The sequence below is a fragment of the Gopherus evgoodei genome, unplaced genomic scaffold (assembly GCF_007399415.2).
Source record: "Gopherus evgoodei ecotype Sinaloan lineage unplaced genomic scaffold, rGopEvg1_v1.p scaffold_135_arrow_ctg1, whole genome shotgun sequence".
Classification (NCBI taxonomy): domain Eukaryota; kingdom Metazoa; phylum Chordata; order Testudines; family Testudinidae; genus Gopherus; species Gopherus evgoodei.
This window is the reverse complement of record NW_022059798.1, coordinates 46,182-103,709: the sequence shown is the minus strand read 5'-3', so window position 1 is coordinate 103,709 and position 57,528 is coordinate 46,182. Positions and strand designations below refer to the sequence as shown.

The following is a 57,528-nucleotide window of genomic DNA, read 5'->3' as shown; positions in this document are numbered from 1 at the left end:
AACATTGTCAAAGCAGATGTGTAGATTGTCAGTGTGTTTTGGTGGGGGGTATGCGTACTGGATGAGAGTACTAGTTGTAGACTGTTCTGCTCACTTCTATGACTGAAGGGTTGACACCACTAGCTTGGGGATGGGGCAGCTGTTCTGCCAATAAGCAGGTAATTATTTTCTGGAATCTGATTCCTATGTTTTTAACACCCTTAAAGGAGTACTTCCCCTTTTTATTCTCAACTCTTCTGTGGGTGTGACATACAAATCTCTTATGTAAGTTTATTGATGCTATAAAATGCAATATTTAAATTGCATTGGTGAGAAAAGAAAACTGACATTTAATTCCATTTTCAAAAAATCAGTGTTGAAATGTTCTATTTATAAATATTGTATGTTTTTGTTCTTATGTCCCCTTTTCACACTTTACCAAAGGGGAGGTAAAATGTTCATTTATGGAGCTACTGATGTATGTTTGCAGCATATACAAAATATTTCCTGCTTCCCTTTTTTAATTTATTTTTACATAGTATATATTGAGTAAAATGGCTTTTCAAATGTAGACTAACACTTAAATCATAGGTATTAACTTGCGTAAGAAAATGAATTGCTATATTAATATAAGTACAGTCAAAGCATGACTTTTTTGCAGGTCTTTGACTGAAATGATTTCTAGTGACTTTGTCAGTCTTTCAGTTCATGCATTATTTAACAGTAATGTTATCTGTAATAATTGTAGTTCTTGTTCCATAAGGGTATGTCACCCGTAATTTACAGTATTAAGTTTTCTGCATACCTCTCAATTGTCTGTTTTTAATGATGCAAATCCTATTTATAGTTGTGATACACAGTAGATTAATGCAGATTAGCCAGGCTTGATTATATTAGATGCATCAATAAAGCTGACCAAAAATACTTCTAAAATCTATTTTTAGTCAACTTTTTTTTAAAAAACGAGATTAGAAAGCTAACTGTGCAGGTATGATAAAAATTGATTACTTAGGTCATAATTACTCTGTGCTTTTTTATACTGAAGCACTGGTAAGTGGATCTTGGCTTATCTTGTTTGAAAGGGGATTCTTTTATTTACACGGATGTAAAAGAACTATAAAACTATTCAAGTCTGATAATCATGATAGTTACATATGTGATATTGAGTATTCAAGATATTTAGTTTAGTGTGTAGAGCTACCTGTCAGTCTGTTAAGGCCACACAATGTTGTGGGTAAGAGCTTTGATAGCGCTTCAGCCACCTGTAAGACATGCAGCAGAAGAATCTGAGTAAGGTGGACATTTTCAAAAGTGCCTAAGTGAGTTAGAAGCATGTCATTGACTTTCAGTGGGACCTGTTCACCTAAATACCTTGCATGCTTTTGAAAATCTTCTAAACCAGTGGCTAATGATAGTACTTGCCTTCACACAAAGGTAGCACTTGTGACTTTGACAACTCCTCCCAGATTCTTGAATTTTTTATGACTTGACCCAGTCAATTGCCCAGGAAATGAGTTCTGTTTTTCCCATCCCACATTGCTTTCCTAGTTGTCAATGTAATACCCTGCTACTCTTCCACTTGCCCACAGAATTTTATATTTAATAGCTGTGTATTTTCTGTTCATTGCATTGACAGCATTGTGTTCTTGACCTTGCGCACTAATTAGACATAGTGCTGTCTCTGGTTTCTAGGCTAGACACTTGAGAGGTATGATTTTTCCATATAATATGCACTGAAATAGCATTGCCATCCTTCTATAGAGAACTTTAATGATGAAACAATAAACATCTTAAATATCAGCTTGAGTTCTGGGTATTTAATGAAAATTTACTGTTAACGTTAATGATCTGATGTGTAAAACATGGATTGCTTTCCCCAACTTGTTTTCATAGGGTTGTCCTTGCTGTTGGAAAAATGTGCTTGTTTTCAATAATTACTTGAGGCAGCTCTGTGAGCCAGTTCTTCATTAATCCAAGGCTTATCATAGAGGTTTAACATTATATATTCATCAGTATATGATGATGTCCCAATGAACTCCAATAAAGCCATAAAAGATAATATTTAAAATGTTTAGACACTTTTCCAAGTCTTTTTCCATTTTCTTGAATTTCATTTGTAAGATGTGTAATCAGATGCTACCTCTCTAACTTCATTGTATATGGCTCCAGACTTACATTGCCAATAGATATCACAATATGGGGATTTCTGAAATTCTTAAATTATATAACAGTATGCTAAACCATACAGTATTCTTTTTGGGCAAATCCACTGGTTACAACTAAGTTAGCACAATTTAAACTTAAATATACCACAGTAATATGTTGTCAGTCAAAACTTTGATATGTTGCGTTTCTGCTACATTTATTGCCTCAGTACACACAAGGTGTAAGAATACTGATTTATAAAGAGTGGTGTGAAATACATCCATCAGCAAACTTCTGACAATTGAGAAGTTGATAACACATAGGGCCTGTTTCTAACAAAGAAATCAATGAAAATTGTGGATAAGCCCTTTCCTTTTTTTTAAGGGGAAAAACGTATAACTTTATGGGGTCAAATCATTTTCTGAAAGCAAAAAAAAGGGTATTTCTAATATGTGAAATCTGAGGAAAATATAATAGATGGCTTCTGATGGTTGAAACTCTACTTTCTAACCGTCACTCATAGTGAGGAAAACCAGTGAGTCAGAGTCCTGTAACGGTGAGAGAAGAACTTATGACAGTAACAACAAAGAGCTGTTTTTCTGAGGTAAATGAGATCTCTTGGGACCAGTAGTGTGAGAAGTGTTAATGTAGTTTGTTTATTGGAGGCAACTGAGTTGAGACTATTAGCAATAAGGATTACAGATTAGGTCTAAACATAGCAGTGGAGATTAATTAGCACAATGGCAAATGGAATTTGACTAGGATAAGTAACTCTTGACTAAAAACTAAAATGCTCATGAACTCTGAACATGCACTCTCCTGAGTGGAAAAGGCTGAAAAGTCATTGTGAACAGGTAATTTAAAGAATAAGGCTGCTGTCAGGGTTCCCTCCCACTCTGAACTCTGGGGTACAGATGTGGGGTCCTGCATGAAAGACCCCCCTAAGCTTATTTCTACCAGCTTAGGTTAAAAATTTCCCCAAGGCACAAATTCTTCCTTGTCCTTGGACGGTATTGCTATCACCACCAAGTGAGTTAGACAAAGATTCAGATTTGTTTTCCCCAAAATATCTCCCAAAGCCCCTTCACCTCCTTTCCTGGGGAGGCTTGAGGATACTGTACCAACCAAATAGGTAACCAAGGTGAGCACAGACCAAACAGTTGGGTTTTTAGGACACTAAAAACCAATCAGGTTCTTAAAAGCAGAATTTTATTATAAAGAAAAAAGTAAATGCAGCACCTCTGTAAATCAGGATAGAAGGTAATTTTACAGGGTAATAGGATTTAAAACAGGATTTGCCCTCTGGGCAAAACTTTAAAGTTACAAAAAACAGGAATAAACCTCCCTCTTAGCATAGGGAAAATTCACAAGCTAAAACAAAAGATAATCTAATGCATTTCCTTTATTACTTTTTTTGTAATCTGAGGGTATGTCTACATCTACAATTTTGCAGCGCTGGTTGTTACAGCTGTATTAGTACAGCTGTATAGGGCCAGCGCTGCAGAGTGGCCACACTTACAGCAACCAGCGCTGCAAGTGGTGTTAGATGTGGCCACACTGCAGCGCTGTTGGGCGGCTTCAAGGGGGGTTCGGGGAACGCGAGAGCAAACCGGGGAAGGAGACCAGCTTCGCCGCGGTTTGCTCTCGCGTTCCCGAACCGCCCTGCAAGCCGCAGGGAAGGAGACCTGCTTGCATGGGGGTTCGGGGAACGCGAGAGCAAACCGGGGAAGGAGACCAGCTTCGCCACGGTTTGCTCTCGCGTTCCCCGAACCCCCCTGCAAACCGCAGGGAAGGAGACCTGCTTGTTCGGGGAACGCGAGAGCAAACCGGGAAGGAGACCTGCTTGATTACCAGAGGCTTCCTCAGGTATGCTGGGATACCTGCTTATTCCAGGAGGTCAAGAAAAGCGCTGGTAAGTGTCTACACTTGATTACCAGCACTGGATCCTCTACACCCGAGACAAAACGGGAGTACGGCCAGCGCTGCAAACAGGGAGTTGCAGCGCTGGTGATGCCCTGCAGATGTGTACACCTCCTAAGTTGCAGCGCTGTAACCCCCTCACCAGCGCTGCAACTTTGTGATGTAGACAAGCCCTGAGATGCTTATTTCAGGTAGGGTTTTAGGAGAGTTTTTTTCCTGCTTGGTCCCTCTCTGTCTCAAGAGAGAACACACACACAAGAGCACAAACAAAGCCTTCCTCCTCACCCACCCACATTTGAAAGTATCTTCTTTCCCCATTGGTCCTTCTGGTCACGTGCCAACTAGGTTAATTGAACCGATAACCCCTTACAGGTAAGTGATCTGTACCAAGAGGGATTTAATATTACTGCATTACATAAAGGTTGTTACCCTTCCCTTTATATTTGACAGCTGCCTATTGTAAAGGGGAAAAAAAAGGATTTTAGGTTGCATTTGCAAAAGGATGGAGAGTACAGACTTGTACCTTATGCAATTGCCTTGCCTCAAGAAACCACTGAGATGTTTATACAAAAATAGTGGTACAGTGGGTTTACATACCAGAGATTGGAAAGAAAGAAGTGTTAACAATGTCAACATAAAGTCAAGCTTCTGAATCTGCCTATTGCAAGTTACTCCTTCAATTAGTATAGTTTTTCTATACTTTTTAGTTATAGTAACAATGTTCAGCATATAGTTCCCTCAAATTTGTCTGTGTACAACAAATGATTGAGCAAGTCTAAAACCTCTAAATGTAGTCTCTCCCATATTGTCTGTTTGTTTAAAAAATAAGTCAGTGGCAACATTATCTACCAATTTACTATGGAAGTGTTACATGTACCTGTATTGTTATGATTTTAGTGTTCATGGGTAATAATCTTGTATCCAGGCATTGCTGCTGAGCTGCAAGTTAAACAAAGGCTGTTTGTGCCAAAGATATTGTCAAAATGAAGTCCTGTAACAACAGCAAACTGTATGTCATGGTCATGTGTAGTTTGTCTATTCTTGTCAGAGGAGTGATGTTCTGGAAAACATTCCAAGAGGAGCAGTGGGAGCAAAAACCGAACCTAAAACCGATTCAAGACTGAGCTTATGTTTATGCAGGGGTGGTATGACGTTGCCTATGATGGCATATGGCCCATATGTGACTGTTATTAGCAAATCTCTTCAGAGGCCAGAGATGGGACACGAGAAGGGAAAATCTCTGAGTTACCAGAGAATTTTTTCCCAGGTATCTGGCTGGTGGGTCTTGCCCACATGCTCAGGGTCTAACAGACTGCTATAATTAGGGTTGGGAAGGAATTTCTTCCAGGTCAGGTTGGCAAAGACCCTGAGTTTTTCTTCCTTCCTCTGCAGTGTGCGGCAGGTCACTTGCTTGTTTGAACTAGAGTAAATGGTGGATTCTCTGTAACTTTTAAGTTTTAAATCAAGATTTGAGGACTTTAATAACTCAGCCAGAGATTATAAGCCTATTACAGGAATGGGTGAATGAGGTTCTGTGGCCCATGATATGCAGGAGGTCAGACTAATAATCATAATAGGCCCTTCAGGCCTTAAAATCTGAGTCTAAGATGTGGGAACCTAAACTGAAGCTGGAATAAGAGCTGCCTCAAGATGATCCCAAATGTGTAAAATCCTGCAGAAGTTTGCTGAGGAAATTTATGGCACAGGTGAAAAATCAAGAACAGACAAGGAATAGAGAAGAAATTGTCATGGGGTCGGTGGAAAGCTGCACGGGGAAGATTGTCAAAAGTTATTAGAATTTTTTAGAATATACCATATATACTCGTTCATTAGCCTGTTATAAGATGACCCCCCGCCCCCCAAGATGGTTAGGTAAAAATAGTAAAAACTGTCTGGCCCTTTCATAAGCCAACCCTGTATTTCAGGGATTGGCAAACTTTGGCTCCTGGCCCATTAGGGTAAGGTGCTAGTGGGCCTGGACGTTTTATTTACCTGGAACATTCACAGGCACAGAGCCCCTCAGCTCCCATTGGCTGGGAATGGCAAACTGCGGACACTAGAAGCTGAGGGCTCCATGCCTGCAGATGCTCCAAGTAAACAAAATGTCCCAACCTGCCAGCGGCTTTCCCTAATGGGGCGGGAGCCAAAGTTTTCTGACCCCTGCTATATTTTAAAAGCTGGCATCACAAGAAACACTCAAAAGTTTTGCTAGAATTATCTTAATGTAATCTAATGAAAAACCTGTTATAACTACTGAACAAATATGCATTCACCTTCAAAATTAGTCAATATTTAAAATTAGTAAATGGATATTTAAAACAAGTAACTTTAGAGCAATATGGGACTTTAAAAAATCTTAAAATCCTTCAAAGTCTGAATCAGTCTTTGATTCACCAACCAGTTCGTTAAACTCTGCTTCAGTCACAGCTGTACCTGCATTGTCATCATAGATGTTGGCAGTGTCATCGTCAAACTCAGATTCCTTCTCATCATCAGCCTCTGTTGTGTCGTCATCAAATATGACATCATCTTCTGACTCGTCGAGTGAATTGCTGATATAGCATTTCCTAAATGATTTTTCTATCATTTCCGAGGGAATGGACACCCATGCATCCTTGACCTACTGGGGGACCAGATTCATTTCGGGCTTCATAAGATTCCCGCCTTTTGTCAACTTCGCCATGCCTAAGCACGTCCGTTCATACCACCTTTTGCATAGCCTGTCTTTAAAGGGTTTGTTCTTCCAGATATCAGTGGTTGTAGAACTGAAGTTAAGCCTCCAGGTATTACAAAGTAGTTTTCATATTTTTGGCCACACTTTTATAATTAAGTTGTTGAATGTCGACAAAATGGGTACATTGTCACTAGAATTGGAATTCAGCTGCATGCTCTGCAAATGTCGAAAGACGACAAATGCAAGTCAGTAAAGCCATCAGTTTGTTGCATCAGTGGATTGGTGTACTCGTTTCATGAACCGTCATGGTTTCTTTCTTCGTCAGTGAACAAAGATTTTTCATGTCCCAAATGAGCATAGCAGGTTACTTACTCCACACTTTTTCCAGACATTCAATAATCCCACTTTCATCCATCCATCCCTTTTCGTGTAGACATACGACACCAGCAGGAAATTTCATGTTTTTAGGCAAGGTTTTTCTTTTAAAAATAACAGGAGGGAGCTTTGATCCATTTGCCAAACACGATAAAACCACCGTAAAATGGATTCTTTTCATGGCCAGTGGTTTTAATTAAAATTTTTTGTCAACACTGGTTACTGATCTGTTGGGAAGATCGAATGTCATTGGTGTTTCGTCCATATTGCCTATTTGTGACAGTTCAAATGCATATTCCTTTCAATATTTTATAATAAACCTTTGGGGAAGATTCGATTTTTTTTTTCCTTCTAGTTCTCTCGGCAGCTTTTGTGCTATCTTTGTTTGCTGACAAAGACAGAGACCATGATGGGTCCTGAAACAAGTACACCAACCCGCTGATGCGACAAACATTGATGGCTTTACTGACTTGCATTTGTTGTCTTTTGACATTTGCAGAGTATGCAGATGAATTTCAGTTCTAGTGACAATGTACCCATTTTGTTGACATTCAACAACCTAATTATTGAGATCTTTCTCTAGCTCAGGAAATTAAGCGTATCTCATTGGATACTTTTTTCTTGCTTCTTGGCATGTCTTTTAGTGTTTTATTTTCTCGCCATTCTCTTACTTTCTTCTCATTGATACAGAATTTACGAACACCAGTGCAATTATTGTTTGCTTCTGCATATTAAACAACTTTAAGTTTGAACGCTGCATGATAAGGAGACCTTTTGATTTCTCTGTTCATTTTAAATACTAGTATGAAAATTATTATTGTAGTTCTAGATTTTGTAGGACTTTATATACGAATGTCACCTGCTTTATCACAGTCAAATTATTATTGCTCTCTGTTTATTTCAAAGCAGCCCTGTAGCTTGGCAAGTCTGTGGAGATAACAGCTATTTCAATTTTATTAGCGATTCCATCAATTCTGCAGGTTATATTTTCATATTTGCTTGAGACTTATGAGGTCCATTGGTAGAAATGCATGAAGAGATCACATTACACAGTAGTGGACTGACACCAGTGCTATAGTACTATCATTCATTGTATTTTTCTTGGCTTGTGAATTTTGTGAAATGCATGGGTCAAATATCATGCAGATCTGCAGCACTGCTCTTCTAGTATTCCCTTCAAGCTAATGTAGTCCACTAAACAAAGCCTTTGCAATTTTAAAAGGCTGCAGTATTGACATCAATAAATGGGCTGGCAAACTTTGGCTTAGGACAAAGGGTAAGTCGCTGGTAGGATGTTTTGTTACTTGAAGCTCTGCAGGCCGGAGCCCCTCAGTTCCCTGTGGCTGTGGTTTGCCATTCCCAGCCAATGGGAGCGGCAAACCATGGCCACAGGAAGCCGAGAGGCTCCATGCCTGCAGATGCTTCAGGTAAACAAAAAGACATGTATTAGATATTCAATTAAATGATTTCATAGAGTTTAAAACCATCAAATTTTGGTGTAGACTCGTTTATAAGTCAAAGTCTATAGGATATTAACTTCCCATTTCAGGGAGAGGCATGATCTGAACACAGGGTAGGGACCTCTACTGAGTTCCGATCCTGGTTCTGTCTATGTCCATATTCTTATTTATATTGCTTTAGTGCCTAAGGTCTCATTAGGCTAGACACTGTACAAATATATAGTAAGAGTCCCTACCCTGAAGAGCTTACAAGTGAAAGACAAATCAGACAAAGGGTAGTATGGGAAACAGAGGCACAGTGAGGTGAAATGATGTGCCCAAATAGCAAGTCAATGGCAGATTTAGGATTAGCTCCCAGGTCTTCTGCTTCCCAGTCCACTGGACCATGCTACAACTTCAAGCAATGCATACAGAGCCAGGAAGCAGGTACTATCTGCTTTTCAGTGGGAAAAGAGAGAGATTTAGAGGTTGGCTTTGTGATTGTAAGTCTCCCTGCCTCAATTTCCCCTCTGTAAAATGCAGCTAACAATATCTAGCTTATGGTTTTGAAAGTATTTTTCTTCTCTTGTAACATTGATACAGTACTTTCACAAAAGTTGTCTCCTTTTAATCAGTTTTGCAGGTGTGCTTAATAGAAATAAATGAAATTTTGCCAAATTTCAAGAGAAATATTGCCACAAGAGTAGCTAGTCTAACTAAAAAGTGATGCAGTGCAAACGTTGAAATCAAATACATCTTAGATTTTTACAATATCTTCTCTCAAGTTATAGATTTTACAGTCAGAAGGGGCCAATGCATACAGAGAATAGCTGGGAAAGGCACTTCTAAAAAACGCTACAGAAAGACTAAAGCAGACAGCCGTAATAACCAATTAGAGAGGGGGTGGAGCTTTCAGCGGGAGTCAAGATGGAATCAAATTCCAGCGTTCCCGAACCTTCAGGAGGGATTCAGCAGCTGCTCTGGAGTTTTATTCAACCCATTGGAAACAGGGCAGAACGAAAACTTCTGAGCCAGATCTAAACTTTCCCTAAGTACCTTGTTTGAAGCCAAGAGACGGGCTGGCGGCCCACTACCCCAGGTAACTGAGCTGCCTCTAGACATTAGAGGCTGGAAAATATTGTGTGACTAAGCCCTAGAGGTAAGAAGGCCTGTTGTCCAGCACCGGTCAAATGCCTGTAGCTCCCTTGCTGCAAGTCTTGTTCGGAACATTTTACAGTCCCTGTGTCAGGCGCTGCCTGAAGGAGTCCGGCACCGCGCGAGCCACAGGCAGGCGGGTTGGCAGCAGAAGGCGGAGGACATGAGCGTTGCCCAGCGCAGAGCCTGTGACACGATTCCCCGGTACACGAGCTCTGGCCTGCGCCGGGGTCCCGGCGAGCTGCTTCCCGCGAAGGCGCGTGTCACGATGCCCCAGGGCGAGGCGCCAGCCGGCGCAGCTGCTGGGTAGGCCGGAGGGGGGCGCGCTTTCCCAGGCAGCGCTGGCCCGAGGTGGGGCTCGAGCCAGCCTCGCCCCCGAACCGAGCGTGTACAGCGCCGGGGCTTGAGGCCCTCCCCCGCCGCCGGCGCTGACGGCGACATTCGCCCCGGTCCGCCCCCTGCGGGCACGCGTCAGCTTCCGGGGGAAAGGGGACGCGCCGCCTCCCGTCTCCTCCCGTTCACAAGATGGCGGCGGCGGCGGGCGGCGCGGGGGCGGCGCCCGCGCTTTGGAGCGAGGTGAATCGGAGCGGCCAGAACGGAGACTTCGGCCGCGCGCTCAAGTCCGTCAACAAGCGTGAGTCCCGCGCGCGCGCAGCTCTTCCCCCCCCACTCCCGCGGTGGGCCGGTCCGAGCCGCGCGCAGGGCGGCGCGTGGGGGTGCCGCGGCACGTGCCTTGGGCGGGTCGAGTCGCCCGGCTGATACCGGTGTGCGTTGCCGGGACCTGCCCCGCCGGCCCCGCGCGGTGTGGGCAGCGCTGCCCGGCCCGGTGCCGCTGCCATAAGCCTACGGTCCCAGACACGCTGCGCTCCGGCTGGCCCGGGGGCACCGCACCGCCTTCAGCTGGATTGGCCGGAGCAGGGCGCTCAGCCCGTGCACACTGTGCCCCTGTCAGCAGGCCCATGGGTCTTACGGACCCCCCACGTTTCACCTCACTTCTCAACTGCTAACTGGCAGAGTCAGACACAAGGGTGGAGACCTTACTGGAATACTGTGGACTTCCTCACGACACTGTAGCTTGTACTGACTTTGCTGGTGCTCTTTAGTGCCTAGTTTTACAGCAGGCTACATATCTAGCGCAGTTGATTTACTCCCCTGCCCCTAAAGATCTCTGCCTACCCCTCTGATTGCGAACAACTGGCCTTGAGCACTCAGCTGCATGCCTAGGCCTCTTGTTTGTTAAAAGGCAGCACAACCATAACAAAGGCAGGGAGAGCCTGTTACCCTCCATACCTGGTGCTTGAGACCTCCAGCCTGATATTTGACATGACTGAACAAAGGATAAGAGAGCCTTTTCCCAATAACTTATAGAAAATTCCAGCTATATAAGCATGTGTCACCATTAGCAGGGAAGTCTCCTAAGATGTGGCTCTGTGCTAGATAGTATAGTCTAGCTAAGCAGTTTTCAACTTTTTGAGCTGAGCCCCCTTTTGAGTTAAAATTTTCAGTTGTGCTCCCCCCATCCTTGACAAAAAAGGTGAGGTGAAGGTGGCACGCCCTCTCCCAGTATAGAATCACAGAATATCAGGGTTGGAAGGGACCTCAGGAGGTCATCTAGTCCAACCCCCTGCTCAAGCGACCAATCCCCAACTAAATCATCCCACCCAGGACTTTGTCAAGCCTGACCTTAAAAACCTCTGAGAAAGGAGATTCCACCACCTCCCTAGGTAACCCATTCCAGTGCTTCACCACCCTACTAGTGAAATTTTTTCCTAACATCCAGCCTAGACCTCCCCCCATTGCAACTTGAAACCATTACTCCTTGTTCTGTCATCTGCCACAACTGAGGACAGTCTAGATCCATGCTCTTTGGAACCCCCCTTCAGGTTGTTGAAAGTAGCAATCAAATCCCGTCTCATTCTTCACTTGTGCACACTAAATAATCCCAGTTCCCTCAGCCTCTCCCATAAGTCATGTGCTCCAGCCCCCTAATCATTTTTGTTACCCTCCACTGGACTCTTTCCAAATTTTCCACATCCTTCTTGTAGTGTGGGGCCCAAAACTGGACACAGTGTTCCAGATGAGGCCTCACCAGTGTCGAATAGAGGAGAATGATCACTTCCCTCAATCTGCTGGCAATGCTCCTACTTATACAGCCTAAAATGCTGTTAGCCTTCTTGGCAGCAAGGGCACACTGTTGACTCCTATCCAGCTTCTCGTTCACTGTAATCCCTAGATCCTTTTCTGCAGAACTGCTGCCTAGCCATTTGCTCCTAGTCTGTTGCGTTGCATGGGATTCTTCTGTCCTAAGTGCAGGACTCTGCACTTGTCCTTGTTGAACCTCATATTTCTTTTGGCCCAATCCTCTAATTTGTCTAGGTCCCTCTGTGTCGTATCCCTACTCTCCAGCGTATCTACCACTCCTCCCAGTTTAGTGTCATCTGCAAACTTGCTGAGGGTGCAGTCCACGCCATCCTCCGGATCATTAATAAAGATGTTGAACAAAACCGGCCCCAGGACTGACCCTTGGGGCACTCCTCTTGATACCGACTGCCATCTAGACATGGAGCCGTTGATCACTACCCATTGAGTCCGACGATCTAGCCAGCTTTCTATCCTCCTTATAGTCTGTTCATCCAGGCCATACTTCTTTAACTTGCCGGCAAGAATACTGTAGAAGATTGTATCAAAAGCTTTGCTAAAGTTGAGGAATAACACATCCACTGCTTTCCCCTCATCCATAGACCCAGTTATCTCATTGAAGGCAATTAGATTAGTCAGGCATGTCTTGCCCTTGGTGAATCCATGCTGACTGTTCTTGATCACTTTCCTCTCCTCTAAGTGCTTCAGAATTGATTCCTTGAGGACCTGCTCCATGATTTTTCCAGGGACTGAGGTCAGACTGACTGGCCTGTAGTTCCCCAGATCCTCTTTCTTCCCTTTTTTAAAGATAAACACTACATTAGCCTTTTTCCAGTCATCCAGGACCCCTGATCGCCAGAAGTTTTCATAGATAATGGCTAATGTCTCTGCAATCACATCCGCCAACTCCTTTAGCACTCTTGGATGCAGCGCATCCGGCCCCATGGATTAGTGCTTATCCAGCTTTTCTAAATAGTCCCGAACCAGTTCTTCTCCACAGATGACTGATCACCTCCTCCCCATGCTGGGCTGTCTGTGCAGCAGTCTGGGAGCTGACCTTGTTTGTGAAGACAGAGGCAAAAAAGCATTGAGTACATTAGCTTTTCCACATCCTCTGTTGCCTACCTCATTCAGTAAGGGGCCCACATTTCTTTGACTTTCTTATTGCTAACATACCTGAAGAAACCCTTCTTGTTACTCTTAACATCTCTTGCTAGCTGCACCTCCAAGTGTGATTTGGCCTTCCTGATTTCACTCCTGCATGCCTGAGCAATATTTTTATACTCCTCCCTGGTCATTTGTCCAATCTTCCACCTCTTGCAAGCTTCTTTTTTGTGTTAAGATCAGCAAGTATTTCACTGTTAAGCCAAGCTGGTCACCTGCCATAATACTATTCTTTCTACACATCGGGATGGTTTGTTCCTGCAACCTCAATAAGGATTCTTTAAAATACAGCCGGCTGAAGCCCAAGCTGCCTGACGTCACCGCCCACCCACCCAAATGTTCCTCCAGCCCCCCCCGCAGTTTGAAAACCATCTCAAGTGACTTTCATTACATCGCATCTTACTGTATTGAGATCCTCTCCATTACAGATATTTGTGTTTGTCCTTGGCTCCCAGGATCCTGATTCTGCAATTGGGTCTATGTAGGCAGAACTTCATCAATCTCAGTTAGGCATTGCATGTTCTTAGAAGCCTGCCTGCATGGATCTGATCTTAGGATCAGGGCCCCAGTGTCATGTAGGTCCGTGAGGGTAATGCTGGTGGTCAGGCAGCCGGTTTTCTGTGACCACTGCTTTTCATGCTGACTTCTTTAGTTTTATTCTTTCCTAGTGCTCCCTCATCTTTTCATTTATCCACTTGTTTGTAACTTTACATTTAGATTGTAAGGTCTTCCAGGCAGGGATTGTCTCTATTGTGTTTCACAGTGCCCAGCACAATGGGGCCCTGGTTATAGGCTCTACAGTAATACAAATAATAAAGAAAAGCATCTACAGTACAGTAGAAAGTTGCAGACTATTTTATTGAGTAGTAATATTATGTGAACAGTTCCATTGCTAAAGTATGATGTGGCTTCATAAATCTATTGGTTTGCAATCAGGCTAACCTTGGTAAGAGAGAGAAAAGGGGGAAAACTGATGGAAGGAGAAGCAAAAGATGAAGGATGCATATTTAAGCCCTAGTCCTGCATCAGAGGCTGTAGTTTGATTGTGTTTAGGATGTAGTTTGGTTAAGTTTAGCTCTGTGGCCTAGATAAGATTCCCGAAGAGCCTGATGTTTTTAGGTGTTAAATTCATCTTGTTCTGACTTAATTGTATTAGAATTCGGATTCCTGTAAGTTTGGTAGGCTTTCCCATAAGCTTTGTCAAATCAGAGTTTGGGATTGCTGAGTGGCACCCAGCGAGCTTCAGCCCTGCGAGATTTCGGTCTGGCGGAAGGAGCCTTGGTCTGTGTGTGCAGGTTTGGAAGCAGCTGACCTATGGCTAACTGGAGTTTGGACAATCAGGGTTGAAGGGTGTTCTCATATGACTGTTAGACTACACCACTTTAGATACCAAACAAAGGTGGTATAGGGAAAGAGCATGTACTTTTCTCTTTCACATGTTTTGGGGAGAAGGAGTGGAACTGTTTTCCCTCCCAGCCCCCCCCCAGTCAAACTGTCAACAATTAATGTTGTATGACAAAAATACAAACTATGTTCTAAATTTTTCCCTGCTGTCTTTCCCGGTAGCAAATCTCTGAGTCCTGAAATTAATCCTCTTGTCAGTCTGGACTTGCTCTGTTTTTTCCTCAGTGCGCTTGCCCTTTTGTTCCTGAGTAGGGATAGCAGAATTGATGATGCCCAGGTCTTGAGAACCGGATAGTCAGGTTTTGACCTCTGGTCTGCAGATGGTGTGAGTGCAGTAACCCTCGTCCTTCTAGCCCTCGGACACTTTCACACTTATCTGACTAAAGGCTTGGTCTACGCTAAAAAAATTCTACCAGTATAACTGGCAATTAATATGTAAATTTATGTATTTATTCTTACCTGTAATATGGTATAAACCCTACTGTGGAGGCAGTTTTACCAGTATTAAGATATTTTATACTGATATAGCCTTTGTTCCCTAAACCAGAATGAGCGATACCAGTATAAGTACTTTTATACCACTATACTTGCATCCACTCCAGGGGTTTTTGGCCACTTCTATTTCACTGGGACTGTTAAAGCTGGTCAGCTTTCTAGTCTAGACAAGGTCTGAGACATTGTCTGGATTTTAATTTGATGGACTCCGTTTTGAATGGGAAGTGGGAATGGAGTTAGAGATTGTGATAACTCTCTTTGCTTCAAGTGTTGCAGATCGACAAGGATGATGTGACTGCCCTTCACTGCAAAGTGGTCTGTCTCATTCAGAATGGAAGCTTCAAGGAAGCCCTAAGTGTAATCCACACCCACACCAAAGTGTTAACCAGGTGAGTGGTAGCCCCAGAGGCTCCTGAAGGAAAAAAGCACAAGCCCCAGGAAGCTGCTAGTCTAGGTAGGAGGGTGGTACTGGTGGGCAATGGCTGTTGCTGAAGTTTTCAGTGCTTGACATGTTTAACTTTAGGCTTGGCCTACACTACACAGGTCGACGTAAGGGAGCTTATGTCAACCTAACTATGTCAGTGTACAAACCACAGCCTTGCTCCCGCCAATGTAAGTGCCTTACTACACCGACACAACTCCACCACTATTAAAGGTGTAGGCTTTATAATGATGTAGTTATGGCTACGTAGCATCTGTGTAGACACTGCATTCCTTATCTGCTGTTGGCTGTCATCCAGTGGAGCTTTGAAATTGACAAGGAAGCTGGCTCCTGGCTCCCTTACTGGGCTGCTGGCTGGTCTCTGCTCCAAGCCGGGCTGCCACCTGAGCTCCCTGTTCCCCTCTGGGAGCCCTACTGCCCCCCAGGATCCCAGCTCCCCACTGGCAGGTGACCGAATTCTGGGTGCGATCTACTTGCCAGAGGTGAGAAGCCTTGGGTGACTTTCCCCCCCACTCCTGACTGGGAGCATGGAGGCAAGAAGCCTTGGGGGCAGCTGGGTTTCCAGTGTGGAGCTGTGTGGAGAACTGAAAGCCCAGCTGTGCTCCACACTGCCCCTCTCCAGTCAATGGAAGCACTCCTGGTGAGGATGTGCACCACTGTCAGAAATAATGTGAACATCAGCCCCACAGTAATTATTGTGGTGTCTGTAAGTCACCTAACACAGTCGACGTAAGATGGTAGTGTAGACATGCCCTTACTCTCATAAGCGCTTGTTGAAGACAGTGGAACTGTTCAGATGAATAAAGTTCAGAATGTGCGTAAGTGTTCCCAAGACTGTGGCCCATACCTCTCCTTATCTCCATTTTCCCTTCTGTGAAATGGCAGTGATAAATGTTACCTTCCTGCCTCACAGGGCTGTTTGCAGCCTAGTGTCTGTGCAGTGGCTTAAGATGAAAACTGCTATATAAGAACTCTCTATTAGCAAAACTAATGTATATACTGTCAGAGTCACTTCCGTGTGGGAAAGAAAGAAGTATGCATGGAGGGAAAGGCTGTAGAACTGATTATTGTTGTAATACCAGCGTAGACACTAAAAGTATGTTGTCATATTCCTTATTTATAACCACTAATGTGAATGTAAAGAAATCAATCTAGATTTTAGCCTTAATTCCTTGCCTCTTTGAACACTCATAGCTCAAATAACAAAGCAACTTTCATTCCATTTGTGTAAAAAATATAATATATATACACACACACTTGGGAGGACTAGGGGAACCTCATGGGAAATTACCTGTCAGGTGTGATGGTAGTGGATCGCATGAGACATGTAAATAGCCTTATAGATATGCTGGGATGGAGTTGGTGGTTGTGGTTCATGTAGGTACCAAAGACATAGGGAAAAGAAGCCAAATGTAGGCTGCTAGTAAGAGATTAAAGTCCAGGGTCTCCATGGTAGCATCCTCTGAAATGCTTCTAGTTTCACGTGCCAGGCCAAGCAAACAAGCAGAATTACAAGGTCTCAATGTGCAGATGAGACAAAGGTGTAGGAAGGATGGGTTTAGGTTTATTAGAAACTGGGGAACCTTTTGTGAAGGAGTGGCCTGTACAGGAAGAATGGTCTCCACCTACACCAAAATGGAACCAGACTGCTGGCATATAAATTTAAAAAAGGGTAGTAGAGGATTTTTTAAACTAAGGGCTAAGAGAAAGCCAACAGGTGCAGAGGAGCACACAGTTTGGGCAGATCATACCTTAGGAATGAAGAGGGAGATATCTATATCCTAGTAAAGAGGATAGGTAAGAAATTGGGAAAGTACAGGCAGGAACTAGTGAGAAACAGTCAATTAAATGGAATCCCCTTTAAAAAACACATGAAGACAAAAGTATAAGTGCTTATATGCAAATGCAAGGAGTTTAAATACTAAGATCAGTGAGCTAGAATGCGTGTCAATAGATGAGGATATTGAAATAACAGACATAATGGAAACTTGGTGTAATGACGACAATGGGACCGGGTAACACCAGGCTACAAAAAATATAGGAATGCAGACTGGTTGTGCTGGTGGACGGGTGGCACTGTATGTGGAAAAAAGTCTAGAGCCAAGTACAGCAAAAATCTTTTTTCTTTTTTTTTTCTTTTTTCAAATCTCTGTGAATAGAATCTCTGTGGATAGAAATTCCATGTTTGAATAAAAAGCGTCTAGCACAAGGGTGGGCAAACTTTTTGGCCCGAGGGCCACATCGGGGTTGCAACTTATGGAGGGCTGGGTAGGGAAGGCTGCGCCTCTCCAAACAGCCTGGCCCCCGCCCCATCCGTCCCTTTCCACTTCCTGCCCCCTGACTGCCCCCCGCAGAACCCCTTACCCATCCACCCTCCTGCTCCTTGTTCCTTGTCTGTCCGACCCCTTCACACCCTGCCCCCGATAGCCCCCCCAGGACTCCCACCCCCTACCCAACCATCCTCTGCTCCTTGCCCTGGCCACCCCTCCGGGGTCCCCCGCCCCTAACTGCCCCCCAGGATCCAACCCCCCCACTTCCTGTCCCCTGACTGCCCTCTGACCCCTATCTACACCCCACCCCCTGATAGCCCCCACTCCGGGACTCCTGCTCCCAACCCTCCCTGTTCCCCATCCCCTGACTTCCCCCCCTGAACCTCTGTCCCCACTCCCTTACCCAGCCTCCCGGCCCCCTTACTAGCAGCAGAGCTCGCAGCGCAACACCCAGCCAGAGCCAGCTGCACTCCCCATGCTGCCCAGCGGAGTAGCAGGCCAGAGCATGACACGTGCGGCGGCATGGCTGCAGGGGAGGGGTGGATTGCGGGGGAGGGCTGAGGACTAGGCTCCCTGGCTCGGGTCTCAGGAGCCGGGCAGGACAGTCCCGTAGGCTGGATGTGGCTTGCGGGCTGTAGTTTGCCCACGTCTGGTCTAGCAGTAGGAATATACTTCTGACCACCTGACAGTGATCATGAAATGCTGAGGAAGTCAGAGAGACTTCAAAAGCAGAAGGCGCAATAATAATAAAGGGTGATTTCAACTATCCTCATATTGACAGAGTAAATGTTACCTCATGATGCAGAGACATAATTTCTGGACTCCATAAACAGCTGCTTCTTGGAGCAGCTAGTCCTGGAACCCAGAAACACAGTGTCAGTTCTTGATTTAGTCCTACAGTGAGCACATCAGAACTGTTCTTTTTGGGCAACAAATCTGAAGTTCTGTCCTGCATTCATGTGTCAGTAGAAGAAGTTTTAGAACAAATTGATAAATTAAATGGTAATAAGTCACCGAGACCAGATAGTATTCATTCAAGAGTTCTGAAGGAACTCAAATGTGAAATTGCAGAACTACTAACTGTAGTATATAATCTATTGCTGAAACAAACCTCTGTATGAGATGATTGAATGGTAGCTAATGTAACACTGATTTGACAAGTTCCCTTACCAAAGGCTCTTAAGCAAAGTAAGTAGTCATGGGATAAGAGCGAAGGTTGTCCTCTCACGAAACAAAGGGTAGGACTAAATGGTCAGTCTTCACTGTGGGGAGGGATGAACAGCAGGGTTCTCCAAGGAACTGTACTGGGACATGTGCTGTTCATATATTCATTAATGAGCTGGAAAAAAGGGTGAACAGTGAGGTGGCAAAGTTTGCGGATGATACAAAATGATTCAAAATAGTTAAATCCCAAGAAGACTGTGAAGAATTACAAAGGGATCTCACAAAACTGGGTGACTGGGCAACAAAATGGCAGATGAAATTCACTGATAAGTGCAAGTAATGCACATTAGAAAAAATAATCCCAAGAAACACAATGAGTGGATCTAAATTAACTGTTCCCACTCAAAAAAGAGCTCTTGGAATCAACAGTGATGAAAAAGACTAGCAGTATATTAGAATTATTATAAAAGGGATAGAAAATAAGACACAGAATATCATAATCCCACTATATAAATCTATGGTGCTCCCACACCTTGAATACTGTGTTCAGTTTTGGGTGCCCCATCTCAAAAGGATATAGTGGAGCTGGAAAAGGTTCAAAGAAAGGCAACAAAGATGATCCAGGATATGGAACAGCTTCTATATGAGGAGAGGCTAAAAAGATTATTTCTGTTCATCTTAGAAAAGAGATGACCAAGTGAGGATATGCTAGTAATGTATAAAATCATGAATGGTGTGGAAAAAGTGAATAAAGAAGTGTCATTTACCATTACCCACAATATAAAACCAGGGGGTCGCCCAATGAAATTAATAGGCAGCAGGTTGAAAACAAACAAAAGGAAATACTTCTTCACCAGTGCACAACTAACCTGTGGAACTCATAGCAATGGGATGCTATGATGGCCAAAAGCATAACTGGATTCAAAAATAGAGAAGTTCATGGAGGGTGGGTCTATCAGTGGCCATTAGCCAAGATGGTTAGGGATGCAGCCCCATCCTCAGGGTGACCCTGAACTTCTGACTGCCAGAAGCCAGGAGTAGTGGTCAGAGGGTTATAGATGGCAAGGCCGCTGGGCTGATGTTTTGTTTCTTGCATTTACTCAGGAAATAGATGTTGCTATTAAGTTTTGCTTCCTTGTTCTTCATGTTGAGGTGTTTCTGTTTCAGGCAGCTAACTTCAATATCTTCCAGTGTTGTATGCAGTATAGTTATAGCTGTGTCAGTTCCAGGATATTTGACATCTAATATCCTGGGACTAACACTGCTACAACGACGCTGCATAGAAGTCAGGAGTGGAAGACAGTTGTATTTCTCCCAATTTCCCTGTTCTGTATGCCCGTTGAAGCTCTGATCGCTGTTGAAGACAGGATATGAGCTAGATGGACCATGGGTCTGACCCAGTATGGCCGTTCTTATGAAACTGAAGCTTTTTGCTCAACCACTGAATTGTTTCTCTGGAGAAACAAAGTTCTTTATCACAATTGATACGTCCGTTCTGATTAATTCATTGGGGCTATCGTGACCAGGATCATTTTAATCTTTTTATTACTATTCCATCCTTGTATTCCCCCCCCAAAATGTTTGAGTGCAGAAAACATTTAAATAAAACATGCACATGGATAAACCTCTCTCACAGCATCTGTGCTAAAGTCGCAGTTAGTCCCTTCTTTTGTTTTCACTCAACCTGATCAGTAATTTTTGGGGAAATTTATACTGGACTCCTTTTAAATAAAAACTACCCGGTCAGTGTATATTAAGGCTTGCTGGTGTCAACAGTGCACTTTTAGAGTCTGATTCACCCTTACAGTTTGCCATGGGTTCTGCCTTGTAATTGGATGTTTCTCAACAGCTTTCATTGCTTAGCATCAGATTTGGGGTTTAGGTTTAGGAGAGATTGTGTCAATCACATTTGCTCTGTCTGCAAAACTGAATATCTGTATCTTTGGGTTGTAGTGATACACCTTTCTGCACGCAGCAGCGACCAATCCTCTTTTCCTTCATTGGTTATTCAGTGAATCTTTTCATTTTTCGACCTTAGAAAAGTTGTGCTATACAAAAAATAAATAGGCATAGAAAACATGTTTTAGGTACTGTCACTGCTCAATATCTGGTGCCAACACATGCTGTTCTGCCTCTAACAACATGGTAGTCTTACAAGAGTAATTATGGAGGCTTAAATAAGGGTTCATGGCTCTCCGGGGAGGCAATGTTGTAGAATGAGTGCTGTGGTGATGCACCTGCCGTCACTCTCTGCCTTGTTTTCCGCAGTGACTCTATCACCTTTGAGAAGGCGTACTGTGAGTACAGGCTGAACAGAATTGAAAATAGCCCTGAAGACCATTCGAGTGCCAGCCAGCAGACAGACAAACTGAAGGGAGCTTCATGGACAAGTGGTAATTACTGCTTTGGAAACTCGGTGTCTATCATTCAAGAGCCCTCTGCTTTGTGAGGGTGGAAAAAATCAGAGAGAAACTTTTCTCCCCCTCAGCTGTGACTTAATAAACGGTTATGTTCTGAGTGACAAAACTCCCAGTGACTTCACTGGGGCCTAGGATTTTCACCCTCTCTTCTGGTTAGCCAGGGTGTCCCAAAGTGTCAGTGTGGGCAGATAGCGCCAGGCCTTTCGCTTGTTGGCTCATTAATCTTCCCCCCACTTCCATCCATTTCAGCTTCTAATGAATCGCATTCCTCTGTTCTGGAAAGTGGGGTAGTTTGCTGAAAGCCACGAACCAAAATGTGCCTGTGCAGCCATACAGTGGCCTCCTTCCTTCTCCCCAGGGCTAGAATGAAGTGATTTGCTTGATTTCCATCAGCCAGGGAAGTGGGCAGTCTGAGGAGAGTGCTTACTTTCTGCTCTGTGAGCCAGGTCAGCTCTTGGTGTAGGATCTAGTTCTGCACGTGCTTCATATGCATATAGCTCTATGACATCAGGAGCAGCTGTGTGTGAAACAACACAAGGATGGGCTTCCTTGGAGCATCAGGGTTGAAAAGAGGAAGAGAAAAGGCTTTTCCTCCTCCTTTTGTTTCCACAGTTGATTAGAATGGTCCCAACTTATGGAAGAAACAGTTTGTTTTCTGTAAAACAATGCTTGAAAGGGTGGTCATTTAATTTACTCCCTGGAGAGGTGCTAAAAGACAGCCATGAAGAGGCTGGCAGAGACCATAATCAACTCTATTTTCCCAAGTAAATTCTGCATTAGACTTTACAGCCCTTGTTAAGCTGTCTCTGGTTGTGGATGCCAATGTGCAGGGCAATGTCTCTTTTTCAGTTATATAGGTTGGAGCGCTATGACGACTGCTTAGCCGTGTATCGAGATCTCATCCGGAAACTCCCAAGATGACTATGAAGAAGAAAGGAAACCAACCTTCTGCAGTGGTTGCCAGCGCAGAGCACATGGGAGAAAAGTGGAGCCAGTGAGTGTGTGTGCATGTGCACACACGGAGAGATTGTTCCCCCTTCCACCCTGCCAATTTTCTGTCTGCTTAAACAGCCTGGACAGCTCCCCTGAGGTCTAATCTGATTCTCTCCAATTCCTGAGAACAGGACTGCTCTACAGCTAGGAGTTGGATAGCTCCATTGCAGATTCCCCTTTGGCTTTGTCCCTGCAGCGTAAGGGAAAGACCACTCATGTCGTGGCTTTTAGACAGCATATGTCCTCTCAAGATCACCTTCATGTGTGAATTTCATAATGAATCTTCTGTTGTATATTAATCTAAGAAGTTGGCATGTTTGCTAAAAGCTATGATTTGTGTCAGTAGTAATCCTATGAAAGTGGCTTTAAACAAATGTGTTTAGATTCTGATCCAAAATTAGACTATATTTAATTTGTCTTTCAAGCATTTAACCCAATCATTCACTCCATGTCAGGAAGATCTGGGCCTCCAAGAAGCTACCTATGAGCTGTGTTATAATGCTGCATGTGCATTGATTGGGCAAGGCAGGCTGAATGAGGCAATGGAAAACCTACAGAAAGCAGAAGGTAAAACATGTGGGGGTTATAGATATCTCTGTCACTCATTCTTTGTAAACACATTTAGAGAGAGAACAGAATTTGGATTCTGGATTGAAAGTGGGATTGGACACTGTAGGGGTCTTCTATTACAGTTTCCCATAGTGTGTTTGCCAAGAATGGTTGGGACTTGGTAGCACTAACATTCCTTAAATAACTTTTATTATATCAGTAACTTTTAGCTTATTGTAGATCAAACTGTTTTCTTATCTGCAATTCCCATGTGGTACATAGGTTTTCATCTGTAGCTCTCCGCTTGCTTTCCAGATATGTATAGTTTATTGTTTTGCCATCATTTTACAGTAGCAAACTGTATATAACATCTCAAATCTTCCCTCCCAAATGGTATTTAATTCCTGAGTGCAGTTTGGTATGTGCGTATAATTTGACAGTGCAATATCTTCACATGTGGCTGAAGTTTTAAAAGTCCTAGATAGTCGTTTGTTTTATGAGTATACTGAAGACTGTAGAGTGCAGTCATGTTCTGAGTTGGAGATAGCCTTATTTACTGTACTAACTTTCATTTTTCACATTCAGAAAGCCGGTTTTTATTAATATTATATTCAGTCTGTTCAATAGTATGTGTAGGAAGGAGAATAAATGTTTAAAGTAGAAGTCGAAAGTAGCGAAGAGGAACCAAGTTACAGGCCTTAGGTTTAACATCAACAGCTGGAAAACTGAAAAGCTTTGAACTCCCTTATGTTCTCTTATTAAGCTGACTAAATGTTATAGGTGCAGCCAGCAATACCATCAATACTTTAAGCTACCCAACACTTGTCATTGTAAGGCCCTGTTTTCAGTTGCTTATAATTTTGCCGGACTATAGTCATTCAGAAGTTTTCCAGGCCAGGTGCTTTCCTCAGGCCTGGCATTTTTGGAAAACCTCAGTATAAACAGTTCAGCCATTTACAAGAAGGAGTGTTAGAAACAATACCTTCTTCTTCGAGTGATTGCTCATATCAGTTCCAGTTAGGTGTGTGCGCGCGCCGCATGCACGGAAGTCGGAAACTTTTTCCCTAGCAGTTACCCATCAGGCCGGCTGGGGAGTCCCCTGGAGTGGCGTTCTATATAAGACCCTGCCGGCCCAACCCCCTTTCAGTTCCTTCTTACTGCCTGTCGGTTGTTGGAAGAGTGGTCTCTTGGTTTCTCAAGTGCTCCACTAATCTCTATCTTATCTTAATTGTTGTTAGTTAATTGTTAACAGTTAGTGTTAAGTGTTTTTCTCTGTAGCGTTAAGTGTAGCTTAGTAGTTGAGGGCAGTTTAGCACTAATCAACTGCCCTGCAAGGTGACCCCCACTACTCCTGCCTTAGGTTTCTGGGGGTGGGCCATCAGGTTGACAAGTGTGAAATCTGTAAGTCTTTCAAGCCACTGGCAAGAAAAGAGAGGGAAATTCGACTCAAGCAACTCCTCGTGGAGTCTGCATGGCGGCCTCTCAAGATGTGGGCCCGAACGCCTCGGTGCGCAGTGCTTCCCCAGCGGTGCTGATTATGGCGCCACAGAAGATCCCGTGCCTACCTCAGGACCGATGATCTCCCGGCCCCAGAAACGCCCACCATGGTACTGTTCCCATTCCCCGTTTGCCAGAAAGAAGCAGGCCTTGGGAGGACCCTTCGTTAGGGTCAAAGCAGTTGTTCTGGCCCTGACCGAGCAATATACCAGTCCAGCACAGGGTGTCATTCAAGTGGAGGAGATTACATTGCCTTCCACTCCGGATACCTTTGAGGCCGCTAGAGGGCTCATTGAAATGACAGCACTGGTACCTCCGGCCCCGGCCCGAGTTCTGGTACCATCCAAGGGCACACCGGCGATGTTCAGATTGTCAGTCCCTAGACCAGCATCTCCATGCCACTGGGAGTCCCGGCGTCATTCCGAGTCTAACTCATGTCACTGATTAGACTCCTAGCACTGGTCTTGCAGCCCCAATCCTCGGAGCTGTTTCTGCCCAAGGTCGCAGTCGACTCTGGAATGTGGTCCCACTCAAGGTCTGGGTCTTGCTCAGCGACTTCTTGGCACCGTTTGGACCGTCGCCGCACAGAACATCAATCCCCGAGTCGATTGTCTCCATGGCACCAGTCCACGACCCACTACTGCTCTTCCTCGCTGCACCGCTTTTCATCGTGGCACTGCTCTTGATGGTGATCAGCCTCCTGGTGCCGATCGCCTCATGACCCTTGGCTACCAAGGGGCTCGGTGCCCCCTTTACTCCACTCACACACCCCCCCTCCTTGGCTGTCGTGGTCCCAATCCCCCTGTGGCAGGTCGGGGAGAGCTTCAGGGCCTTCGGACATTCCCCGGTCAGGCCTGGGAAGCCTCGGACAAGACCCCCCCAGTGCCCAATTGGCAGCCTCAGTGGCAATTCTGGACCCCCTGGGCATATCATCTGGCCCAAAATGCCCCACGGGGCCTGGATGTTGTCATGCTCAGACATCCGTCCTCCCGAGGCAACCCTCAGCTGCCCTCCTCCAGACTTGGACCAACCCGTGGAGTCAGCACCCATGGTAAGGGCTACCCTGGGGGCCCAAGAGGAGATAGCTGTGGCTGACCAAGAGGCTGTCTCCGCCCCGGCTCTCCCAGTGGAGTTTTCTTCGTCCTCCTCTGATGAGGCTGTGGCTGGCACGTCCATGTCTGGTCCACCTCCGGTAGACTTTGGCGCCCTCCATGAACTGCTTCGGCGCGTGGCCCTTAATATGAACCTCCAAGTTGAGGAGGAGGAGTACCCTGTGGTGGACATTTTAGGCCCGGGAGGACCTTCCAGGATGGCCTTCCTCATGAATGAGACTATTCAAGTCTCTCTGGCAAACCCCTGCCTCTGTCCCTCCCACAGCCAAGGGGATAGAAAGGAAATATTTTGCTCCCACCAGGGGTTATGAGTTCCTTTTCACTCACCCCACTCCATGCTTGCTTGTGGTGGATGTGGTGAACACCAGAGAAAGGCAAGGCCTGTGCCCAAATCAAAGGGGGGAGGGATAGCTCAGTGGTTTGAGCATCAGCCTGCTTCAACCCATGGTTGTGAGTTCAATTCCTGAGGGGGCCATTTAGGGATTTGGGGCAAAAATCTGTCTGGGGATTGGTCCTGCTCTGAGCAGGGGTTGGACTAGATGATCTCAAGGTCCCTTCCAATCCTGATATTTTATTACTCTATCAGGATGCTAAACGCCTGGACCTTTTTGTGTGAAAGGTTTATTCTACTGGAGGTCTCTCGCTTAGGATCGCTAACCAGTTGGCGATCCTCAGTAGATATAACTTTAACTCTTCAGTCCTTGAATTCCAAGATCTTCTCCCAGTGGAGGCCGGTACGGAACTCAGGGCCATTGCTGAGGAAGGTAAATTGGTGGCCCGGACCTCCCTCCAGAGTTCCATCGATGCTGCAGACACGGCTGCGCGCACTCTGGCTTCTAGCATTGCCATGCAACACAGTGCCTGGCTGCAATCCTCAGGTCTCCAGCTGGAGGTCCAAAGCACCATCCAAGATCTCCCCTTTAATGGTCAGGGCTTGTTTGTGGAGCAAATCAATTCCCGCTTGCATACCTTTAAAGGACACAAGAAACACTATCAAATCTTTAGGTATGCATACCCCGGCTAACCAATGAAAGCCATTTAAACCCCAGAACACCCAGCAGCGCGCCTTCCCGCCTAGACCGAGGCAGGACTTTCCTCATCAGAGAAACAGATACTCCCAATATAGACCGTCTCGCCCCTCCCCCACCGGAGAGGGTCAAGGACAGTCTAAGCCTCTCCTGGGCCCTAAGCGCCCGTTTTGAAGGTGTGCCCGAGGACGGACTACCAGCTCTCACCCCGTTTCTGAACCATCTATCCCATTTCTACCATGTCTGGTCCCATATTACCTCAGACCGTTGGGTCCTCCGCATGGTGTGGACGGGATATTCTATCCATTTCCGCTCCATCCCACCCTCCTTCCCCATCCCTCTTCAGGGACCCTTCTCACGAGCAGCTCTTCGTCCAGGAGGTACAATCCCTCCTTGCCCTAAGGACTGTGGAAGAAGTGCCTCAGGGGCAAGGGTTTCTAGTCCCGTTATTTCCTTGTCCCCAAGGCAAAGGGAGGCCTACGGCCCATTCTGGACCTCAGAGAGCTCAACAAGCACATCATCAACCTGAAGTTTCGTATGGTCTCCTTAGCCACTATCATTCCCTCTCTGGATCCGGTAGACTGGTATGCCGCCCTCGATATGAAAGACGCGTACTTTCACATTTCGATTATTCCACCTCACAGACGTTTCCTCCACTTCAGGATGAGCAACATGCAATATCAGTTCATGGCCTTTCCGTTCGGCCTGTGCACAGGCCCTCATGTCTTTACCAAGTGCGTGGCGGTTGTGGCAGCCTTCCTTCGCCATCACTGCATGCACGTCTTCCCATACCTTGATGATTGGCTTATACGGGGTCGGTCTCATCAACATGTCCAGTCTCATTACAATTGGCCACGGACACGTTCACTCACCTGGGTTTCATGCTGAACGTCAGCAAATCTGTCCTCTCTCCTACTCAAACAATAGTGTTTGTAGATGCAAACCAAGCGAGAGTTTTTCTTCCAGAGGCATGGCATTTGGCTATGGCAAGCCATAATTACCAGCCTCCGCAAATTTCCCATCACCACAGCAAGACAGTGCCTCAGGTTGCTGGGTCACATGGCATCCTATACCTACGTGGTACAACACAACAGGCTGAGGCTCAGGCCTCTACAGACATGGTTGGTGTCTGCCTATCGACTGGGATGCGACAGCGTGGAAATGGTCCTCATGGTCCCGGAGTGCACACTCGGCTCCCTCCGATGATGGCTCGATCCTCGGGTGGTGGGTGCCAGGGTCCCGTTCCATCTCCCTCAGCCCACCTTGACCCTAGTCACAGACGCGTCTGCCCTGGGATGGGGGGCCCACCTTGGGAGCCTGACAACACAGGGCTTATAGCACTAAAGCGAGCTGTCGTTGCACATCAATATCAAAGAGCTCAGGGCTATTCACCTTGCGTGCCAAGCCTTCCTTCCTCACTTACAAGGGCCCTGCGTAGCAGTCCTAACGGACAACACCACGGCCACGTTCTACCTGAACAAGCAAGGCAGAGCCCCGGTCATCGCTGCTGTGCCAAGAAGTCCCCCTTCTGTGGGACTTCTGCTTAGCCCACTCCACGCTTCAGGCCTCGTACCTGCCGGGTGTCCAGAACATACTGGCAGACAGCTTGAGCAGGCATTTTCTCACACACAAGTGGTTGATATGCCCAGACGTCATTTACTCTGTTTTCCGCATTTGGGGGTTTCCCCAAGTCGACTTTTTCGCTTCACAGACCAATAGGAAGTGCCCAACCTTCTGCTCTTTTTGGTGTCACAGCCCGGGCTCAATAGCAGACACCTTTCAGATCACATGGTCCAGCCAGTTGCTTTATGCCTTCCCCCCCCATTCCCACTCATTCACAAGGTGCTCCTCAAAGTCCGCTGGGACAGGGCAGATGTCATAGCCCCTGCCTGGCTGTGCCAGTGTTGGTACCCAATCCTGCTGGACTTGTCAGTTCGAGCTCCCATATGCCTTCCTCTCAACCCCGACCTCATCTCCCAGAACCACGGTCGTCGTCTCCTGCACCCGGACCTTCCTCCAGCAAAGCTGCCTGTGCCTGCTTGGGACCTTAATCTGGTCCTCTCCTGCCTGATGGGCCCTTCCTTTTGAGCCACTAGCCACCTGTTCACTTCTCTCTCTCTCTCTCTCTCTCTCTCTCTCTCTCTCTCTCTCTCTCCTGGAAGTTCGCCTTCCTAGTGGCCATCACTTCCGCACACCGGGTGTCCGAACTACAGGCTCTCACCTGTGATCCACCCTATACCATTTTTCATAAAGATACAGTTCAACTAAAGCCTCACCCTGCCTTTCTGCCAAAAGTGGTGTCCCGCTTCCATGTATCCCAAACCGTATCTTGACCTTCGGGAACAGCATCTCCATTTCCTGGATGTTAGAAGGTCATTTGCTTTCCATATAGACCGAACAAAGCCCTTCCATAAAACAACCTAGTTATTTGTCGCCATCGCGGAGTGGATGAAAGGCGCTCTGGTTTCCTCTCAGCGAATATTTTTGTGGATCATTGGTTGTATTCATGTTTGCTACAGCTTGGCAAATGTCCCTCCGCCTGCTGTCACGGCTCACTCCACAAGGGCTCAGGTGTCATCAGCTGCTTTTTTGGCGCACATTCTGCTCCAGGAAATCTGCAGAGCCACCACGTGGGCCTCCGTTCGCACCTTCATGTCCCACTATGCCATCGTTCAGCGCACTCGGGACGATGCGGCCTTTGGCAGAGCGATCCTCCGATCCGTAGTTCCTTGACTCCGACGCCACTTCTGAGGTAAGGCTTGGGAGTCACCTAACTGGAATTGATGTAAGCAATCACTTCAAGAAGAAAAAACGGTTACTTGCCTTTCTGTAGTTGTTCTTCGAGATGATGTGTTGCTCATATCTATTCCATTCCCCCCCCCCCCTTCCCCTCTGTCAGAGTAGCTGGCAAGAAGGAACTGAAAGGGGGTCAGGCCAGCAGGTTCTTATATGGATCGCCATATTGGCACCACTCCAGGGGCCTCCCTAGCTGGCCCAACGGGTAGCTGCTAGGGAAGAAGTTTACCACTTCTGTGCACGTGGCGCGTGCACACACCTAACTGGAATAGATATGAACAACACACATCGAAGAACAACAGTTACAGAAAGGTAAGTAACCATTTTTCAGTTTGCCCATGTTAAAAAATAAACAAACAATGCTTACAGCAGTTTCACTGAGAATTTCTAGCATGTCCCAGCAACAGAGCAAGGATTCAGTACTTGGCAAAGGGGTTGCCCTGGTGTCATGGATGTGCCTTATGTCATCCCAAGCTATACATTGCTGAAAATCTCAATTCTCACAGGCGTACTAGAGGTTTGTTAGTTTTACAGCAAAATTTGTTGAAGATTCTGTCTGTGCCCAACCAATTGAGGAAGGGGGCTGAGTTAAGCTTGCACAGGCAACCTTAATTCTGGCCTTTCATGACTTTGGAGTGCTTGACTTTGCAACTTTCATGTACTTCTAACGTAATTTTTTGGTTCAATATCTAATCTATAATGTTACTGTGGAATCAGGAGTGCTAGTTGTGTACATTCCTATTTAGTCATTTTGCTTTTTTATGATCAAATTGTGGAACATAATGGGAACCCTTCAGATGTGTTTGCTGTTGGATACCATGGTAACAAATAACACAGTTGAGTCTTGACCTTAGGCCTGGTGTACAATGTGGGGGGTGGGAGCGAGGTAAGTCAGTCTAAGTTACTCGACTTCAGCTACAAAAATAGCGTAGCTGAGATCGATGTACTTCACTGTGGTAAATCGACTGCTGACGCCACCCCCTCTCCTCCCCCCCGTCGACTCCGCCTACGCTTCTTGCTCCGGTGGAGTACCTGAGTTGATGGGAGAGCACTCGGCGTTTGATTTATTGTGTATTCACTAGATGCGATAAATTGACCCCCATTGGATCAATCACCCCGGAGGTAAGTGTAGACATGCCCTTAGTTACAGTTGTGTGGAACTAGGCGAACTGCAGGCCCTTCTTAGTTAATCCAGGTGCTGAGACTGTAATCTTTAGGAAAACACAGAGCTTCACTGCTTTTATCGCAGTACAAAACTGCTTACTAAGCAGTAGGTGAGAGAGAAGAGTAGACTCGGAATGAAAGTGGGGATGAAAACCAGAAGGAACTAGTGAGGCATCACTGCACAAAGGAGAGGGACAAAATCTACATCAGTCTTTTAAGTCTGGGTAAGGTCATATGAGTGGCAAGTAGTTATGGTGCAGAGAGCTATTTCATGAATGATCATAAACTAGTTTTAAAGAAAATGAACAGGGGAAGGAGAGAAACAAGTAAAAACCTGAGTACTCAAAAAGAGTTCTAGAGGAGCAATGTCTCCTGCATTCTTGACTAATTAAAAATTTCACTGTAGATCTTATCTCTCTCCCACACGCACCCAGTCATTTCCTTACTTTCTTGCATTAAAAAGTACCTGTGAAACTTTGTAAAAGCATCACTTAGTATCAACAATGGCACATGATATAAACAAACATTCCTGCCATTGTCCTGTTCTGTGCTTTCCTGTAGGTAAGAATTAACCCTTTCTAAATTTGTCTTTCAAATTATTTTCTCTAGATCTGTGTCGCCAGTCGCTTTCAGAAGACTCTGTAAGTTGTTGCTGTTACTCTGAATAATGTGCATTTTACACTGAAGTATTTCAGAGCAGTGCCCCAGGGATTAGCCATGTGATCACTTGTTAAATTGCTATGCAATATCTTACCCAGCAAGAGTGACCACTCTGCCTAAATTCACGTTCCCAATACCGCTCCTGAAGTGTGAGCTGTCCTTCTGCCTATTGCTGAAATGTAAATTCTTGGGGACGGACTATCTCCTGCCTTGCCTCTTCTGCAGTCCCTTTTACACCAGTGCAATGTGAGTGTACTCCTACCACATCAGAGGGGTGGGTGGTACGCCCACTGCAGAGGTGCTGAGGCTGTGGTGAATCAGGCCCACCATTTTTGTTTCATATCCAGCACACTTTGGTGTGTCTGTAGGGTGGAAGCAGACTGCACATACATGGGTTGGGAGGTAATTTCTGTTGTTAAAGGTAGCGCTGCCTTTTGCCCCTATTTTTTGGTTTAAGGTGTGAATGTGTGTAATCGTGTCTTTTGAAGATTTGCTCTTCTAATGGGGGGATTGTGACTGATGGTTTTGCCCAAGATCTACGGAAAAAGGAACAGGTCCTCTGCCAAACACTGAAGCCAGGGAGCACAGGAGGGGGTAAGATTCACTTTGTTTTGTCTGAATTTTCCTTCAGGATGTAACTGAGGAAGACATTGAAGCTGAGTTGGCCATTATTCACGGTCAGATGGCCTATATCATGCAATTACAGGGGCGTACAGAGGATGCTCTCCAGCTTTACAATCAAATCATCAAATTAAAGTAAGTGCTTCATTCAAACAAGCTCTTATCATTCCACATGTGACAAGGCTGCTGTCTAATAGCTGTGCCTTTCATTCTCATTTGTTCTGCAGGCCAACAGATGTGGGATTGATTGCTGTAATTGCAAATAACATCATCACTATTAACAAGGTATAGAATTGCCCATCCTCTTTCTAAAGCATTTTTGCAAAGAAATGAGAATGAACTCAGAACTCACCATATGCACAAGCTCCCATTGGCCTTGAGGGGGGGGGGGTCTGTGTGCAGAAGGAGTGCAGAGTTGCATCTCTCTTTGAAATAAGTACTTGCTTTTAAGTGGAAGAAGCACTCTAGCATGAAAGTTCTATTTATAGTGTTAATGTTTGTGCTGTTACACTGGTATTTCCATTATATTTTTATCCTTATAGGCCCCAGTCCTGCAAACACAGATTGAATGTATCTATGTGCAGGATCATTTTTGTAATCAAATGGGTCCCACTGAAGCCAGTCACACTGCTTGCATGACTTGAGTTACATATGTGCCTAGGAATTTGCAGGATCCAGGTTTTAGAAGACTGGAGCTTCCAGACTAAGGGGGTGTGTATATGTGAGAGAGAATTTTTTTCTGGTACAGAATTGAGGGAATTGGGGAAATGGGAAGATACTGCATTTAGGTGTGTGGTGCTTGTGCTTCATTAACTTCTAAAGTGCGTTGTGCAAGCTATTAGTGCACATTGCGGACATGAGGCTTTTGTGCTGTCTTCAAAACCTGATGGATGACTACAGTGAAATTTTACAGCAAGTGCTCAGCCACAACAGTATTTTTATATGTGTAAAAACTATACAAACAGCATAACGGAGGAGACATTTCTTATCCAGTCTCACTCTACCTCTGCAAGCATTGGACTCAAGATGCTGAAATATTTGCAGAGCCACAAGAAGAGCTGAATGAATAGGGAGCATGATGGTTTCATGGAGGACAGATTGCTGTGGGACACACACAAAGAAGTAATTCAAGGTTGGTGGTGGTGGCTTCAGACAGGGGGAGGCGCCGATTCTAGGACCAAGAAACTGGTGGTATCGCATTGTAATACAGGTTTGGGATGAAGAGTAGTGGCTGCAGAACTTTCAGATGCACAAGGCCAAATTTCTGGATCTGTGCCCTGAGCTCACCCCGGCTCTCCATCGCAGGGTCACCCAAATGAAAGCTGCAATGACAGTGGAGAAGCGAGTAGTGATTGCACTGTGGAAACTTGCAATGCCGGATCGCTACTGGTCAGTCGGGAATGATTTGGATCCAGGAAATGCACCCTGAGGGCCGTTGTGATGCAAGCATGCAGATCCATATTCACCTCCTGCTACACAGGACTGTGACTCTAGGCAATGCACAGGACATGGTTGATGGATCTGCAACAGTGAGGATCCTGAATTGTGGTGGGGCAATAGAGAACACGCGTATACCCATTTTGGCACTAGCCCACCTTGCCACTGAGTACATCAATAGAAAGGGCTACTTTTCTGTGGTTATAGAAGCATTGGTTGATCACTGGGGATGCTTCACTGACATCAATGTTGGCTGATCAGGGAAGGTGCAGAACACTTGCATCTTTAAGAACACAGAACTGTTCAGAAAACTACAAGCTGGGACTTTTTTCCTGGTAGGTGGAATACCACAGGGAATGTTGAAATATCACTAATGATCCTGGGCGACCCAGCCTCCCCCTGACTCCCCTGGCCAATGAAGCTGTGCACTGGCCACCTTGACAGCACCAAGGAACAGTTCAACTCCCTGCTGAGCAGGTGCAGAATGACAGTTGAATGACAGAATGATTGATTGAAGGGCTGCTCACGTTGTGTACTCACAAGACTGGATCTCAGTAGAAAGACTATCCCAACGATTATAGCTGCCTGCTATGTCCTGCATGATATATGTGAAGCAAAGAGGGAAAAGTTTTTTCTAGGGTGGATGGTGGAGGTGGAGTGGCTGTCTGCTGAGTTTGAACAGCTGCCTACAAGGGCTATTAGATGAGCTCGATGTGGAGCTATGCGGTTCAATGAGCTTTTGAAAGACCATTTTAATAGTGAACCAGAGTACTGGGGGGAGTACGGGTGTACTCTTGTGGCCTAGTAGGAATCCTGTGGTGATTGTTGTAATGTTGCTAATGTACCTATGAATTTTAATTGGGACTGAATCTGAGTTGTGTGACATTATGCAGTAACAGGAAATTGGTGGCTGTGGCCGGGGGGGAGCGATAGCTCAATGTTTTGAGCATTGGCCTGCTAAACCCAGGGTTGTGAGTTCAATCCTTGAGGGGGCCACTTAGGGATATGGGGCAAAAATCAGTACTTGGTCCTGCTAGTGGAGGCAGGGGGCTGGACTCAATGACCTTTCAGGGTCCCTTCCAGTTCTAGGAGATAGGTATGTCTCTTATTATTATTATTATTATTATTTTATTTTTAAATTGCTGAGCATGCGGTTGTGTGTGTTGTGAAATAATTATGTTCAAAATAATTTTATTCTGTAACAGAATTCAGTGCAAAAATCCCCTGTGCAATTTTAAAACAAATACATTAAAAACCTAATAAAAACTTTAAAAAAATAAGAGAACAGAACTTCTGAGGGGAAAAGAACACTCACATCCATTTCAGCTACACGTACACCTACCGTGGCTTTTCACAGGTTTGTGTCTGTGAAGCTGCAGTTGTCTTCATTGTCCCCCCAGGTGGAGTGGCAGGGGTAGTACAGCGACCCTGATGCCACGTGGAATGTTGGAGGGAGGTTAATGAGCAGATCCCGTTACTGAGTTTGCAATGGGCTGCAGAGTGAGGCGAGCTCAGGCTTGTTGAACCTGCAGGTCCAGTAGAGTGTAGCATCTGTGTTTGCTGTCTGAGAAGCTCCATTATGTCCTGGTGCCTCTCCCTCTCCTTTTCCTTCTGGGACTCCTGGGCCTGTCTCCTCTCCACTCTTCCCTTCTCCAGGCTGTCCGCAATGTTCATCCTCCAGGCCTTGTGCTTGTGGTCCGATGCAGCGCTGGCTTGCAGGGTCGCATTGAACATGTTATCCTGAGTCCTATTCTTTCTTCTCCTCACCTGGCTTAGGTGTCCTGTGGGTGTGGGGGGGAGACCCTGAAGGCCACAGTGGCAGCAGCTGAAGATACAACACACAGCGGTTCATTATCAGCACATTCACTACAGAGAGTGAAACTACTGCTGCTGAACTCACTCCCCTTGCTCCCCTAGTGTTGTAAACTCTATATTCTTGCTTGGGAATGGGATTGCTTGTGCACGGCCCCACTCACCACACCAGGCTGGTGAGTATGACCCACTGGGGCTGGGGAAATGCAGAAGGAATTGCTCGCTGGCAGCAAGGGAGGTTTAGGTTGGACATTAGGAAAAACTTCCTAACTGTCAGGGTGGTTAAACACTGGAATAAATTGCCAGGGGAGGTTGTGGAATCTCCGTCTCTGGAGATATTTAAGAGTAGGTCAGATAAATGTCTATTAGGGATGGTCTAGACAGTATTTGGTCCTGCCATGAGGGCAGGGGACTGGACCCGATGACCTCTCGAGGTCCCTTCCAGTCCTAGAGTCTATGAATCTATGATTCTAGTAGCACAGAGCAATGGCACTGAGCACTGGCACCGTTTCCCACAGGCAGGGGTGATTTTAGCTGATCTCTCACTCCTCAGGGTAACAAAGGCAGAGAGAGCAAAGCTGCTGCTAGCATCCCAAAGCCACCAGGGTCCGTGTGCTGCTAACCTGCGCGTTTCAGTGGTGCCTGCTGAAGTTGTCACTGACTGGCATAGGAAAGCATCCCACCGCGGTGGAAGAAATAAGGCTGCCTTCTCTAGAAACCTTGGGCAAAGGTTGCAGACACCTCCATGAAAGTTTCATTGAGATCTCGATGGAGGATTCACAAGACATCCCGGTGCATATAAACAGGCCGCTCCACTTGGCCTGTCTCTTGAGGGGAATGAAAAGCAGATAACAACTCTACCTCTCTTGGTTGTACCACTCCCTCTTCTAGCATGAGTAAAGTAATGAAAAGTCAACAGCTGTGTCCTGCCATTTTGGGGGTGCCATCCCTGTAATGGAAAAGTTATCTACATACCTGCCCGAGGTTCCTTCCCTGCATCAGGCTCACCTGTGTGCCACTGGTGGGACTGGCTGAATGGCAGTGGAGTCAAAAGCAGGTCCTGGCTTGCTGTGCAGGTGGATCCCACTGGCTGCATGACCCCATGCTCGTCCTCTTCTTCCTCACCCACCACCTCCTCCTCCTCGCCGTTCAGAGGATGGCATGTAGCTCTTTGTAAAAGTGACATGTCTGCGGCTCAGCCCTGCACTGACTGTTGGCCTCACTGGCCTGCTTTCACCTGGTGCTGCTGCTGTCCCTTTCGTACCCCTTCTGCATCCCGTGAGCAATCGGCTCATAGAGATCCATGTTTCTATGGCTGGATTGGAGCTGTGTCTGCGCAGCCTCTTCTCCCTTCCAGCCCAGGAGATTGAATATCTCCTGTCTGCTCCAGGCTGGAGTGTGTAGTCGGCATGATCAGCTGGGCAGCTCCATTCAACAGTGGAGAGCTGCTAAGTGTGCTCACCAAGCCAGGCAATCAGAAAAAGGAATTTCAAAAATTTACCAGGCTTTAAAGGGGAGGGGCTTCTGGTCTCCGTGACCTCTGTGCAGTGGATTTCACAATGGTAACCAGCACGGTCAGTGTGGAGCACTGAGACAGATGCTGGAGGACAGTTAGGATCAGTGTAACTAACACAGAGTCTACATTTGTATTGTGTCGACTTAAGCACATCGATTGTGGGTCTCCCCTGCTCAGGCTGAGGTGTTACTATGTTGGCATAACGGAGTAATTGCATTGGTGGGAGACCAATTTTGAGTGTAGACGCATGCACAACTAGGTCAGTGTAGATCAGGCCTTAGTTATGTGTCACAGCTCCAGTTTACACTTGTTTCACATTTGGGAAGTGTTCTTCACAGCCATAAGTGCTAGAGGCTTGATTTCTTGTTAAATGAAAACTCTGGAACATGAGAGAGTCTCCAGGGGAAACTATTGGCTCTCATAATGCTCTTTTGTGTATATATCTCACGGGAAGTCACATAAATACCTAAATAATGTAACATTCCCAAAGGGTTGCGACTGGTTAAGTTGTGTTTTGATTGTCAAGCAAGTGAACTCTTCTTGTAATAAGAAACCAGTGAGAACTACAAAGTCGGTCTTGCAAGTGAACAAACAAGTACAAAGATTGATTTTTGTCAGCAGTTATCAAGGTCTTGTTTCTTTCTCAGGAGGTCTAGCAAGGCTTTGCTCTAGGAAGCAAATACTATTTCTATAAGTCAGGATTTGGCTAGTTATATACTTTTACTATGTTTTTATGGTGGAGAATAGTGAGGGGAGACTCAGACTATGTGGCCCAGAGGGAAAGATGCTGACTTAAGAGACCCAGGTTCTGTCTCTGCTCTACCACAAACTCTTTTTGTGACCTTAGGCAAATGTGTGCCTCAGTTCCCCATCTGTTCAATGGGGATGAGAACATGGTCCTACCTCACAGGGATGTTGAGAATAAAGACAGTAAAGGTTGTGAGGTGCTCAGATAGCACCACAATGGAGGCTATATAGATGTTTAACCATACTGTGCTCTCCTATCTTATTCCCCTCCCAGTCACCGTGCCTCACTGGCTCCTTTCTTGTGTTCTTTATGCTGCCCAGTGCTGGCAAATAAGGCAGAAACACATGCCTATGGGTGTTCCTTGCCCGTTCTGCATGTGGTGTGGGGAAGGATGAAGTCAGTTTGGGGGCCCAGATAGAGATCACCATTTAATGAAGGTAGTGGAACTTGGCTTGATCTCAGTTTTGTTTCCTACAGGACCAAAATGTCTTTGACTCAAAGAAAAAAGTGAAATTGACCAATGCAGACGGCGTGGAGCACAAACTCTCCAAGAAACAGCTCCAGGCCATTGAATTCAACAAAGCTTTACTGGCTATGTACACCAATCAGGTAGAGAACTGTCCTTTGTCTGCTAGGTACAGATTTACAACCAGTCACGGGAGTTTGAGCAGAAATGTAAATCCAGTTGATCTAGTCAGATCTCCATAGACTGTTCTTTCCCCCTCAAAGTAGTCAGGATGTTGTCCAGAGATGGAGTGAATTTTAAATGCTAGATTTTTTTCAAAAGTGCTCAGCACCCAGTAGCTCCTATTGAGAATAATCTTTTTGCTGAGGCCTTCTGATAATCTGGCCAATTCATTTAGGTGCCTAAATTGGAGATGAGCATTTAAAAAATAAAAATCTGACCCATAATGTTTAATAGCGATCAGAAAAACTTCGTGACTATCCTGGTAAATGTATTGTTTATTAAAATAGTATTAACTGGGTATGTGCAGATTGAGGAGAAATTGTGCATTACTCTATATGAGGAAATGTGCATACTGCTGTTCTTGTTAACAAGGACCAATAATGTCCATTGCCAGAACAAAAACACAGGAATTTGGTACTAATATCGGGGTCCAGGAGCTCAATGGTTTGGATGGGTGAGCTTTATAGAAGTCTAAATAACTAACAAAAATACCGTCTGGTTTCTAGACCACAGAGAGCTACCTGTGCAGGCACTTCATGGGGTTACACACTGGCTGCTGATGGCAGCTTTCAGAGTGGCCTTGTAAAGAGGGAGATTGAGGCACTCTAGCAAGAAATAAAAGCCTGAAGCTGTGTGTGTGCAGAATCTGAGATTTATCCGTTGTCTGTTACAGAATCTGGCAAAAGGGGTGCTCTGGGCATTTTCACCTAGTTCCCCTTCCATTTCCAGAGCTCTTAGTTAAATCAGACTCCACCCCCCTATGTGTGTCTAGCTCTTCCCTTTCCCACACAGACATTCTAGTGTGAAAAAAAGGGAGAACCTTTGAGAAAAATTCATCTGATGGTGGTTCACATAGCACCTCGCCTGGAGAGTCTCTTCCCGGATAATGTGTTTATTACTGTAGTAGCAATGACAGGCTCTGATGCTGATTTGAGCTAGGCACTGGATGCACATAACCGACTGTCTCTGCCCCCAGACCCTAAGGCCTGGTCTACACTGGGGGGATCAATCTGACTTATGCAACTTTAGCTACATGAATAACGTAGCTGAAGTCGATGTACTTAGATCTATTCACCGCGGTATCTTCACTGCGGTGAGTTGACCGCTGACGCTCCCCCATCGACTCCGCCTGCGCCTCTCGCTGTGGTGGAGTACTGGAGTCGATGGGACAGTGCTCGGGGGTCAATTTATCACATCTAGACTAGACGCGATAAATCGACCCCCCCGCTGGATTGATTGCTGCCCGCTGATCCTGCAGGTAACGTAGACAAGCCCAAGTGTCTAGACAGATGTAAGAAGCTGGCAGGAGGAGCACAAGGGGGCACTGAAGAGGCTGTGGCCAGTGTAGTAACCAGCTGCCTGCGCACAGAGATGTAGAGGAGTGCAGAGTGATGGCTGTGGTTATCACCCAAAGGCCCTGCCATGTGGGAGTTGTGGGTCAGAATCTCCTTGGGCTGTGACTTCCCCTGTTTGCACAGCCTCTACCGCCACCATGTCCCATTCCCGATTAGGGCAGTATAGTCTGGTCCTCAGCGGGCGGTGCAGTGTCTCTTGGAATCAGCTGATGGCAGGCAATGTCTGGCCCCACTAGCTCCCTCGCCCTCTTCTCTCTGTGGGGTTTGCACAGTCACACTGACTGGTCACTAATGCTGAGGAAAACGTTCCCTTGTGTCCTTTAGGCAGATCAGTGCCGCAAGCTGTCAGCAAGTTTACAGTCTCAGAACCCTGAGCACCTGCTGCCTGTGCTAATCCAGGCTGCCCAGCTCTGTCGAGAGAAGCAGCATGCAAAGGCAATAGAGCTCCTACAGGTGGGTGACTGAGCTCCTCCTGCTGGTCTGGAGAGTGGAGGGCTGTTCCTGCACTGCAACCTGACAGATGGAGTTGGTACAAGGGGCAATTAATAGTCCTGAAACACTGGACACTGCAGAAATGGATGTTAGCTCAACCACCTGCAATGGTCATTGCGTTGTATAACGAGTGTGGCTTACGCAGGGCTTAGCGGTGCTTGGGAGAGACACGTACACGCCCATGCTCTGATCATGAAGGATGTGTTCTTTCTATAATGGGAGAGCCCCACTTGGCAGATGGCCTCCTTCACTATGGTGGTGGAACTAGGGCTGCTTTTCCTCCCCGTGGGGACCTGGTGGGTGCTGGTGCCTGGGGCTGTGCTCCTCTGGAAGGCAGGACTTCACTTTTCCTGGCCTCTCATCCCAAAGGGTGGTGTCCACAGCCCTTCTCTGGCCTTGTCTACATGCACAGGTTGCACTGGTTTACTTAAAATTGGGGTTTAAGCCGGTGCTAAAGACTCTGTGGACACTTCTGTTTCAGAGTGCCCTGTTCCTAATTGACTTGTGCTAAATTGAAATAAGCTGGTTTTAAACTGAAGTCATGTTCGCATGCCACTTTAACTAGTTTACTTAAATGGGTGCAGCTTCCTCATGTAAACAAGGCCTCTATCCTGGTGTCGAGTGTCACCTGGCATGCTGCACTTGCCAGCTGCCTGCCTAGAGGGAGCAGCTGCTGTGTGCAGTAAGGGCATGGCCCCTGGGACTTGCTTGTGGTGGAATGGGGCAGCGCTGTGGGAGGAGTGACAGACCATGGAAGCAATTCAGGACTCTGTGTGGAGTGGTTCCACTCAAACTGGCTCCCTGCCTGGCTTCAAATGACACAGTCCAGCTTTTCTTTCTGAAGTTGATTTTAAAACGGGCCCGGGCCAAGGCTGATGCGCTGTGTTCATGAACATGCTCGTGTGCCCTTGCATCTCTCGCCCTCAGGACTTTGCGGAGCAGAGCCCTGCCGACTCGGCACAGATAAAACTGACGATGGCACAGCTGAAAATCGCTCAAGGTACCAGTGCCCTTTTTTGCTGGGAAATGCTTGTTTAATGCTAGGTAAAAATACCCAATCCTTTGTCACTGGTCTTAGTGTCTGGAGAGCCAGGACCGAGAGTGGCCCCTTGCTGCTGTGAGCCCCAGCAAGGCAGCTCCACCAGGATGGAGTTCGCGAACACTGCGCTTCACAGCCCTGCAGGAGGGCTGGGAGAGCGTCTCCACTCCTCACAGTGAGCAGCATTAAAGCAAGCTCTCCTAGGCATTTGGCCAGAACCATTTTTTCTCTTGATCAGTTCTTGGACAGGGCTGCCCCATCCCTCTGGTGTCTGTGAGAGGAGTTACCAGGGGAAGGGGTTGTAATTAGGGGATGGTACCTCTTGCCGAGGGAGTGCCCTATGGAAATCAGTGCTCCTGCCTGAGCCTGGCATTGTCCATGCAATGTGTGGGTTGTGTGCCCCAGGGGGCAGGGCCTGTGGAACAAGTGGAGGGCAGCCCTGGGCACTGTGCTAATAGCTGGCATTCAACGCATTACAGTGGGCTGATGTGTGTGCTTCAGCCTGACCTGAGAGGGGGAGCAGGACAACTGGGCACTGAGGTTCAGCGCGGGCAGGGAGAGGGGGATTTGTATTAATGTGGTTGGTGCGGGATCGACCCTTTCCTGAGTGGCCGCAGAAGTACATACAGGAAAGGCTGGGGATCTGCATATTGAAATGTTTGGCTGCCGCTGACTGCATGACACGCAAGTTGTAAAGTTCCCCTCGAGCTACCTCAAATATGCACTACCCAACATCCAGTACTTGGCATGGGCCGTGCTCCATTGTCGCCTGGCAGCAGTGCCCGCAATCAGTGGGACTATTGAGGAGAAATAAGGGGGCAGGATCTGGCCCTGCAGTGCTTGATGGGGGGAGAGTGGGGAAGGGGGATCAAAGCACTTCCTGTTGGCCCAGCTTTGCTCCCATTGAAGCTTGTGATAAAACTTGCACTGGCGTCAGTCAGAGCAGGCAGGCCAGAGCTGACTGAGGTTTGTTCTGAAATACACCCAGCTGATAGTGCTCCATTCCCTCCCGTAGGGAAGTAAAGCATTGCTCTTGATCCACTGCTTCTAAAGCAGTGGAGCTGGGGATGAGCCCTTTGCATGTGGTAGCAGCCTTGAGCATGCTGCAGACCTAGGTGGGGAGCCCAGTAGGTGCTGGGGTTGCTGCAGAGGCTGTTTAGTCTGAGGATGAGAAGAGCACTGTTGGGACTGACGTTTCTTCTCCATGAACGGCCAGCGATTATATTGTCTTAACAATAATAGTGGAGAAAACCTCTTCAGCAGTTGGTCCTGCAGGCAGAGGAGTATGGTGGCCAGTTGGCGTGTGCTGACTTCCCTAGGGACACTGAGGGTAGGGGGATCCAGGATGGAGAACAGGGGCAAGGAAAGCATTGCTGTGTAGTTTAAAGTGCATTATTCTCCCTTCTTTCTCTAAGGCAGCGTCACCAAAGCATGCATCATTCTGAGGAGCATAGAAGAGCTGAAGCATAAACCAGGCATGGTGAGTGGCAGTTAACAGGTACCATCCCAGAATACCATCATCCTTTTCATGCTCCTTCCCTGTTCCTGTTTGCCTGTCTCCTGAGCTACTCCTGGACTGAAATTCAGATCTGGGTGCCCAGTGTTGGTCTCAGTCTGTTGGTCTGCTTGCACAGTGCGGCTTAGTTGCTGAGATTTTTGATACACAGCGTTATGCCTCAGAGTAGATGTTAGACCTTTAGATAACTCACTTACTGTGGTGAAAGCCAGCCAGACAAAGGGTAATAACTTGCATCAGAGTCCCCCAACAGTGTGGGAGCCTTGGCTTTCCCAGTTCAGTGATTCTCTCATCCTTTATCCTTCATTGATTGGAAACCTTTTAAACAACAGTTCTCCTGGGCTGTTTCGACCATTGCAGTTACGTCCTGCCTGTACTGGGGAGGATAATCCCAGCGGGCAGCTGCTGCTTCAAATTGCCATTTTTGCAGTTTGTTCCGTTCCCTTTTTCCTCAGCAATTCTTTTAATAACATGTTTACATGAAAAGTATCTTAAAATGATCACTTACAAGTATTGCCCGCCCCTTGACTGCACGCTGACTGTTGTTGGGGTTTGCAGGTGTCTGCGTTAGTGACGATGTACAGTCATGAAGAAGACATTGACAGTGCCATTGAGGTCTTCACGCAAGCTATCCAGTGGTACCAGGAATACCAGGCAAGTAGATCCAGGCAGACAATACATTTGAGAGTTGTAGCTGCTTTTTATCCCTTACTAACTTGCTGGAGACCAGCTGTTCCTGACCAGCTCCTACCTGTACATCGACTGGAGAGGAACATGGCAATAAGCCGTCTCCTTGCCGACGGCTCGCTACGGCTGATGAGATCCTGGGGGGCCGGGGAACATTCTACTCCATGTCCCCCTCTCTCTCTTGGACATGCTGCTTGCACCAGGTTTGTCATTCGGACCAATGACAAGTTTGCAGTGTGGGGAAAATGGCAGACTCTCTTTACCAGCTCTTCCAGTGCCTGTCAGGTTACAGATTCTGCAGGCTAGCAGAGGGCACCGCAGTGTTGCCCCTCTTCCCGTGTTGACACTGGAGGAGCAGCAGTCAGTTGGCTTTGTGCACTTACTTGAGCCAGGAGAGCTTCAGAGAGGGACACTGATTCCAGGCTGGCAGCCTGCTGGCTGTACTCGGTTAATCGGAACGCTGGGCCGCTGAAAGGAGCCACTTGGAGTCTGTCGGATGAGCAGAATGATGGTTCCATTGGGGGCTCAGTAATTAGTTCCTGGAACCTGGTTATTTTGAGGATGTAGCAGTTTATTTCAGCAAAAAATGAATTGCCAGAAGAAGCATGTGCCCCATGGGAAGTATTATCTTAAAGCTGCCTTGGCATTGGCTGTTTCCCATGTTTCTCTCTTCCCTGGTTTTCTGTCAGCAAGAACGCTTGGCTTTTCAAAATGCATCTGCCTGCGTTGTTCCCAACCTTATGATCTGATGCCTTGGCTGGTCACTGGGGAAATGGCTGATGTCCTAAACCAGGTTGTGACTTCAGGTTGCAAGTAAACAGCAGCAGCAGATGACTGTTAGTTTTCTGTAATTGTCAGACTCTGGCTAAAATGCCTGTCCCCTTCCCATTTTCACCCCCTCCTGCCAATTCTGTTGATCATGGGCTGCTGGTAGCAGGCGCGGTTAGGGTTAATGCCACAGACTGCCAAGCCTTTTCCTCAAGGAATGGGGAAGAAATTCCTGCAACTCAGTTCTCCTTCCAGATCACTTGGGTGAGGAGTTTACGTTGGTTTGAAACAGTCTCTAGTAAAGTCAGGAAGCAAAGCAGCCACATCACTGACTTGCTAAATGCTGTCAAACATTTGAAAACCTTGTGACTTGCAGCCAAAGTCTCCTGTTCATTTGTCGCTGATAAGGGAAGCAGCCAACTTTAAGCTGAAGTATGGGAGGAAGAAGGAAGCGATCAGCGACCTGGAAGAGCTGTGGAAGTGAGTTCAGGGAGGAGAGAAGGGGGTCCTGTTTTCCTTCTGGACCTGAGCTGTGGTCCTGCTGTTTTGGGCACTGAAATATGGGCAGTGTCTGGTTCCTGCGAGGACTGCTCAGGGGTTCTGGAGCCAGATAACGTGTGAGGCAGTAGTTCCTCCTTTTTAGACATTGTAAAAGGGCTTCTGGTCAAAGCTGTGCCCCCTGCCTCACCCCTTGGATGAAGTATCTGCTACAGAAGGCCTAGCCCCACGATCTGTAGTAACAGCTCTCTATCTCTGTTGTGAGTGCTTGTGCATTACATCCTGATAGAAGCTGTGTCTTTCACATTGGATGCCATGTCGTCTGTCCCCAGCCAGCACCCATTCTCTGTGGGAGGAGTTCCCCAGTCCGTATCTGAAATTCATATGAAGCCCCTGGCCCTTCTTGATGCTGGCACATTCTGAGGACTGATCTGCAGCTCTCTCTCCTGTGTTAAGAAAAAACAAATCAGCCCGTCTGTGCAGTCTGAGCTAATTGTGGAGAGAAGCAGAGGCAGTGGGGTTTTTTTTAAATAGGGATAGAAGATTTTCGTAGGAGTGACCTTAAAAAAAAAATACACCAATTAAAAAAATTCAGGGTAAGAAAAATGACAACAGGCCCTAGATTTCTAGGGTTGTTGGCTGCGACAACAGCCCAGGGAGAGGCTAGTCAAAGTGCTTGGCAGTGAACACCCTGCATTGTACACTATCGGCAGCTGCTATTGCACACACAGAAAGCATCTGCCTGGGGCTAGCCAGCGTTGGGCTGTGTGGTTAGCTATAGTGCATACTCTGGGCATGGCTTGTGTTTGTAGAGTGTTCAGTGAACTTCACAATGTTCCTTTCTTCTTTTCTTCGAGGCAAAACCCAAAAGATATTCATACTCTGGCCCAGCTCATCTCCGCATACTCTCTCGTAGACCCCGAGAAGGCAAAGGTGTATCCTTTGTGGTGGTGACTGGGCTTGTAGAGGGGAAGGGGTTTGCTGTTCCCAGAATGTTTTCCTAATGATGTCATGAGTGTCAGGAATTTTTGAGCTGCTTCAGGACTCTTCCAACAGGAACATCAGGGAACCTCTGACCCTGGGGAGAGCAGGAAGGTCATAGTGCAACTCCACGTTAAGGGTGGGATTTTCAAAAGCATCTAAGTGAGTTGGGTGCCTAGCTGCTATTTACTTCTAGTAGGATTTGGGTGTCTAAATTCCCTTAGGGCTTTTAAATCTCCCCTTGGCCCCCCAAAAGCAATGAGAACTTCAGTCAGTTAATGATGAGCGAACAAATCAGTATGATCCAACTTTTTGCTGTGGCACTTTTGTCCTATAGTGGTAACATGTTGTTGTACTTTCCCACCGAATCGTTTGGTGTAACTCTTATTGTAATAACCGATTCTTACCTCAGTTCCCGTCAGCAGCTCTCAAAGCGCGTTACAAAGGAGGTCCGGGTCATCACTCCCCTTGTACAGCTGGGGAAACAGGCACCTAGAAGGGAAGTGACTTGTCCAAGGTCAACCAGCAGGCCAGTGGCAAAGCCAGGAACAAAACCCAGATCTCCTGGGTCCCTGTCTGTTGCCCTCTCCACTGATTCACTCTGTGTGTATGGATTGGAGCTGCTGGTTAATCTCCCTGGGACAAAGATGGGGTTTGAGTTGCTGCGGGTGCCTCCATCCCAGCTTTCTCTGCTGAATGCATTCCTGTTTCCATTCCTGAGCTCTGCCCCTCAACAGCCTTAGCAAACACTTGCCCTCGTCGGACACGATGTCTTTGAAAGTAGACGTGGATGCTCTTGAAAATTCCCCCGGGGCCACGTATGTTCGGAAGAAAGGCGGAAAGCTCACGGGAGAGAACCAGCAGAAAGAGCAAGGGTAAACAGCGTCTCTCATGCTCATCGTTCCCTTCCGTGGGCTTGGGGTTAGAAAGCACTTGCTGTGTGGATCATCTCAGAGCTTCAGGCCTGTTCCTCCAGCCACCCTGCAAATGGTCTGACCAGTCAAAAAGCAGGCTGTCCCTTAGAGTGTCTGTAGGTAACTCCAGGAGGTCCAGAGAGGGACAGCAGTGGTCCCAATCAGTGATGCAAAGGAAATGTCCCTATCAGCAATGCAGAGGTGGGCAGCAAGGCCCTTGTGAAGCCAGAGCTGTGCACACCACTAGCGTGAGGCCAAGCATGGTCTGGGGAACATTCCCTCACACTGGGGTTCTCGTGCATTGGCTTGTGGAGCGTTTGCTGGCAGGCTGCAGAATGAAACACTGAGCCGGGGAAATGGGGGTGTTCTGGGAGCAGGAGTCAAGGTCTCTTACAGACTGGTCTGCAGGGGGAGTAACTGGAGATCCACTGCTCTAGGGGATTAGAACCGTTTCTCTGAGACTAGTGTCCTTTCCTCCTCATGTCCTCACTTCTTTGAAAAAAGAGACATTCGTCTCGTCCCAGCCCTGGCTCCGTGCTTCTCAGTGCGTTCCAGGGAACCCACTGCAGCACTGTGATCTTGTTTCTCCTCCTCCATCTTTCAGGCAAGGAGATGTAAAGAAAAAGAAGAGGAAAAAGAAGGGTGAGTTGTGTGTGTTTGCAGTACGCCTTTGCTGTCCTGCTAGCGATCAGTTTGGAGCCTCAGCCACACCTTGTCATCTGTGCACTGCCCCCTGCCCTGGTAACATTCTTTAAACTCCCGTCCAACAGGATCAGAAGATTGTGTTTTGAGGGTGGGGGATGCCTACAGGAGTTAGGTGCCCAAGTCCCATAGATGCTGAGTGCCTCATTCCCTTGGTGTGTTTGTGTGTGTGTGTGTGTGGGGGGGGTGGGTTTGGAAATCCCACTATGGAGTTTAAACCACCTCTTTTAAAGAGTGACAGGCGGCTGCTACATGCCTGTCCTCCCTCCCACCAGGTCACTGTGCCTCCTGCCTAGTACTGTCTCTTCAACCTCAGCTGCTGGGTTCAACATAAAATGTGAAGTGGCCAGGCCTGAGCACCCCTCTATTCCCATTGGCTTCAGTAGAAGTTGAAGGCACTTTGCATTACACAGGATTGGGTCCTAAACAAACCAGAACCCCTCTGATTTCCAAGCCGTTGTTTCCTGACAGTATTTCCCATGTCCCCTTTAGAGGGGAAAGTAGCCCGTCAGACCTAACGCACGCAGCTGTGCCAACAAGAGGAGCTTCATTCAACTCGGCATACCTTGTGGGCTTAAGCTTTGTAGAGTCACAGATTCCAAGGCCGGAAGGGACTAGCCACTCCCCCCCCCCCGTCCCCCCCCGAACTGCCCTGGAATAAGTCCTTGAGCAGCTCTTATAGCACAACAGCCCAGATGGAAGGAAGATTACTCAAGCTTCATATCAATGTGTGGGGCTTTTCCTCACCGTGTCACATGATCTCCACTTTTTTCTCCTGCTGACGGCTGTGCAGGAAAATTGCCTAAGAACTACGATCCCAAGGTGAACCCAGACCCTGAGCGGTGGCTGCCGATGCGAGAGCGCTCCTACTATCGTGGCAGGAAGAAGGGCAAAAAGAAGGATCAGATTGGAAAGGGAACCCAGGGAGCAACGACAGCTGGCACATCTGAGCTGTGAGTAGGGGTTGCAGAGAAGAGTGCTTTGTAATTACACAGTGCCTCAGGCAGCAAACACTCCTCAACTGCTTCTCAAACATGGCCTCCAGATCCCACTGAGACCAGTGAGGCTCATCCTCTGGTTCTCAGTGCATTGAGCCTGATTCGTTTGCCAGCTCCCCAGGGCAGGGACTGTATCTGTAGCTGTCTTAAACTGAGCACATCGTCCGTGTGTGGCATGAGTCTGGTGTACGCCAGGGGTGGGACCGGACCATAATGTACAAAGAATACACTAGTAGAGCTTCATCAGTCATTAAACACAGTAGTTCAACAGCTCATGGCTGAATTAGGCAGCACTTTGGAACAGGAAGTGAAACATCCTTATTCAATTGCAAGTGTGGGAAAACTTAGGTAGAAAGAATTATGAGAGTATTAGAACGGCCATACTAGATCATCCAGCCCAGTATCCTGTCTTCTGGCAGTGGCCAATGCCAGGTGCCCCAGAGGGAATGAACAGAACAGGGAATCCATCTCGTCGCCCATTCCCAGCTTCTAGCAGACAGTGGCTAAGGACACCATCCCTGCCCATCCTGGCTAACAGCCATTAATGGACCTATCCTCTGTGAATTTACCTAGTTCTATTCTTTTTTGAACCCTGCCTTAGACTTAGCTTAATGGTAGAGCTGCTGCAACTTTTTCAGTAACCTTTCCTTTGTGGTGCCTCTGGGGTGGAATGAATTCTGTCTCTCTCATCACATTCATGTGTATAATATGTGCCTAGTGTGAAATGGGCAACTTACGGCTAAATCACTTCTTAGTGTAGCTGATTACTTTAGAAAGGATTGAAACTATTAAGCTACTAATAGCAGGTAAAAGCAAACGGGAGTTGTAGTTCCCCTTAACCCATATGGTACTGGAGTCACTTGTGAACAAGTTGGCTGTGGCTCTGATTGCAATCTGGTGAGTTGGGACTCACAGCTAAGTGCAGCAGTTACACAGCTGTCACCACCTGCAAATCACTGGCTCAGAATTTGTACGCAGGATGGAGGCTTACCGGAAGTCAATGGTTATTTTTTGTTGTTGTGACGTACGTACATCAATTCTTACTGTTAAACATTTTGAAATGTATCAAGTTTAATTTTTTCAGTGATGTGAACTGAAGGGTTTCACCTTTTTTTTTTATTATCAGCGGGGTAGCCGTGTTAGTCTGGATCTGTAAAAGCAAAAAGAGTTCCGTGGCACCTTATAGACTAACAAACATACTGGAGTCAAGTATCAGAGGGATAGCTGCGTTAGTCTGGATCTGTAAAAGCAGCAGAGAGTCCTGTGGCACCTTATAGACTAACAGACGTTTTGGGGCATGAGTTTTCATGGGTGAATACCCACTTCGTCGAATGCATGTAGTGGAAATTTCCAGGGGCAGGTATAAATATGCAAGCAAGAATCAGGCTAGAGATAACAAGGTTAGTTCAATCAGGGAGGATGAGGCCCTCTTCTAGCAGTTGAGGTGTGAAAACAAGGGAGGAGAAACTGCTTTTGTAGTTGGCTAGCCATTCACAGTCTTTGTTTAATCCTGAGCTGATGGTGTCAAATTTGCAGATGACCTGAAGCTCAGCATTTTCTCTTTAAAAGTCTGGTCCTGAAGCTTTTTTTGCTGCAGGATGGCCACCTTTAAATCTGCTATTGTGTGTCCAGGGAGATTGTGTGATGGTGTCGCTGGTGTAGATATGTGGGCAGAGTTGGCATCGAGGTTTGTTGCATGTCCACATATCTACACCAGCGACACCATCACAGGACCTAACCAGATCAACCACACCATCATCGGTTCATTCACCTGCATGTCCACCAATGTAACATACGCCATCATGTGCCAGCAATGCCCCTCTGCTATGTACATCAGCCAAACTGGACAGTTCCTACATAAATGGATAAATGGACACAAATCAGATATTAGGAATGGCAATATACAAAAACCTGTAGGAGAACACTTCGTATTCACCCACGAAAGCTCATGCTCCAATACGTTTGTTATCTATAAGGTGCACAGAACTCTTTTCCGCTTGTTTTTATTATTATTTTTCTATTTGAATTTTCACAGTCACAGAAAATTAAGGTGTCGGACAATAACTGTGTAGTGACCTCGATCCCAGCAGGGGAAAGATGTGGAGAAGGCTGAGTTCCTGGCAGGGCAGGGCAGGGCAGACAGAGAGCAGGAGGATGAGCCGGTGGCTGTGAGGCAGGCCACTTTGCTGTCTCCAGCTCCAGGGCAGTGCAGAGAGCCTCCTGCAAGCCCCATTTTTACAGCCCTGCTCACTCACTCACTCTCTGGGAGTGTGGGAGCCATCCCCGGGCAAAAACCATTCAGCAGCAGGGTGGCTTCCCTCGCAGCCAGGGGTTCGTCATTGTCCTTGTAGACCTGGCTGGGGGTTGCTGTTTTACCCCATCAGAACCCCAGTCTTCCTCACATCTTGGGCCTGCAGGGATGGGATACCCAATGGTATGTGTCATCCGGATGATGCTCCAGAGGAGAGGTATGTTGGGGGTTTCAAAAGTGCCTAATGGAGGTAAGTACCCCGTGACTTTCACCTGATTCCCTTGCACCCTTTCACGGCCCCAGCCCAGACAGAATGAGGGACCCGGTGCTTTGTTCTTAGTGAACAAACAGGTTATTTATGCTACCTGAGGTTTGGGTGAAAAGGTCTCTTCAGCCCAGAATTTGTCTTCTGCAAACTTGTTCTGTTCTTCTGATATTAAATATTCTGATTTGGAACCAAAGCGTATGCTGGTTGCGGTTTTCTGGAGCTAGAGCTAGGATGCAAATCACACTTCCTAAAAAGTTTCCTGGCTCCTGTCGTCTTCCCTTCCTGCTTTTCAGGTGTACCACGTTACATGCATGATAAACTAGAAAAGAGACTGTGCACACTCTTCTGTTTAGTTTTAAGATAAGTGAGCTCAGCTGCTACAGACTCTTCAAAGCTACCTGAGCATGATTCTGGGCTAAAGTGAGGTTCTGTTTGCACTGAACTCAGTAAGAATCATAGAATATCAGGGTTGGAAGGGACCTCAGGAGGTATCTAGTCCAACCCCCTGCTCAAAGCATGACCAGTCCCCAACTAAATCATCCCAGCCAGGGCTTTGTCAAGCCTGACCTTAAAAACCTCTAAGAAAGGAGATTCCACCACCTCCCTCGGTAACCCATTCCAGTGCTTCACCACCCTCTTAGTGAAACAGAGTTTCCTAATATCCAACCTAAACCTCCCCCACTGCAACTTGAGACCATTACTGCTTGTTCTGTCATCTTCTCCCACTGAGAACAGCTTAGAGCCATCCTCTTTGGAACCCCCTTTCAGATAGTTGAAAGCAGCTATCAAATCCCCTCTCATTCTTCTCTTCTGCCGACTAATTGTGCACTGGGTGGGAGCTCCATGCTGCTACTTGCAGGGCCAAGCAGGGAGGGGCTGGGTTGTGGCAGGGGGAGCCCTAGTGCAAACAAACCTCCTCCTAACAGTGCAGGCAAGAGAACAGCAACAGCCTGGCTTCTGTTGGGTTTGTACTGCTCGTCTGCCTGGGGAGTCTCATGTACCCCCAAAATGCGTCCTCTGTAATAAGCTTAAAGCATGAACCCGCAAGGCCGGGAGCTAAGACTGAAACTGCTCCTCTTAGAAAACAAACCTCCCCATAACAGTGCAGGCAAGAGAACAGCAACAGCCTGGCTTCTGTTGGGTTTGTACTGCTCGTCTGCCTGGGGAGTCTCATGTACCCCAAAAATGCGTCCTCTGTAATAAGCTTAAAGCATGAACCCGCAAGGCCGGGAGCTAAGACTGAAACTGCTCTTCTTAGAAAACAAACCTCCCCATAACAGTGCAGGCAAGAGAACAGCAACAGCCTGGCTTCTGTTGGGTTTGTACTGCTCGTCTGCACAAAAATGCGTCCTCTGTAATAAGCTTAAAGCATGAACCCGCAAGGCCGGGAGCTAAGACTGAAACTGCTCCTCTTAGAAAACAAACCTCCCCATAACAGTGCAGGCAAGAGAACAGCAACAGCCTGGCTTCTGTTGGGTTCGTACTGCTCGTCTGCATTTCCTGGAGCTTGAGCTTTTTACTTTGTCTGAATAATTTATTCATAACCTAGACAGCGTGGTCACTTCAGTTGTTGGGCTGTAATTCCACAGCTTTAAAAGCAAATCCCATGGGCATAAGGTCAATTGCTTTTTTATCTGTTTTGGAGCCTAAATTAGTTTCCCTTTGATTTCTGTTCTGGGCAAGGAAAGGGAAAATGTTCCTCTCTCTAGCAGTGATGTTTGAAGTCCCCCGGCTCTGGGAGGCACTCCTAACCCAGTGGTGTTACCTGTCTCCCTGCAGGGATGCCAGTAAGACAGCAAGCAGCCCGCCTACCTCCCCACGGCCTGGCAGCTCCACAGCCATGTCCTCTGCAACCACGAGTAACATGATCCCCCCCCGGCACCAGAAACCTGCTGGCGCTGCAGCAACCAAGAAGAAGCAGCAGCAGAAGAAGAAGAAAGGAGGCAAGGGAGGCTGGTGACAAGAGGGGTTGCCAAGCTGGCCATGTGAGGGACTGGAGCTCTCTGCTGTAAAGTGTTGAGAACAGAATAAAGGTCAGAGTAAGAAGCTTCCTTCACAATGTCTAGAAAAGGTTCCTCCTGGGCTTCGTTTCCTCTGCAGTAGGAAGGGAAGGGGAAGCTTTTCCTCCGCCCATCCCCACTCCCTTTCCTAATTCGCTGCCTGATGCTTCCCTCGGTTATTTGGGGGGAGGGGGAGGAGGCTCAGGGTTAATTTGCTTATAGAGTCAGACTGTTGTCCCTCCCGGTGCGCTCGTGGCCCCCTGCAGCAGTTACACTAACACACACTATTTCCCCAGTCCTGCTTTCATCAGAGAATCAGCTGGAGTGATGAGTCTTGACAAACATGCCACATTACTGGCCTCCCCACGGGCCCTTGCTGTCTCTGGGCTGCCTGGCAAAGCCGTCACCTAGGTGACAGGAGGGCAGACACTGGACCTGTGGGCTGCTGTCTGGAGGTGGCTGTACATGGCAGAAGGGACAGTTCACTCTCACTTCATTTTGTGGCTTGAGTTCTGGAGAGCCACATTCTTAAACGTGTCAAGAATCTGAGGTTGCGTGGAGCTTCCTAGGGCAAGGTTCAAGTGACCTGTGGTGCCTTGGCACTGTCTGTAGGCTTTGATTTCCTCTAGCCAAACAGAGTGTGTGAGAATGCTGCTTTGTTAGCGGGTAACACTGGCCTTCGGCAGCGCTTTGTGTGAGAGCAGCCCACGCTCTGCGTTCCGGGTTCCATGAGGAACAAACCTTTCTGGAATGAGGTGGGGCATTAGAAATGGCGCACTTCTCCTCTGGGGTCTGAGTGCTGAGCTCTCTGAGCATCTACCCTATGGTGTCTGGCATTGGAATACTTTGTTTTCAGGGTCTGGCCATGTCCAAGGGACACAGTCCAGATTTCAGTATGACCTATTTGGGTGCAATCGTCGGGGGTTTAGAAATATGCAGCAAGATGATGTAGACAGTGCCTCATGGCCTGTTTCTCCTGCTGTCTTACCGATGCACACTCCGGTGCCAGCCTAAAGCCCCTGAATTGTAAGTTGGTGTCTGGCGTTTTATTCCGATATATGTAGAGAGAGCCACTACGGGGGTGCCAGTCGCACTCAGCTCCTTGCAAAGAAATGAGCATAGGAGTTGGCTCTTATGGGGGGCCCTGGGCTGGTTAGGCTTTCTCTGAACTGCTGTTATGGTACCTCTTTAAGGATGGGACTCTTGCTTCCTCCACACTTGTGGTAGCCGTTAATTCTACGTGGTTGAAATAACAAAGCCTGCCAACCGCAGACTGCCTTACAGACAGCACACTGTACATACACTGGTGCACAAGTGTCACTGGGTCTGCGGGCTGCAGTTCAGACAGCCAGGCCCACTAAGCTGGGATGGATTCATTGCATGGCACAGGAACAGTATTTCTTACCGTAGCAGAAATTCCTGGAGGCTGTCAGACAAAAACCATAAGCAAAGGAACATCCATACTTGCATTTCCAGCTACCAGCTTGTCAGACACACTGCTTTTCAGTCTGTCAACTGTTGCACCATCTTATCTTAGCACTGTAGGGGAGCACAGCTTCTGTGTTAACCAGCTACAGTCTAAGTAGCAGAACCGTTCGGAGGACAGTTGCTTGGCAATTGCTAGCAGATAGCAATGATCATAGTAGAAAAGGAAGCATGTGTGGACTGGAAGGAATTCTCTAGCAGCAGCTGGCTCCAAGACCAAGTTACAGCGAGTATTGTGCTTTGGATGGCAGGCAGATCGGGCACAAAAACACATTTTTGTGCTACTGTTTTGTATAGCACAATAGAATGCGCTGAGAACAGAGGTAACTGAACAAAACACAATTATTTTTTACAGAAAGAACCCGAATGCAGTGTTAGAAATCACTGTCACGTGTATGGTCTCTAACTAGAACTATGAAGACTAAATCATAACACACTAAGCAACTTTCACTCTGGCCACAACAACTGTGAATTCAACTTTCGAGTGTATTTATTTAGATGTTTGCAGTCTAGTTTGGAGAACTCTACATTCTTAATAATCATGGCCAAAACAGTCAGATGTGAAGACTGGAAGTTCAGACACCACAATAAAACTGCATTGACTTTTGCTGAGCAATCCCAGAGCCTGTCGACTCCAACTATAGAGGCATGGCCAGTGTTTTCATCTTCCTAATACACTCTTGGACAGTATGTACTGATTTGGTTGGTGCTAGGACCTGTAGTGGCTATATACAGAATATGATGGCTGCTGGGGGTGGGGGGCGAGCTGTTTTCTCTCCTCTTCCAATCACAGTTGTTCTCCTTTAACTGTAAAGCCTTTCAGAAAATGCTGGTGTTCATACAGTGCAGGAGTGAGGCAATCCGAACTTGATGTAAATTGCACTAGCAGAGGGTAGGTGGACAAAGTTTGGCACAAACTACAGGCTTTGTGAAATCAGTCTTTAAGGGTATGGCTAACTTGAAATTTTGTGAGTGTGGTCGGTGCGCCAGCGCTGGGAGAGAGCTCTCCCAGCGCTGCACGTAAACCACATCCCTTACGGGTGTAGAGAGCTCTCCCAGCGCTGCACGTAAACCACATCCCTTACGGGTGTAGCTTGCAGCGCTGGGAGCCGTGCTTCCAGTGCTGCGGCACTGATTATACTGAAGCTTTACTGAGGCTATACTGAGCACAAAAATTGCAGCGCTGTAAAATGCCAGTGTAGCCAAGGCCTTGGAAAAATCTAAGACTAAACGCCCTACTGCCAATGGAAACAAACATTGCTCTGCAGCATCTGCTTCCCAGACTTTATAGCAGTGGTTCTCAACCTGTGGGCCACTTGTGGCCCAGTCAGCACACAGCTTTGGCCCATTTGACATCCTCCGAGCCATACAGGTAGTATAATGTGTGGCTGCGGCCTGCATAACACAGAGAAAGCTGCAGATGTGGCCCACGATGGTAAATAGGTTGAGAACCACTGCTTTATGCACTGTCTGGCAGGAGAACTTGAAACTGACTAAACACACTAGTCTGTTTCATCATCCCAGTGACCATAAATGTGAAAAGTAAACAGCATAACTCAAGAAAATTAAATTTGATTTTAAAAAATCTTTGTTTTAATCCTCTTCCACTAACTTTAGATAATACACAAGATCATGGGTTGAAAAACTGTTTGTGTTCCTTTTAAATTCCAGCACATAGTGCACCTAAAATACCCCCAGGCTCTAAACTTCATCAACCTAACTTTTTAGAAAAGCTATTTAACATTCAGGGCCAGATTTTCCAAAGTGCTTAGCACCCAGCAGCTCTCATTGTCCTCATGGCTGCAGAGTTCTCCGTTGTTCTCAGTGAGTGCTGAGTGCTTATAGGGACTTTCAGAAGATGGACTCCAAAACGGCCATCTCGTTGGGCACAATGAACTTAAACCACCCACTGAAAAAATGAATTATTCTGTGCTTGAACTAATCCTGTTGGAGTCAGTGAGTGTTTATCATGTCATAACGATGACGACATCTGTGCCAATCCTCACCCCTGGAAAGACCTGGTTGGTGGGGGTGAGGGTGGGGGGCTGTGTGCGGAAGTGGGCTGCTTTTCAAATACCAATTTACCAGAGTTAATCAGAAAACAGCTTTTCCATCCTGTGGGAAATTGTGATATTTTGATACTGAGATGAGATGCTGAAATCTTCATATATTTATTGAAATGAAATGTTCTGACTCAGAGATTATCAAAACAGGAGGTTTTCATTGGAACCAGGAAATCCAAGAGTGGCCATTTTGAATTCAGGTTTCAGCGAAGCAGGGTGGAAGGGCGGAGATAGGAGGACCAACACGTGCAAAAAAAATAATTCCCAAGAGGGCCTAGGATGCAGGAAGGGGCAGATACTCCCCCTCATTTGGTCAGGAGGTGGTGCTGCAGGATTTGAGAGCATTTTTCAGGGGTGTAGGGTAGCAAGTAAGGGACTGCCTGCCAGGACTGTGGAGAAGGGAGCTCCCCTGTGGGCAGGGGAAGGGAATCTGAGACAGTGACCTATGGTGCCACCTCTGCAGGAGGGCACCAAGGGGACCCATCCCAGCGCTGGCAGCAACCTACTATCCACTGTAGCATTGGGCTGGCTCTCCAGCCCTGTACCTCCTGATGCAGCCCCTACTTGCAGTGGGCCTGGCACACACCACTGGTGCCATGTGGCTCCCTATAGTCTGTCTGGGTCTCCTTGCTGCTCCCTGAAGCTGTGTATTGCTGATGCTGTCTCCACACTGCACCTAGCATCACTTGCATGTGTTATGTTGCTCACATCCACAGTGCAGCAGCTGTGCTTCACTTAGCATCTCCTGCTTTTGGGGTTCATGGTGCTCACTGTGGTCATCACTAAGGCTAAGATTATGGCTTGGAGGTCATGGATTCTGAGACTTCCAGAGCCCTCTGGGAATTCTCTGCTTCAGCCCTGGAGTGGCAGGGCTGGAGCTGGCAGGGGCCCCCGCACCTCCCAGCTGCTGACCCTGGTGCTCTGAGCCACTGGGGGAGGGGTGCTGGGGCTGGAGCTCTGAGACGCCACAGATGGCAAGGGGACCCTGCAACTGCCAGGCACCCAATGCTGGACAGCCCCTGCAATCAGGGCTCGGGCTCTCATCCACCCATCAGCCCCATTTTGTCATGCTTATTTTTAGTAAAAGTCAGGGACTTTGTTTGTTGCCCATGACTCGTCTCTGACTGTTACTAAAAATAACCATGACAAAAACGTAACCTTCCTCATCGCTCTTTTGTTAGCCTTCTAAAGACAACCTGAAGAATTCTACAGTCAATTCCTCATTTGAAACTGATGTGTTTTATTTCTAACTTTTCTAAAACAACTGGGAGCTGCTATCTATAACTTCTTGTGCTTTGGAGGGTAGGTTACAGTAATAGCACAGGTGAGCTCACATCTTCCCAAGGCTCCCGATTAGGTTCCATGCACACACGCAATCACCTTCACCGACGTGGATTCTGCTGCCTCCTGTGCCCCATGGTAATCTGATTCGCTTCCTGGGGTTCGTGATGCAGAGCTTCCACAACAGCTCCTCCACTCAGCAAAGCCCAGCCTCAGAAGCTGGTCTTTTCTTCTTCTCACCTTAAAACACTGCCTAATCTGTTTCATCATCCCACTGTCCGTGTCTGCTTTGGCCTAGCAGTTTTCTGAGGGTACGTCTTCACTACCTGCCGTATCGGCAGGTAGCAATCGATTGCTCGGGGATCGATATATCGCGTCTCATTTAGACGTGATATATCGATTCCCCGAACGCGCTTATATCGAT

General features: G+C 46.9%; 1 protein-coding gene across 1 annotated transcript; it reads left to right on the top strand.

The window, feature by feature from the left end:
- Positions 1 to 10,183: 10,183 nt before the first annotated feature.
- On the top strand, positions 10,184 to 52,326 carry LOC115639840 (signal recognition particle subunit SRP72-like). Its single transcript, XM_030542801.1, is given in 21 exon segments — positions 10,184 to 10,321; positions 15,158 to 15,278; positions 21,034 to 21,139; positions 21,141 to 21,158; positions 22,035 to 22,091; positions 22,093 to 22,179; positions 22,634 to 22,745; positions 30,934 to 30,965; positions 31,616 to 31,740; positions 31,833 to 31,890; positions 37,596 to 37,727; positions 39,486 to 39,614; positions 40,581 to 40,653; positions 42,108 to 42,172; positions 42,767 to 42,862; positions 44,040 to 44,143; positions 45,019 to 45,096; positions 45,880 to 46,017; positions 46,661 to 46,698; positions 47,552 to 47,711; positions 52,055 to 52,326. Coding segments are annotated over 21 exon segments (2,019 nt in total). The 5' UTR covers positions 10,184 to 10,212; the 3' UTR covers positions 52,236 to 52,326.
- Positions 52,327 to 57,528: the final 5,202 nt, after the last annotated feature.